We start from the raw sequence: 71056 nt of genomic DNA, 5'->3' as shown, positions 1-71056 counted from the left end.
CTGCTCGATTTTCAACCTTTTTTAACCGCGAGCCACAGTTTTTACAGCACGCAAACATTAAGTGGATTAAACAAGGAGAAATTGCCAGCCATTACCTCGATGCAGTGCATATTTAACTAAAAATGTCATTCAAACAAATTCAAGTAGACGGGCATCACACATCACGCTTCATTCAGACTTGTAAGGTTTAGTGGCAGTTGAGGTGGAGCTCGAAGCACACCCGTGATTTTCACAACGAGCTCGAGGACGACCTCGCATGCTCCTAGCTCAAAAACGAGAAGATTTCAAGTTTTAAGAAGGGTGAAGTGTAAACTGCACGTCATGATCATGAAATTGGTCATCTCAGTTGAAAACCTCACAATATGTGAAACAGTCCCTCAAGTATTTAGTTGGAATAAATGACGACGTGAGAAAGTGGCGACATGCGAAAGGACAAAAACTAAAATGGCGTCATGGAAATAAACGACGGATTTTTTTTAAAATCTGCCACCCAGCTTATGTGGTAGGCGTGAAGGTTGCAACCTGTCGATGGCGACATGGACTGAGAAATGTATACACAGGCGTGTAGTTTCCTGTCAAATTGTGTCGGCTTCAAGCTCCTTCCCGCACATGGGCCACTGGCGCTGCGGTCTTGGACGTTTTGATGGCTCCCTCTACAGCAAGTAACGCCCAGCCAGCCATCCAGTCATTTGACACCTCCACGATTTTCAATTTGCGATTCGCCAGGATCAAATTCAAATATGACCCTTTTTGTATTTCGCCATTTTGTCGTTCACCAATATGGCATAGAACTGTTTTGCTAGTTCGCTAATTTGCAGTTCGCCATTTAGCCGTTGTCAACTTGGCGAGTCGATTTTTTCAATGTCGCCATTTTGCAGTTCGTCATTAAGCTTGTCGCCATTTCGACACGTCGATTTTTTTCCAGTTCGCCCCTTTGCAGTTCTCCATTTAGACGTTTAGAATTTCCGCTGCATCGACGTTTTTACATGCCACCACTCCGCACTCACCATTCAACATTCGACAAAAAAACATTCGCCAAATGAGATGCCTGACTTTTTGTCCTAGAACCAACCCCAACAGTACGCATGAGGGGAGGCGGACCGGCCGCGCACGGTACGTAGGCCGCAGACGGCTGCGGCGGTGCGCCGCACGCCCAATCTTCGTGCGCTGCACATGATTTGTCGGTGCATGGGCCATGTCTTGTCCAGCAGATAACCACGCTTTTTTGAACTCCGATGAATGAACTATGCGCTTTTACATACTGATAACAAAAATATCAATATCACATAGGACCTTTTTCGTGCCTTGCAAAGGTTTATAATGTTTGTATTATTCATCGTACTCTGATCATTTTAACAGTGACATACAAATGCGCAGGACATTTTCCGATTGTTTCAAAACAAAGATTTGCCACCTTATCTTCTAAGCAAGAGAAGAAATTGCCACAGAAGGTAGCTCTGCAACCACGTCACTCGAAACTGCCGATGGTTTTACCTCCGAAACGGTGCAGCTGAGAGATTTAAGAGTGCCACCAGCGACTTCAGCGCTGATGATAATCCACGTGACTCGATTTAATCAAAATCTGAGGCATGAGGGTATAAAGGACGTGTCGATTTGTCGTGGAATGTGATTGATTAATGTACCTATGCTTTTTATTTTGTAAGTTAATTATATTCCAAGCACTAGCTACCTCCATGTGCATATTGCATGCACAAACATGACATACAAACATGGGGCTTTTATCACACGAGTCCAACGAAACGTCATACCACAGCTTTAATTTTTCTCCTATCGCGTTTAGTACAGCGACTCGTTCCGAAGCGCACCTCGACTTTGAGAAACAGACTACCACGTCGTCTATATGACGCACTGTTTCATGCTTAGATCAATACGCTTACTGGTACTAACTGCCTTCGCCGACCGCGGTGCTTTTCACAAACGTTCGTTTGTACTGGCATTCATACCAGTAGCGGTGATATTTAGGCCCGCAGGCCCTCAATGTTCGGATAAAAACGGCCCAAAAGTTAGCTCTAGTTCGTCACAATTCATGACGGCCTTAGGCAGATTCTGACGTCATCATGACGGCAGCAGTCGCGGCAACTGCAGTTGCCGCGACTGCTGCCGGACTAGGGCAACACTTTGGGGCTACCAAGAAATTAAGAAGTGAAGTGGTGTGACAATACATTGACAGCCTATTTTGAATTAGAAAATAACTAACATAAATTTCATCAATACATTTTGGTGCTGCCGCAGTGACACTATCCACTGCTACTATTAGCTGTAACTGGTCCGGAGGTTCCACCGGGATGGAATGCTTACTTTAAATGGCAAATTCGCAGTCTGTGAAGAACTGCAGTGTGCAAAGCTTTTATCAAATGCAATTAGAAGGTCTTTGATGTGTGATGAATATGTCGCAAACATTGAGAGGAAGATGGCTGAGACAATGCCGTTTCCCTGAACGCAGCCATACTAGTTCCCAGAGGTGTTGGGTGCGTAAAGTTCCTGACAAATTTACCTAGAGCGACATTTGCCTTATCGCATTATTGGCTCCGCTCGTGTCCTTTCCCTGTTTCGCGCTCGTGAGGCATATTTCGGTGTGGTAAATAGCTTCGAAAAGCTTTTTTCTGTGAATAACGGCTTGAGCTACTTCCGAGCTTCACCAAAGTACAGCTTTGCGATGCGATGGTGGTGCTGTCATTAGCATTGCTGAGAAAGCCGGGATAACAGAAGTGTCTGTATTGTCACTGACACCTTGTTCTATTCACTCAAATGGGTTATGATGCATGGTGCACATGTTGGTGCATTTACGAGGAGCATGACGCATATAGATATGACAGCACTGGTAGCGCTATTCCTCGTTTAGTAACCAGGAGAAGGAAGAGATATATGCATTGATATCTGGGCCGCATGTCTTTATCTAAACGAATATCAGAACTTAAATCAGACTTTGCTGCTGATCTCTCTATTCTCCAGGTTATTCTACGGGAAATAAGCCTAACAGTAATGCTTTATCTGTTTGAAAATGCTGGGAAGTCTGGTTTTGACAAGTTATATATCAGGTAAACGTAAATCGTTTTGAACAAGAAAAGTGAGATGAATTGCAATAAGAAATTGATGTCACCGTGTCATTTACCGCGCTATTTGGAACCAAGGACCTTTTTGATAATGTCGGAAGATCCTTTTGGGGTCAGGATCTGGAGTGTTTTCTCGGGATTCAGGCAAAGTTTGTTGAAATGTTTTACTGTGTTCAGCGTCCAAACCAAGAAGCGTCAAATTATTCAGACCCACGCCCAAATTCACCACAACAGCTCACACGGCGACCCTCAACCGAGAACTCAAATCAAAAATGGCATCCGGGGTTCTTTCCGTTGACCCACGCCCGGACCAGTGCACCCGTACCAGCAGTAAATTACTGTCGTCTGCGACTGAAAGCGACATCCTCGCTTTGTGTGCCTACCATTAGCCGCAGTGATTAAACGAGTTCTCCGCCGCACACAAGCTGACACTATCCTTTTTGCTGCCGCGAAGATAAATTTCGGCCAATACGGCGGCCCTTTTCTCGCGGTGAAACCCGCTGTACAAACGACCTGGCGGAACCGAGCGGGCCCCACGGGAAGTGCCGTTGGCAAGATTCGGCCTCGTTTGCGGGGAAGATAGGCCATTCGTGTTCCAGTCAGCGTGGCTGATGTCCGGGATCAAACTCGGGCACTCACTGCCGCGGGAGGATTCGTGGCTGGCTGCGAAGCACTGCCCCCAGCGGCGAGGCTTTCAGCAGGGCGACGGCCGGCCGGCGTTTGGGCAGACACTTGTAGTACGTGTTTGGGCACCTAACGTCTTAATGGCGTTTGCACCAATGATGCGAACTGTCGCTCCTAATGTTGCTAAGCCGATGCACGCCAGCCTCATATCGAGGCGAAAAGTGAATACATAAAACAATAAGAATGTTTACGAAATGCGTGTATGAAATGCATACGAAATGCGAAATAGTGCGGACGTTTTTTCAGCAGCACAAAATGTTGCGTGATTTAAGTCAGAAAGTCATCCAAAGGCAATGGACACAGCATCGTTCATTTCATTCGCGGTGTTCTTTAAATGATCATAACGAGGCAATAAGACATGAGGCTTTCATTAGCACAACCATGTGAAACACCCCAAATAGCTACCCTCAGAAAGATTGTGTAACGCTCGATAGTTTTGCAGCTGAAGCAACGGGCTCGTCTGGTCATGATATATGCTTGTTGACATTAATCTGGTGCCGTGCCTGCTGGGTATGACACTGCATTTATAAGTATTGTCGATACTGGTCGGCGTGACCCGTCACTCCCGTGTGCCCACGCTGCGCATACGCGGCCAGGCCCGCATCCAGGATTCTGTAAGGGAAGGGGGTCCAGCTCTTCGAAGGGTGCCACGGCTTAGGGTTTCATTCAAAGACTCTTTTACCCATTGCTATTGGCGCACTTCAGCTGATTATTCATTAGGTCTTCTGCGCTCGGTAGCCCGCCAGCCCTGCCGGTCAGCCAATCGGCAGGCCGACCACCTCACTTTGGAACGAGGTGAGGAGGATAATCATTTCTATTGTATTGTATATCATACCAACGACATTTAGAGAAAATTTAACTCCCATTTAGAGAAAATCGTAGCGATTCACGGCGACGACAAACCAAGACATGCAAACCACTCACAATTTGACATGTTTGATCCCATTTTACTCTGGAGATATTGGCCTAGGGTCGATATTTTTTCCCGGGCAGGAGCGGCTTTTTCAAATCGAATTTCTGGGTTATTAAGACGGGTTTAGAGGCAACCGGTATTACTGATCAAATCGTATGCGTTTGATTTAGGGAATACGTGAAAAAATGCAAAAAAGGTAGCATGCTCCCTCGAAAGAGAATGGTACATATTTGGAGACGCTAGAGCAAGCATCAGATATGATGAAAATAACTCACTTATGACTATTGTTACGTCTTAAAATGAAAAGAAAATTAGGCAACATAATTTCTGTGTTGAGTAAATACGCTCCTCAACACGTCATAGTTTGATTGGTTCGTCGTACCTTGATTGAGACATTGATTGAGACAGGCAACATTGATTGATAGTTGGCGGCTGTTTTGTCTGGAGATTGTGCGTCGAACGCCAGATATGAACGATATGACAGGTATATTTCTCCGGCCTCAAATCCCAAGTGACCAATGGAATGACGGGATGCCAATGGCGTTATTATGGCGCCATGGATGCCAGGGTGAATTTTAAAAAGTCGCACGAAGTGGTCTGAACATTGTTGCGGGAGTGTTACTCAGAAACCGGTGTTGATCGGGCGATAAGAATGTCAGCGCTGTGGACTACACCGAATGATCTTCAACATGGCTCTTTTAGCTTAAAATCCCATCTAAATATGAAAAAAATCCTTTTAAAGTGAGCATTCCACATTTAGACATGGTTTTGAGCATAGTAATCTCGAAGACCATTCGGTGCTGTTCACAATCGTGTTCGTAACACCTAAGCCCCTCTGGTTTCTGAGCTATACGTGCACAAAATAGGGGAGAGGTATAATGGAGAGAGAATTTCAAAGCAACCTTGGCACTCATAACATCATGATAAGATTATTCAAATCCTGCTATTCCATTAGCAATGCTGCGATCAAGGCCAATAAATATAAATGTCGAGGCGTTCATATCTGGCGCTCCTGAGCGCGATTTATACATATTGCGGCCGTCAGTTGGCTCGCAATCGATGTTGTGCAAGGTACGATGGCATTGTCAAACCATGATGCATAAAAAAGCATAGTTACGAAACGTAGAATTGTGCTGTCTAGAGCAGTCATTTCCACCTTGAAATACAGCAGTAGTTCTAAGTAAGCTTGTTTCATTATATCTCATGATTGCCTTGATATCTCCAAATGTGAAACATTTCCTTCAACGAGCGCAGGTAAATACAGACATGGACTATGCTTTGACCCAACTGGCAACTGGTAACAAGTGCTGAGCTGGTGTAGTCAAAGCGGTCAATCATTTGTCAGATCGGCACAACCCAATCGTCGTCATCTTTGTAGCGTTTTAGTGATTTGGAGGAACAAAAAATGATAGGAAAAACAAAACTGCATGTATTTTCAAACTGCATCTTTACGACTATATGTACCAATTCCAAACCAATTCGGCTTGGTTGACACGGCCAATACGCTGAGGTGATTACCCGGAATCGTGAAAGATTGTCTGTCACGGCGTTCTGCTTATACAACGTGGAAAATTATTGAGGATTTTCTGTGCCAAGAGAATGAGAGCCAATGAAGAAATTACATGGTACGGTTGAGTGAACAATCGTTGAGAATATCCATGACCCATGTGAGACAAACGGTGGGGATTATCCGAGCTTGATGCACGCATATGATAAATCCTACCAATGAATGTTCGGACGATGAATTATTGGTGAGGTAATGTTGGTCACTCTCAACCGAACGCGCCCTAGGATTAGCACGGGTGGGGGGGGGGGAGGATTTTGTATAACATCGGGATTTTGAACCACGACGGAGAATTACCAGTGTACAAGCGTACCTGACCGTGCTTTGATGTGTCTTTCTCTGGTGCATGAAGATGAGATGTCGAGGCATCTTGTTGGCTCAGAGCCAATCGTGATACGTCAACGGATGGATTCAATTTTTTCGGCAAAAACTCTTGGAAGCAGACAAACTGCTTTGAGGTGAATTCAAGAATCGAGATGCTTATCTGGAGTTCCATGTTGTAAAATCATGCGCATGTAAGATGACTCAAATGTACACTTGAGTAACAAGAACTTCTTTGTGAATTTACGCAGGCGAATGTAAGGCAACAACATCAGTGGATGTCTGATTCAGTTCAAAATATGTACATTGGCATATATATATATATATATGGTGGTGGGTATAGGTAATCGGTGGAAGCTGCAGACCCTAGAGGTACACGATATTTGTTATACAGTTTAAATTATGGGTCGGCGAACGTGAGAAGGCGTAACGATTGAAGGGATGCCTAACATAACCACGTGGTCACTTTTGCTTGTCTCTTAATGTGTAACGTTTTCATCTGGGAAATTTGTATGACGAATTTCACTTCCTCAGTCCCATTTCTTATCAGCCTGGTCAGAAACTGTATAATGATGGAAAGTTCAGCCGAATTTAATTGTTTTAATGTTGCAGTATTGAAAATGTGGCAGCAGCTGCATCTTAGGAATGACAAGGCACTACTAACTGATTATTTCGATGCCAATCGGGGATCGAGAAAGTTTCCAAGTTCTGCGGTCCGTGATCAATGTGATCGTTTACCATGCTGTTAACTTTCGGATGCATATCAGATCTTGATCGTGACCTTTGATGTTGAGATTGTTCTGTTGCGGATCACTTCGGCCGGCGGCCATTGGGAGGGCGCGACGACACCGCTGGGCGACGTCTGCGCCGGAAATTGCCGCCTTGAACCGCTCCACTGGAGTTGTGGTCGCGTTGTCAAAAAGTTTCGGATCAGAACCATGCGATGGAGACGAATGGCGCATCCGCTGCAGAGGCCAGGCCGGAGTGCTGCTTAAAAGATGCCGTGTCCCTGGTCGAACCCATTGTCTGGCCAGGGGTCTATGTCTACGTATGGGGATCTCCGCTGATAATTTTCGCTGGTCCAGTGCCGGCCGGAGGATCACTCATCTGCCCCTAGAGCACTTCACAGACTAAAGAAATCCCCAGATAGTGCATCAATCCGCGGGTTGGATTGAACCGAATCAGAAATTTCTACCAACACATGGATTACCACCGGACCGGATTTTCAACTTTTCCACCTTACACAGATTGAACGGAATGAAAATCAATAAGTCAAATCATCACCAGTCGTTTGGAAATTTATGAAGACTTCAATTCAGGAGGGAGCATTGAAATCTACAAAATGCATTACTTTCAATTCTAGACGCTGCACAAATAAGTTGCATGGAACATAACTCAGTCACATATTCTACGAACAATTTTTCTGATGAATCGATCGCATTGGCAACTTGATATAAACGAGTGACACTCAGAATTCGGCTGTGGAAAATAGCGGCTCCCACTCTTTCCATGGTAACTAAATTGTTTAATGACATAATACACTACCTTTTCACAACATAGCTACCATTCATCCTGATCTTGTCAGCAATCTCATTGAACTCCTGTAGGTGGTATTGCATTCCAGAGTTGAAACATAGGGTAGGAGTATGTTTTGTTAATAGAAAGCACACCAAAGAGTGTTCAAACACAAACTTCTGTCTGAAAAAAGTTAGAAAGGTTTGCTCCATGGCAGCATTATAAGTTCTGTTGACCTGGCCAGGCGGCCAACTTTATGAGTTAAACATCACTTTCAAATTAAGCATGCTGCTTCAACTGACCCAGCTCCAGGTGTCTGCCACGGCAGATTGTTGCATCATGACAATTATTTGTTTACCCACTCCTCTCCCTAATTGATGTACCCCAGAGAATGAGCATGCTGTCCTTTACAACCATGGACTAGAGCAAACTTTCTCACCAAAAACGAGTTAGATACTCTGTGCATCCAGTAAAAAACTTTGGCTTTAAGTAGATATTTATTGCTTTGTGTCCGTGCAATTTACTCTGACATGCTGGACGTCAACAATTGATCTACACAGCTGTGATTTTCTTGTAACGACTCAGGAGGTTCAACACACTTTCCATAGAGTCAGGAAAATGGCGTGGATGAACATACCACTCGTTCATTGATACTTCGAGTGGAGACCGTCCATTCATACCTCAAATGAAGATTTGGTAAAATTTGGAGTAGTTTGTGGATCAGCAAAGGCCATGACAAGCGACTGGCATGTATATGAGATGTTAACGCGCCAGCGGTCATTGCAGGTGTAGGATGATGGGCGACAAGTATGCAACGAACTCTTGCACCACGTTTTGTAAATATAGGGGGTTCTATATTTGTGTTTAAGGCACTCACGGCGCAGAAGAGACCTCACACACTTGGACTAAAACGCTGCGCCATCTCTAAAAACACTCATGGTTTCTCGATAAGCGCGTTGAAAACAGAACAAGGGGTACAGTGTTATGTACTGTTTTCAAAATACATGGACAAATTTAATTTTGACTGCGTTCATGAGACTTTATGTAGGTGTGCGATGCAAGATTACAAACAGAAATAGCTTCCGCGTTTTCCAGTATGAGCAAAAACGAGAAATTTGAAAGCGTGTGGCATTTTAGCGATGGGATTCGAAAATGACGCATCTGCTTCCGTCTCCCGGATGAAAACCCCTGTAACGCAGACAGAGGACGGCCATACACGTCAGTTGTATTGCTAACACAGCCCGTAATCTAGCGGAAAATAATGGTCGCAGTTAAGGTTGCTTCATTAGCTAGTGTGTGCGACAATGCGTGCAATACCGAAGTATAATATAGAAGGTAATGTGGTCGTTCTAACTATTAAGAAGGCGCACTGGATGGGGGTTGTCCTGCGCTTGTGAACTGCTGCCGCTAAAATTGTGTGGTGGCATGGGTGAACATGTTACACCTAACCTGGATTCCCAAAAATGTGAGGTAATGCGCTCACGCCGTTAGGTTATTGAAGCCAGAAGTGTTTTTGACCCCTGTGATGTGGCGGTAACTGTCAAAAGTTGCGCAAATAATTTTTTGTATGATGAGTGATATGATGAGCCTTGTTTGTTCCAGTCTTCATGCAAAATTGCACACCTGACAGACAACAAGCTGTGTTAAGTATGTTAGCGCCAACTGGCTTACAGGAACTTAGTGTACATTTTCTCCGATGGAAATAAACAATTTTCTTAAATTCAAAATATCCAGATGGGCCAATTTTGCTGATGAAATGCATTAATAACCCTTAATGTGGAAGCGGACTGCCACGAATTCATTTGATGATTCTTTCCTGTTGCGGCGGACCAGACCGGGCTGAATTATGAAAGCTGGGAAAAGGCGGATTGGCGGGCGGATTAAATCTGGACTAGCCGGGCTGGTCTGGACCGGGACTGAACATTCAATCTGTGAAGTGCGCTACCTATCCCCATTTCAAACTAAGTTGCACGTCGAGTATCGACTGTCACGTTTGAAAACAAGTGTCTCGTTGCGATTGGGCCCAGATAGGTTCCGGACTTTTGGTTTCTGCTTCCATTTAGGAGCAATGGCGCTTCAATGCCCACTGGTGCTTGTGCCACATGAGGCCGTGTTGTCCTGTATTCTGGTCCTCCAGGTGACTTCATTGTTGACTGTAGTTGATTCGGGTAGTGTACTGTTGCCGTGAGACACACCACAAAGCAGCAATATTGTACTTTGCTTGCCTTTTGATTACATGATGTTTGTTGCGACTAGATCGTGGGAACATAAAAAAGCGTAAATGCGTCTGATTGTCATCGGTCGCTGGCTTTTCCCCTAAAGCAGTGTGTGGATAACCAATGACCACGGACTTCACATCGCCGAGTTCAAGCGGTGGATAAGACTGACACTACGCTGAGCTGAAGCTTTCATGGCTTTCCTACTGCATAATCCACGTGCTGTTTTTACTCTCAGGTCCGGGTCGTTTGCTTGCGTGCCAAGTGCTTATCTTGTGACGGAAACCCACATGCCAGACAAACCATATACCTGTGAGCTGTCAAACAGCATTGCACTCAGGGTGTCCGCGATTTACACAGAAGTGACTGCTAAACGTGCCACTACCAACGCTTTCAGCACCATTCGGGACGTTTGAAACGAGGCGTAAACTTAATTGAGATTGTGGTTGGGCCGATTTAGATGGTAAGGTCATACGGCGCCCCACAATGGAGTGACTTCAGGAGAAATCGATGGTCATAATGGGTTCAGAATAGGTGCACAATATCACAGTTGTTCAGCTGGTTGAAGTTAGCGCAATATGGGATCTGGCACATACCACTGTTATAGTACTGATTAGTGCATACGAAGTGAAGAATCTTGCACTGGCAAGGCTTTAAAGGTGTTCTTAGTTCAGCAAGAGTTGTCATCCAGCTGACCCAGAATCCAGATGGGACACATAAAATAAAGTGACGGACGGGTTCAGCACCGATACTGGAGCGTGGCACGAGAACGTGGCCGACCGTTAGTGACGCATCACAATGATCACAGGAGCAGGCCGATCTTCTGCGCGTGGCAGGGGACCGTGCGTGGGGCCCGGACGGAAAGGACGGAGCTGTGCACTTACGGCATCAAATAATTTACATTCTGGCATCTTACGTAAAACCAGGAAGGCGCCCCAAGTTTCTGTTTTCTTTCACGACTTGACAGAAAACATGTGGGCCGCGCGTCTCATTTCCATACTGTTTCTCAGATCAACACAATTTGCATAGAGACACACTCCTTTGGACCACATATTACGACGCTGCTGGGTTCCATTCACACAGCGTGGATTGCAGCACGTGCCCCGTTCTCGGCTATCTTAAAGCACGCAGGAGAAACATAACTCGTGTGCAACTTTTAGGCCCATAAACATTGGCCAAAGATCTTTCCCTGCGCTGTTGGTCAGGCAACACAAAGATCTACTGATCTGCGGGAGCGCTTACACTGACGACCCTCTACAGAAAAGCACGTTTAAGGGAATTTATGCTCAGTGTTAACAGTTTATAAACTCCCAACTTCGACGCTTCCAGTATCCCCGAGCTTGTACCTCTTCGGTCTAACTCGAGATACACTTGGCATGCCTGTCATTATCTCCCGCGCGGATTGCGATGCTCATGAGATATGCGCCATCTTTGCGGCACGGAAACCGCTGAAGTATGGTAATCTCAAAGTAATTTTATGTTCCAGGGACATCGTTACTGCTACCAGGTCACCAGCCGGATAAATTGTCCAGATGTATTGCATTTCGTTTCCCGGCCTACGTTGGTCGAGCACCACGTAAGGGAGGGCCATTCAACAGCTTTTTACTCGTATAGACGGCGCCCTTTGGTGTCGCGGGCAGTGCCCGAAAGGTTTTCCAGCGCTCCTTCAAAAGGTGCCGCTCCTTCAAAAGGCGGCCCCCGCGACGACGGGCATTCACGGCAGCCGTCGCCATGATTGCGCGCCGAAGTGTGGCTTCTCAATCAAGCCTCGCAGCCAGCGTGCACGCGACGCCTCCGCGGGGCACCGCGGGGCCGCCAAACGCGTGTCATTGCCGAGGCAGAGTGCGACGTGGTCAGACAAGGGCCAGTCGAGTCGGATCCCGTCGTCGCCAGGCGGAGGCGGAGGGACATGCGTGCCCTCTGACCACAGCCGGCGCGCCGCCGCCGGCCGGCTGACCCGATTAGCCGCAGCGTCCGGCCGCCGCCGGTCGTCGTAACTCAGCTGGCGGCCGTAACTCAGAGGCCAGGCATTGACGGGGGCGTCGGCGGCTGGCCGTCGCAGCCACCAGCTGCTCGCGGCGCGCCGCACCCGCCCCGCGGCAGGCCGACAGCCGTGCGTCGCGGCTGTAACTGCCCTGCAACGGCCACAAGAACGCGTCCGTACGTGTGTGCGCGAGAACATCTTCATCTTAACATTTGAAAGGCAATGTCAAGTCCATCACTGCACTTCACGTTGAGAACGTTCTTTGTGTTTGCGATGAAAAGTTTTTTTTGGATTTGCTGTTGATTACATGGCATGACATGCTGATACAGCTTATTTGTCTTTAGTTTCCAAAACAGAAATAAAGGGTGTGACGTGAAGTTAAACAGTTTTTTGAAGGCTCGTCTGTACTCCATCATAATACGAGACGTCCGACTCAGAAGAATACAAAAACAACCCATCAGCTTCCAGATGGAAGTCGAGGCGCCCCTGGCGATGTTCGATGTTGGCTTATCACGCACCACCCCGGCGGGGCCCAGCTCCGTGGTTATGAGCCCGGCCGAGGCCAAGTCATTTACATGACATTAAAACCCGTCAGTAATGCAGCATTGGAATGGGGATGTTCGCTGTTTGTAGCATTGAACGGAAACTTGCATCGCCTCGCAGTAATATAACCAACATATTTGAATAGGCCTGACGACAAACGAGGGGTATCTGTATATCCCGGTGTTCGTGCATTTCTATTCATCACATCATATCATATTTTCTATTCAACCCATATTGGATCCTCTGTGACAACCCTAGTGTGCAATTTACATTTTTTTGTCATGCCAGCTCTGGGATATGCCATGACATTCTGCAAATGCTAGCAGATCTTTCATAGCACAATATTTGAACTGGGATCAGAAATGGACTGTAGCATCCCGCACCTTTTTAATGTTATAGGAACAAAAAACGGCACTTAGAACGAAAAAAGGCTGATGGGAGCGTAAACATGGGTACCTTATACGACTAGTTGCTGGGCATATGGCGGTCGGTGTCATCTCGATATAAGTCTGGGCACCTCAAACACAGTTTCCTCTCTTGCCATTCCTGAGGCAAGCTTGCTTCCATGATTGTAAGATTCCATATTTAAAAAGCTTATCCCTCGCTGTGATAGGCCGGGAAGTTGATGCGACCCACCTAAAAGTTTTCTGGGGATATCACTCCAACAAACTCTGCAATAGCGTCAAAATTATCGATAGACTATCGATGATGTATGGTGTGTGATTTTGACACAGAAAACATGTCTGCAGCGTTTCTGGTTTCTAAGAAGCGACTGTTTTTTGGAACACTACACGACAGTCTACGGCCGGCGCAGGCAGCAGGCGGCCCCTGACCAATCCGCCGATCGCGCAGCGGGCAAACACTGTTACGTTTATGGAACCCGACAGCATGAGTATACCCTCAAAGCACACAATACCACATCATGCGCTAGGAATTAAACAAGGAACGCGTCTGTGTAATTTTCATGCTGCTACGTGGCACAGTTTTGGTACATATGAGTATCTGAATCTGAAGTTTTTGACTTACAGGAAAAATTGTCCTTTGGCCCGATACAGTGAGGTAAATCATGGACCTAGAAGCATGAAAGATTCTAGGTCTTTCAATTAAAAAAGGTTCGATAGCTGATTGGTATTTTGAGCACATGAAAAGATCATGCCCCCACGCATGGTTATGCATTGGGATCCAAGCACGGTTTATTCCAGAACGGCTATCTCGGCATCCTTGCTAGTTCTGTCTCGAAATAAAGTACCGTTTCGGAGCCATGAGCATACACATAGTGGACGCCTGTGCCATTGGTCCCTGGAAAATCGATAGACATGCCCAACTTCTCTAGGTGGCGTATGCAGCCATTTACGCTGATCGACATACCTGATTCTAAGATGACAAGTACGGAACAACAGTAAGACCGGAGAGCAGAAGAGAGACGGACAGTGTAGAACAGGATGGACAGAGGGGGGTGAGAGGCTGGTTTTCGTCAGCTCCGCGGCGTTCGCCCCCGGCCCCACACGATGGCCACCGCCAAATCTCGCCAGACATCCGCCATTGCCCGCCGCTCCGGCCCGCCGGCCCGCCGCTGGCGCGTGCTTCCGCCGCCGTTGTGCTCGGCGGGAGCAGGAATTGGCCGGGTCAGGCCCCTTTGCCTATCATTGGCCGCTTACTGCCATACCATTTGTAACGCCAGAAGATGTGACGTCACCAGCGGGGCCACAGTGACGTCACAGCACCAGAAAGCTGGGTGGGATGACGGCAGATAAATTGGAGATGGGAGTAGGGAGGGGAGGGCCCGGGCAGGCTAGTCAGCTCCGCCTGTTCGCCCTTTCTTGTGTAGCACCGTTGTTGCGGTAGCGAGAGCCGCGGTCGTCTTGCTTCCTGAGCATGCTTCCTCTTAATGGCGCTGGATCGCGGCAGTGTTCGTGTTACGACAGCGTCTTTGTTGGAGCAGTGCGCTTGTACATTTGCGAGCAGGGAGTGGTTTGAGTGGTGTGACGTTGTTTCCAGACCTGCTTGAATGGGAGTATACCGTTGCAGCCTCCAACAGCTAGCTGGAAGGATGCAGGTGACCTGTAAGCATGTATCCACTGACGTGGGAGTGACTCCCAACACGTGTACCGGAGTGTCTGCCCACGCAAGTTTAGCAGTTGTACCTATGAGGGGTTATTTACATGCATAACGTTCTTGAAAGCTTCTGATGATCTTTATGTTCAAAATACAGTGCGCCAATAGCCTAAGAAGCAATGCTCGCATAGACAGCTAAAAGAAGGACCATTCGCCTAAGTGCTCTTTTATCCGACACTGAAAGTGCATGCGCAGAACGTATTTCCTAAATTGGTCAGCCTTGGTTAGCAAAAATGTTTTGAGGCATCGGGGGGAGATCAGTTCGGCCCCCGAAGTTTTTCATGGAACAATTTCCGAACAGCGGGGCGTAGTCGCGCCGAGCGTTGCATAGCTGTAGACGATGGAGTGGTGAATCTTTTGGTATAATAGTCAGATCTAGCTTGTGCGGCCGCTGCCCCACGGCAGGTCCAAGACAAGCCGTGGCTGTCAGCGAAGGCGATTTTAGGGTATCATCCAGCCTAATGCGACAATAGGGTGTGGCACAGAAGCCAGTTTCTCTGACCTCTGAGGCATTTTGTTTTGACAATAAACCAATTCGGTTTGGAATTACATAAACGAAACATTTTTTGAGAGCTTGCCGTACGCGATTGCTGCTGCTGTTCATTTTGAATATATTATTAACAGGGACCGCAAAAGACATCAGTCTTGGACTTTTTAAAGGCCACTGCATGTCGCTGAGCGTAAATGGCCCAGGGCCGCTTTTTGTTTCTAAGAAAACACCGCTTAGAGTCATTATTGGCGTTTATCCAATTGCAAAAATCAACATACCTTGCAAAATGTTGGTCATTTTGACCATTTTGAGGTAAAAGAGGTCATTGACCATGTTAAGAAGGATCTGTTGCATGTTGTGCACGAGCGTTGCCCGCTCGACAGTGTATAATTGAAGAAGGAAATAAAGCAGTCTTGGAGAGATGAAGTAAACAATTCGCCGTGTTTTAATAGTAAGAACAGTTGAATTATTTTAGAACATGACGAACTCATTTATTAAGCCCTTAAGTTAATTATAACGTGAAACACAACGCGAGGACATATTACAACAGCAGACCTTAACTAAACACCAGTCATGTTTTGCTTTAAACAGATATCTATGTTCATGGCGGTTATAGTAAGGACTTCGGGGCACTTTGGACACAGGTCTAGAGTTAACCTTACTATACCCGAGGGTCATCAGCTAGGAACTCCAAATTTCGACACAAATGCCTTGATACACAGGCAAAATCCCTCTGTCACTTAGGTGTCTGTAGATTTATTCATTGTTTAGATATTGGGGGTAAAATTGACCCCATTCGAGCGCCTGGTATTGACCCAGCCACCCGGACGCAAGCTAAAGAAAGTGTCCCACCTTTGAGCATGTTTCAAAAAGACACTATTAAAAACCTCAGAACCAGTCATATCTAATGATAACACTTAACATGGTGCCACCGCAACAGCATCGAAGTATAGCAAGGTTTTACATTTTGATTATTTTCGAGTTCAAATCAAGCCGTCAGCGCTCGATGATGGCACTACGCCTCTTTCCTGCAGCCGCAGCCACTGTCGCCATGTCAACCGCCGGCACGATGCAAAGGGGGCTTGCTCCAGTTGCGACTGCTTCTCAAGGAGCTCCATTTACATTCGACGTTTTCGTTGCTGTGCGGCTCACACTTTACCTTAAGCGCACAATGTTTACTCGTTTTTAATTTGTGTTATTCACGTCCGCCCCACCCGCACTTTGGAAAAGCGCGACGAGCGCAAGAGGAGCGACAACAGCACGAATTCGGCATATGACATCCATACTCTTCTGGATAGCGACGATGGGAGTGGAGTGCGCCACATTTGTATGGGGTTTTGAACTGGAATAGCCATCTTGAAGATCATTCGATGCTGTTCACAGGCATGTCATTCTTAAGACTTAAACCCCTTAAGCTTCTTCTGAGCTACACGCCCATGAGGATCTGCAGACGTCTTCGGCGAGACTATTTCAATGTCACCCAGGCATTTATGACGTCATAATAACGTGATTTAAATCCTGTCATTCCACTGGGCATGTGGCAATCATGACCAAGAGACGTATGATTGTCGAGTCGTTCATACCTGGCATTCGTGAGCATGATTTTTAGATCTCACGGTCTTCAATTAGTTCTCAGTCAATATTGTGCAAAGCACGATGATGAAATCAAGCACTGTCGTATTGAGGAGCGTATTCAGTGGACAAATAAATGGCATTGTATAGAGCAGCCTTTTCTACTTAAACGACGCTATTAGTTATAACTTAGCTTAATTCATCATATTGATGTATACTTAAATATCTTGAAATGTGTAGCACTCTCTTTCACCCCACGTTGGTCGCCAATTACCCGACGGATCCTGTGCACTCCTGGCCCATTTCCTTGGGCGACAAACTCCCGCTTCCGTGTCTGGACGGCACCCATCTCAGTTCATGCTTTCATCGCAACGCAACCCGACGGGGTGTCTGTTTGCTGGCAGGAGCTGTTGACGATGCTCGATGAGACCGTGGCCGGGGGGGGGGGAGGGGGGGGGGGGGCTTCGTTGGAAAACCCGAGACTCATGAGGGAATCCTGGGAACCAAGCGACAACATCCGTGCCATGCCCCGCGGCCGTCACAAACCGCCAGAAACTAAACTGCGTGCCGATGTTTGTAGGTGTTATAGGCAGCAGCCGTCTCTCTCTTCGACGCATCCATCAGATGAACCCATCTGCTGAACGCTAAATAAGCTGTCGATTGCCCTGATCACAATCGGGAAACCGGCGCACGCCTGAAAATCTGCGACAGTTTTATGAAGCCGTTCTACATGCGCCACGTGATGGCATCACCGCACGCGGCTGTAACAAGTTTGCGAAATATCAGGCACGAGTGTGATCCAGACTTAGATGTACCAAAGATGCCATCCACCGAGCGGTGGGACACTGGCTCGGCGAGGTGCTGGAGCGCCAACAGTATCAGACCCCGATGCTTTGGGTTGCTTGTAATGTGGAGCCAGGTACGACTGCAGGGCTTGCAGCTACCGCGCAGTGCCATCTTTCGGTGATCTTGCAGCGCCATCTAAACAAGCGCCATCCACATGAGCGCCATCTACATAGAAAGCCACATAATGCACAGTTTGTTGCCTCAAGCGTTGTCCGCATCTTGCATATCTCGCATGCTTCCGTGGTACCTTTTGAAAGCATTATTTTATTTCAAGCGTTCATGCTGCACTTGGGGGTACGCGAACCCAACACCAACCACAAAAGCTGCGCCACGAAACCAGGCTATCATTAAGGTGTGTCGCCATTGTGTTGTGTCACATGGCCATTCCACATTGTGTGTTGCTGTATGGCCTTAATACGTTCAAGGTAAACACAAAAATGGCCATACATTCCTTCGCATCCGGAGAACGTCAGCACGAGTCGCCGCATTAATGGACAAGTCTGTATTCAACCAGCGCAACGCGTTAAATGAAGATTCGAACTCGAACCGCAATCTGTGTTACATAATTCAGTGATTTGGGCAGTACCGCTAGTTGTGGCGGAGACGATGCTGGCAATCCTCGCTTCACACCATAACCAATAAAAGTGCCGTAACACATAATGCAAATGAAGGTAAATTATAACTAAAATCACGTAAAATAACGGACACAAGTGCAACAACACGATGGGGGCAAAACACGCGCATATACAATACATAGTTTAGTTCACGCGCATAAATTAACATTTCGATGATGTGAAGTGCAAGTGAGATCGCTCGTCCGCTACAGTGACACCGCTGATATGGTCAGTCCAACAACGCCTCAGATTGTCATAAAAATAATTCTGGCGTAATCAAACAATGAAATCTTGAGAATATTCACTAAGTGGAGACATTTTTGTGCTTTAGAGCATCCTATTCCACTTAAAAAACATCAATACTTACAACTGAGCGTTTCCTATCACATTTAACGTCTGCCTGAATGTTGTCAAGAGGGAAACAGTCTCTTCAAGCAAGCATATCACTGAAGAACTCATGAATACCAAGCAAGACCTCCAAAGCTGGGCCTAATTCCGTTGGGGAGTTAGGTGGATCATTCGTAGAAACTCGCTACAAGCCGCGCCGTAATGCTATTGTTAAAGGAAAGCGCACACAAGCTCATACACAAATCGCACTATCGAATCAATATGCGATGAATGAAATGAAAGAGAGACCGTGTGAATGTTGTTACCTCGCTCACCTTGCAATACAACCTGCAGTTACTGGTGTACCAATGCGCAATAATTGTTCAAGTAAAAATGGGTCTTAATGGTAGCGTTTAGGTGGTTCATTTAGGCCTGAACAACATGACATTTATGGCAGAGGCTCTTACGTATGGTGTGTTTTAGCCTTTCTGCGATTTTCATTATTTTCAACGCACAATTTTCACTCATACTTTTTCGTGTACTATTCATACCTCCAATATCTGTATAAAAGTGGTTTTGGCCTTGTACACCACACCACCGATGAGGTGGCATGATTCGTGTCACGTTTGTAAGGCGTCATGCTTAGCTGGACTACCTTGAAAGTCTTCACAAAATAGTATCCACGAAATAGTCTGTACAAGCTAGAGGACGTCAAACTCACAACGTTTAATTCCTAGACCCATGTCTCAGAATGTTTGCTGCTCTTCAGTTTCAGCTGAACCTTCCCTTTTTGGGAGGCAGAGTGGAAAAACTCAGGATAGAAGTAGGCATTGTACACTGATAACCAATCAACATAATTTTCGGTGCTATTAGCCATATTCACCGTTAAGACATTAAAGGATATGATGCCAACAAGACATAAAAGGTACAAAACAAACCATTTTATTTCTAAACTGTTCACATGCATCAATGGTTTGTATTGACAAATACAACAGCCGTAAGCTGTGATTGTTTACATTGTTACATGACTGTTACACAGCTGTAATTGTTACAACAACCGTAAGCTGTGATTGTTTGAGAAGATGTTTTGACGTCAGCTGCAGGTGTCGTTCTCCCACAAATATTACGCAACCTTTTGGGAAAACAAGCCATCACTTGTCGGAAAGAGCCACCTTAATATCCCCCATATGTCCACAATACATGACAGGCAATAAATGATAGTTTAAGTGCATACAAGAAAAGCAATTACAATTATCCACACAAAGTACAAAGCAAAGATGACGCGGGAAAAATGTAACGTTGGCTCTTATCGCCTGAACCCCGCTCGCTGAACAGTGCGGAGCTAGTCTGCTGCCTTTCTTCCGATGGCAAGCTTTTCCTAGCGGTCCAGTCCCAGCGGGAAAACTTACGACGGGCGAAATCTGTTCGTACTCTAGGTAACTGCAGCTGGTCGTCTGTAGCACGTATGCGGCGGACGGACACGCCCGAGCGCCGGAGCAGGCGCTCGCGCAAGAGTTCAAACGAGCAGGGATCAGTGATGAGATGCCGCATGGTGATGATATCACGATCGGTGAGTAGTTCCTCGAATTTGGACCACCCTAGCTACCGTAGCGATGGAGTCACATGGTCGCGCCGGTTAAGGCCAGTCACAATACGGATGCCAAAGTTGATCATCTCCTAAACGTGCTGTCCGCTCTGACGTGGAATTTCACAGCACGATTATGGACTAACGAAGGTGGGGAGAGACGAGAGCTTTTACCAGCAGACGCCTGCTACACATCGGTAGCTTGTGACAGATTCTGGCCGGTCGCACCAGGACACAAGAGCATCGCTCTGTGGGATGTGTGCTCAGCGCCCGGACGGAGGCCCCCGCCAGGGGACACATCGGCACACCTATGGCGGACGCGCATAGCCTGCACCGAAGCAGCGGGGGTCTGCAGAATGCAGGATTAAACGAGAGAGATGATGAGTGGGTGAGTCTTCGAACACGAACTGCGTCTTGTGATACATAATGCAGGTCTTTGGGCGGTTCTACTAGCTATGACGGACATGAGGCTGGGAATCGAATGCCTTAACCGATAATGCAGTTGCACGTAGAACATGCCGTCACGGACGTATATGCAAGAACACCACAAAATGGCCAAAACACGCAAACATAATGATATTCAACTTAGTTCACCCGCTTAGTTACCCTCGCCCCGATGCCCGCTTTTCATAACCCGGACTGAAGGGGGAGGAGTCAACGCGACCCCTCCCCTGACATTTCCAAACGAATGATGATAGAGCTTTGCGAAAAACATCGATGGATTTGGTTCAACGACATGTTGCGATTGGTACCAGTGTGTATGTTGTGTTGCTAGGTTAATAACCGGCCCCATTATGGCAGGTCAAAAGTCAACTTTTCTTCTTAATATCGCTCTTGTCCAGCTCTACAGCATCTTACATATAAGGCCATGCCTCGTTGCGACACAAAACCAAGGAGACGTTTTCCTTATTCAATTCTGAGTACCATGGTGTACATTTTCATGCGTTTTGAGCGCACGTTTATTATCAATGACTCCGTTAAAGGAAGTCCTTTGGGTCATATTTCAAAAACATGCTCTGGTGACACCTCAGGACCACTTACGTTTAATGATAGTGCTGGGTAATGCCACTGCAGCACCATCAAGATATGAAAGGAGAAATATTATAATTGTTTTTTGTCTAAATAGCGTTTTCAGCTCTTTGCAACAACACTTAAGTTCTTCAACAGTTCTCGCCACTGCCGTCTTCATGACGACTGCAGAGTTTTCTGAGGACCGTTGTCAGCTGTTATGGGTCAGAGATGCAGCTTTTGAGCTGTTTCAACCCGCACATTGCGGGCCTGAGGGCTTAAAAGTGGCACCGCTACTGGTGTGAATAAGGTCAGTGCGAATTAATGATTGTGATTGGCACAGCGGGCGGTAAAGATCGGTTACCGAGCAGCGCGTTGGTTGAAGTTTGAACAAGTGCCTGACTGTAGATCATGCGATGCTCCCATTCCCAAAGCCAAAGTGCGCCTCGAAAAGAGCCCCTGTGGTTAACGTCATATGAGATAAATCAAAGTCACAGATAACGTTTCATTGAATTCGCTAGATAATACGTTAATGTTCGCATACGTCTCTGTCTAAACAGCGCTCATCAGGCTTTCGTAGCATTTATCACAAACCTCTTGACAAATCGGTGTATTGCAAACATTACAGAGTCCACACCTTGGAAACAGCAAGGCGAATAGAGTGTATCACTTTCATAGTGGTGAGTGGGGAGTCCAATGAGTTCTCTCTCTCAGGAGCAGCTACCTCAATTCGAAATGCGAGGATATTCAGAAGGATTTCGGGAAACCCTGGTATCATTAATCATATGGTACGCTTTTGGTCATATAATGAGTGAAAAGTACAAGAAAGGTGGCGTATTCCATTTTATGTAATGATGCCGGTACGCCGTGTGCGTTCGGCAGCATCGTTGGTTACCGCCCGCCGCCCGCACCAACCGCATATCGCTGTGCGGTGGTTCTCAAAAACCGATCCTGCTCCGAAACCAGAGGATGTAGGTGCGTGTTTTTGGTGTCAAAACGTGCAATGCGTCTGTCATAGCCCACTGAAAATTTTGGCGCGATTGCGCGATATGCTGGACAGGTACTCTTAAAAAATAATCCTGAGGATCGCATCGATCCCCCTATCAGGACGAGAACTAACAAGCACTTCTTGGTGAGCTGAAGTTAACAAGCCAGCCGCCTTCGTTCATTACTGTTGGAATGCCGACGGGAAGTCTGTCAGCGACTCTGAAGTTATTAACAGTAGCTTGAAATGTGGGGCATTTCCTTTAAAGTTGTTGAACTTGTGCAACCGGATTTATTGGTGAACCAAGTTTGCCATGGGTTTTCACTCCGCCGAGCTCCTGCTGTAAAAATTTTGCCGCAGAAGATAGTCATCAGACTCGGCCAAAAGCACGCGGATTCTTGCGGGCCGGATGTGGCGGCTTGGCGTATTCAAAAGCTAAGTATCGAGCCCCGGGCTCCTCCAAATGTATAAGACGTGACGCTCCTGCCAGCGTGAAAAATATCCCCCTTCCATCCCCTTGCTCGCTTTATCCTGCACCCTCGTGACGCCACGCTTGTCCGGAAAGGCTGCATGCGCTAGCCATGAATGGACCGAAGTGCCCCTACCCCCGGCCGAACACCGAGCACACACCCCGCAGATGGGGTCCGAGTGTGGGTCAAGCATCGGCGGATAGCTCTTCAGGTGTATGTAGTCTTGCTCCACAGTTATCCATACTCCTTCATTCCATAGCCCGATGGATGGTCATGACCGGCCAAAAAAGACTTGAATCCGAATAACCAACCAACCAAAACCGACGTGCATCCTCAGACCCACGAACCGCCGGCACCGTGCGTCACACCCACGAACCGCCGGCGCCGCGCCTCCCCAGACCCACGAACCGCCGGCGCCGCGCCTCCTCAGACCCATGAACCGCCGGCGCCGCGCCTCCTCAGACCCACGAACCGCCGGCGCCGCGCCTCCTCAGACCCATGAACCACCGGCGCCGCGCCTCCTCAGACCCACGAACCGCCGGCGCCGCGCGCCTCTGTGCCTCGTGACGAACCGCTCATCTGGCTCTACCGGTGGCGCGCCGGACATGCCCCGGGGCACCGCTGCGCTCGCCGAGCGCCCAAGGTCAGCTGGGGCGCCGCACCGGCCGGCAGTCAGCGGCCAACTGCGGCGTGCGGGTGGGGAGCGCTGGTCGTCGTGGTTGCTGTGGCGGAAGATGCTGTCAATGCGGGTAGTTTGCCTGTGGGGTAAGTTGTGGAAGCCCGTGGAGAGCCTGGAGTGCATGGGTACTCCCCAGCTCACGTGGTAAGCGATTGAGGATTGCGGGTTTTCCAAACGCAGGATTTCTGTACGAGGGGCGAAATTTCGCCTTATGAGTTGGGGGAGGGGCTGAGCAATGAAAGATAACTCAACCCCATTGGCGCTGTCCAAGAGGTCTGGGAGACGCGCTGCCTTGATTGGGAAGCGGGAGATCCTTCCCTCTCGTCAAGGGCGGAAAAGAGAGCTTCATTTGATCGGCAACGCAAAAAATACGATCAGTTCGGAATTGGGGTGGTGCTAACGGCGCGGTAAGAAGGACGGGTATTAAATCCTCGCCGCCGCTCCGCACCACCTCACTCCATAGGCACCTAATGGCTTGTACCTGCTTACTGACGTGCCGATGTAAAAACTGCGGCATGCACGCCGACGTGAGCGGAATGTAAACGAACGATGTGAGTACGTGCCGTGCAAGGAACTTCGTGCGTCCTGCGGGGAGGTGAGATGTTTTTCACTGGCGAGATTGTGTTGTGTCTCCGTTGCGACATCTTGAATGCGCATCTTTAGAGGTATTGTTTGAAAGGGATGAAAGTAGAATCGGATGAAGTCGAATAACAAATGGTCAAAAGGGACACCTATTGAGAAGGATAAAGGTAGAATCAGAACGACTAAGGACAAAAAGATGTCCTGTCCAGTTCTGTTAATTCGTCCCGTCCCTTAAATACTGCGTGTTATTTAGCAGACGCTGGGTTAGAATTTCTAGGTTAAAAATCGGTATATGGAGGCTTTAATACGCGCCTGGGTGGGCTGGTTAAATGTCAGACGTTCTGTTGGGTGGGTCAATTTTACCCCATTGAGATCTAGAAAAAATGAGAGAGCTAGAGACACCAAATTTACAGAGTGGATTTCGCGGTATGTGAACTCAGTGATGCCAAAATTTGATGTTCTTAGGTCATGACCTGGTCAAATGAGGCCAAATTTCAGATTGGTGCTCAAAGTGCAGCCAGGCCTCCTTATACAATCGCATCTAACTTAGTTACCTTTTCTTGAGCAAAAGACCATTGGCGTTTATTTCAAGTCAGTCACCTCGCTTGACGCTGAGAGGGCCATAGTTAACGAAAACCTATAAGTGCTTTTTCTATTTGAATAAGCGTCAAGGATTACGTTACACGGTATGTTCCTAAGAATAAGGTGTTGACTTGGCTTAAGTAAGGTCAGTGTCCCACTCTGACCTTTCAGAAGTCAAAGGAAGTCTACAAAAACTCTAAATGAGCTTTAGAAGCTAACCCTTAAAGCGAAATCTACAGTAAAAAAGCAGATTGGTCTTGACATCGGTGTGACATTTATGACTGACCCAAGTTCAATGAACTTTGTCGGAACCTTGAGACACGCTCGGATGGGGGGTCAATTTGACCCACCCTAAGATTTTTCCAGGATGACTTGCGAACGCCGCGGCGTAGCCGCGCTACATTTTGCAGAGTTTTAGACGATTGAATAACGGATAATTTCCGTTCAAAAATTTGGATGTAACGTGCGAGGCCACTGACTTTCAGCAGGTCAAAGTCAGGCAGTAGGTTCAACGAAGTTAATTTCTAGGGGATCATTCAATCTGATGCAACAACCGAGTGTTGACGAAGCTAGGAGAAGCGGACCAAGGTCAAAGCCTGCCTGTTTTCTTACTCTACAGCTTGCTGTGTGGGGTAAATTCTAGTGCTCATTTCAAATTTATTGATAACAGAAACCGCGTTATGCAACTTTCATGGCCTTTTTTCAAGCCCAGAGTAGGTGATTGACGTAAACTGGTCCAGGTGAAGATTTTGCTTTTAGGAACATATTGCTTAGCGTAATATTTGTCGCTTATTCAATGCAGAACTCCTTGCAGTTTTGTATGATTTTGGCCACCATGACCTTTGAAAGGTCAGACCTGGTCACTGTTTTTAAATAAGCATGTCACCTTTTGCTTAAAACTGGTATCTAAGTTCCGGGGGCACTGTGGAGACCAACCTGGAGCTTAACCTTGCTTGACCTTATTTGAACCGAATGTCATGACTCAGAAACCTCAAACCTAGAACTAAGTGAGTTCACGTACACAGTTCCGTGAAATTGGTGTCTATAGCTCTTCTAGTTTCTGAGATCTCAGAGGGTCAAATTGAACCCCCACCCGCCTGAAGGGTATCCAACCGGCCACTTAGGCGCGTTAACTTAAATTGGCTTATTGCTTACGAACTATCTCAGCCGGACAGCAGAACAGCTGAGGCAAGTTCAGGTGTTGCGCATCCTGGACCGCCAGATGGCTCACCTTGAGCACCTTTTGTCGTCACGATTTGATGAATGGTGAATTGCTGATGTCACAGCTGTTGCTGATCATGTTTTTGCTTTCCATTTGGAATTCGTATACCACCAGTCACGATTCTGCGGCAAAAACGATTACCACTTTTGGGTGGGTTAGGTATTATCTGGGACATTATGTACTTTTGAAGGCTATCACATATTGCAGTCACGCGTTCTTCCACCCCGTATGATGTGTGAAAAACCGGAATAGTTGCGGACTGGCCTCAAATATGAAGAAGCTGGCGTTAGAGACACAGGTATCTGCGGGATACTACCCGGACCAAATGAACTGGAGGATGATAGTTTAGGTACCTAGAAGACCAACAGTTAGAGAGAATTGTTCATAACTTCTTTGGTCCAATATCGGCGTTTTGGTATTGTTCGTGTACCGAATTAAATACCCGAGAAATATTATTGTTTTAATTCATATATTCATATAATCCTTCATTTGTTATAATCAATGCATCGATGCAATCGTTGATTGTAATTGTTTAGCTTTGATATAATCGTTATATTGGATACAATCGCTTTGATGTAATCAGTGTAATCGTTATGGGGTATAACAATGTCTTTTACTCAGTATCTCCACCCAGGTTTCTTGAGAGCCTTTAACTTCGCATAATAACTCAAAAACTCAGAACTTAGTGTATCCCATAATGCCGGAAAGCCAGGTGCGAGGCCTTTTTCTTATATCAGGTATTAATTTTTCGCCCACATGCACTAAGGCGATGAAAGCATTGTGGGCTCGATCAGCGTGGAGGTGGTTCCTGGTCTCCGAAAGGGGGGGGGGGGGGGGTAAGTGCTGAAAAAACTCACGTCCCTAGCTCCAGCTGCGGGAAGTACTGACAGCTGTCATTTTTGAAGCATACATTCTGTCGCATGGCGCGAATGTTGTGTAGAAGTGTTGTCAACGGGTTATGTCACTTACAATCAATTTTGTAGAAGAACTAATAATGAGCTTAGATTGCTTCAGCATAAATTGTGTCGTGTAGCACTCATGCCGCCTAAACATGCTGGCTGTAAAAGTAATGCTCTTAAGTATAGGCTATACATTTTTTTTTTTTGCTGTAAACGTAGTGAAAGGTACAACTTTTTGAGCAAGACATTTGGCCGTGTAGCACTGATGTGAATGCTGTTGACTGAAAAGTAATATCACGTATACCTGTAGAACGTCTGAGCTACTATTGCTGCAATGACGGTTATGAGTGTTTGCGTATTTTTTCTCGTGCAGCACATATGTTACGCATCTGTATTAGTAGTAGAAATCATGTCGCGTGCACGTAAAGGCTGCGTAAGTTTATCAGGACAGTTGAGTACAATTAAAGTATACATTATGCTGTGCAGCGCTGATGTGTTTAAGTCTACAGTGCAAGGAATGCGGTGTGTAAGTCAAGTATACATTTTGCTGGCAGAACTGGTGTCGTGTATAAGTCTTTGCGATGAAAGTGATGTGTGTAATCACTGCTCAAGGTTTTTGCATTAGAACTGACGACGGGCATAAGCTTTCAAGTACCGGTTTGTTGCGTAGTGCTTATTTTGTGTATAAGAATATACATAGTATATAGGCAGTTGTATATAAGTTTATAAGTATTTAAGTTATATGTCCATAAGTATGTGCATCAGTATATAGGCAGTTGAAGTAAAATTGCAGCAGTCTTGCCGGGGGAGTTTCTGCTTCAGTGTTAGTGTCATGCAACCAGCATGGGGGAGGGGCGGGGGCACCTCGACATTGGGGTGACTATGGCACCGCAGACATGCCATGGTCCACCATGCGGAACAGCCGCCGAGAAACGTGGGAAAAGCGCTGAGCAACCGAAGCTGCGAGTGCGCGCTCTTGTGTTTTCAAAGGCAAGAGCTTGCTGTGGAGCATCTTGGTGTACTGCTTTCGGTTTACTGTTTCCACAGTGACGTAAGAACCCTATCTCGAACGTTTAGCGGCTGATGATATTTTGTGCGTTGACACGCTTCATCAAAACGCATGTTCCTTCGTTCCACGATGTCGCGCCTTTGTGAGGTTGAGGCACTCTTCTCATGCCCCCCCCCCCCCCCCTCCTCCCACGGTGCGACCGCCCATGCCGCGTGACACAACTTGAAAATTCGACTAAGAAGGCCCAAAATTTCATGGATGGCGTAGCACAACATAGTTTTTCTCTGTTTAGTTTTGCGTGTTCGTCTTAAATTCTTAGCTATCGACATGTATTCATACATGGATGCATGGAAATTAGCTCATAAGAGGGGAAGGGGGGTGTTACCTCGGTGGCTACTACGTGAATATGCTCCTAGTCCTAGCTCCTCGTCAGCCCCTGGGGTACGACCGTGTGGGCATCGGCAAGCTACGTTTGCCTGAGGTGTGCGTGCCCCAATGTCTTCGATGGTCTACATCCTGTCATAAGGCAGGATGTAGATCCTGATCTAGATCTTGAGCAATCTCAAACATGCACTCGCATTTTTCGGTGGCGGAACCAGGGGAACCAAAGAGCGCTGGATAAACCAGCGATGAGGTGTCACAGCGAGTATAGAGACGTGGACTCTTTCATGAGTCTGTTGTGCATGCAATTGGCTTCCATATCTTGGCAACTTTCATTAATGTGTCACTAGGTGTCATGCACCGGAGATATATGGTTGTAATGATAGTTTAGTGATAGCGATGTGTAGTAATGTAATGCTATATAATACTGTGCGAAATGGCAATAATATGTGAAATAATAGTAATTTGTAAAATGGTAGTTACGTGTGAGATCTCAGTCATTCCCAGAAGATCGCGCCCGACATCTGCACGGCGTCCGGGTGGGGATGGAAAGACTTACCTGCATTAGGCATTAGGCTTACTACGTCCGCCTGATGCCTCACATTGAGAGGCGCCTGAACCCGCTGTCCTGATGGGAGGGCTGTCATGGTGAGTTGGTCGGCTGTGTCGCCAGGCGCGCTGGGACTGGCGGCCGCCCTGGACCCCAACCAGCACCCAGACCTCGCTGAGAGGCCCACCTGCAGCGGGCAAAACATCGTGCAGCCCAAGACCCGCGTCACCACCACCGAAAGGTCAGTGGCTCTCCTGAAAGGTCAATGTCAACGGCCGATAGCGTTGCGGCTACTGAGGGGCACTCAATCCGGGCTGCAGGCCGTATTGAAGGGCTGGAGAATGGAGAGCGTTGGTGACGGCTGGTTGTTGTGAGCGGTTTGAAACCCTCAATAGCGTCCGGCTTGCACGGCAGTGACGGACTGGCAGCAGGCACCCGTGCACGAATGTGCGCCATTGCCATGCTGTTGAGTCAAGGTCGACAGCATGTCGCAGTACTGGCCAGCGCTGGCCGACGGATTACGGCTTTAGGACGTGTCACCTGCTGGGATAGCCTGCGCCCGCGTACGTGGCTCCTGTTTTGTCTCAAGAAGGTGTCCGATCGCTAGCGCACGAAGCCCAGTTATACACGTACAGAACTGTGACGCAACAACGACACGTACTTCAGACGCCTTTGTACTTTCTTCACGAATGTGGAAGTCGAAAAGTGTTCTGTGCAGACGTGAACAGAAGTGCAGCTGCTACCCAGGAGAACTATAATTGGATCTAGCCTTGGTGCGAGGCGTGCATTTGTCTTGATCATTGTTGATGTAAATCCAGGATTACAGCTAGAACCGGTGGTGGATTTTCAAAGTCAGTGGGTTATGCTGCGCACGGCACTGGAACTCATCCCAGGAAATTGTGTCCACTCATGCCAGGTCTCCCTCCACCTGGAAATGTTCACTTAACGAGCATTTCTGCCGATCCAGACAGTTGTTGACATTCTGGACGTCTAACTGATCGTGGCGATGGGGACACATGTCAACCGACCTCCGCTAATCCGTCATTCAGCACACGTGCATCTCGATGAGCCGTCTGAAGCATTGGCCAGCCCCGACATGTTCGCCGGCGTCAGCGCACCACCTCAACCCAAGTCCCGTCCGAACACAGCACTCCCCGGAGCGGGCGTCTGTTCAGCGGTCAAATCGTGCAGCCCTTTACGACCCAGCGTGTGCCGAGCGCGCGCACGCCGGCCCCCTGGCCGCCGGCCAGTGCGTGACAGCTGTGGGCGCATCCGCAGGCTGCGCGACCTGCGTCAGCTGATGGCGACGCCGGTCGACGACCTGTACAAGCCCATTGACGCCTACATCGTGCCCATGGATGACGAACACCAGGTATGTGGCGGCGGCGCTCATGAGGGGGCGCGGTCCGACCGGTTCTCCGCGAGGCTTCGAAAGCCTAGGCCGGATCAGTTCACTTCCCTGAAGTGCAAAGTTTTGTTGGCAGATTCGGACTTTCTTCCGAGGGTTGGGGTGGATACTTCGTGGCCCCACCATGAACCCGTATGGCTGTCACGGCGCTCCACACCTTCCTGGACGCATTATTTGGCGTGGCTTTCAGCTTTTCGCTCACATCAACCGCGGCGCGGCCGTTTCTCCGCCTGCATACCTGCATCCGTTTACCAACCTGTATAGCAGATTAGCCTAGCTGAGGGCTGACATTTGTTCAAAAATATTCTTGCGCGCTGGCGCACGGCCTGGCGGCTTGGCCGGTCTGTGGGGCCGGGCATGTTACAAGGACAACGCCGTGCCGGTAGTTGATGCGGAACTCGTTCCCAGAATCTCGCAGCAGAGGAAAGGCCAACTGCAGGATGGGGTCGTCCAAAACAGGCTCCCTCGAGCCTGGATACGAGCTGACGCCGTGCGCAACCGGCTTGCTCGGTGCCGAAAGGCCGCACGTCGATTCGATAAGTTCAAGGCGGTCCCGGCATGTCCTTTCTCCGAGTTCGGTGACGACATCTCGACGTATGTACAGTCTCCGTGTCCATGGATCGAGTGGCCGCTGGGATCTCGGGAATTCCGGCGCCTCCGAGTGGCTGCCGGTTACGGGTCCGATCAAATCAGAGCCGAACCAGCTGCCCGCCGGCTCCGAGCGCCCACGCTAGCTCCGTAAAGTTTGCAAGAGAGCAGAAAACAACACTCGATGAGTGTTTTTCTATCCCACCTCATAAGAAAGCTGTTGATCACATCTGACCTAGGGAGTGCTCACGTGGTTCCGGCCAACCGGGCTGTTGGAGGGAAACAGCAAAAACATCGAGTATTCAACGGCCCGGATGCCCGGAGGCATAGATTGTTTGCCAGAATGCGTCAGCCCAGCTACGTACCTCGAAAAGAACAGACACACGATGCAGCAACTAGAGCTGCACCATAGGCTGGGCGAACCCCGCGGCCGGCCGACACCGCCGAGCCTAAAGGCTGGCCTGCCGACCCGACCTAGCGGAGCGCTGGACTACCGGCCGGGCTGGGCTACACTATCGGGCTGGTCTGGACCGGTGGCGCCGCCGAGACCGCGTCTCCTGGACTACCAGTGCCTCTCGAATCTCCACACCAGCTGTCGTCACAACACCGTGCCGTCACTACAACGTCCACCTTCTATTCCCACGCAAGCGCGGTGCGGACATAGCGTCGACCCCTCTCGTCAGCGGCTGCTTTTTGCAGGCTCCGGCAGCCCAGGGGTGGGCGTCGGAGGCGCCGGCGGTCCTCAGAGGACGCTGTGTCGGGTCGACAGTTCAGGGTCCGGGCTCGGCGGCGCTGGCTGGCCGGCGCGTGCGCCCGGCATTGGCTGCAGCTCCACTTGCTGCGCCGCGTGCCTTTCCTCATCAGATACGCTGCCGGCCAGACGCTGGTCAGATACGCAGCCGGCTAGACGCTGGCCAGATACGCAGCTGACGAGACGCTGGTCAGATACGCAGCTAACGAGACGCTGGCCAGATACGCAGCTGACCAGACGCTGGCGCGACCACGGCATCTTTTTGGCCTCGGGTTTTGGCCTTGTGTGGCCGTAATGATGTCTTTTCATGGGAACTGCTACTTGACATTCGCAATGGAATGCTCAGGACCTTTGCAGGACGACTAGAACGATTAGGACGAACCTGGCCGATTTCCAGGCAAAAAATACGTGGTACGCTTACGCTACCTGGACGCTTACGCTACGCTACCTAATACGCTACCTGGACCCGTCCGATATACCTCGCTTTTGGTGTGGTCGCCGTGAAACGTTGCCAAAATGATACGGGGGTGAGACTCTTTCTGGTTGCTGGTGTCCAGGCACATTCACGCAGTTCGCGAATATCTATATACGAAATGCATATGTATAATATAATATATAATATACATAATATCAATATCTATTTACGAAAATTTATGGCATGCGGACTGAGTTCCATCCGCGTCACTTGCACGGGTATTTGCCCGGCATTGGCGTATAAGCTGCATGTGACATGGGGTGTATTAGAGCGGTCGCACACACACTAAAATCCCCTGTTATGTCGGACTAGTTAAGCAGTTGAAACAGCTGGACATATCTGACTTCTATGGTCACCAAATGCGCTGCATGCATTTCTCCTTACCGACATGCACGGCAGGACAGCCAAAGCATAGCCAAACGAACGCATTCAAAGTGGTGTGCTCTAAGTGGCACGTACGACGATTCATCTCCCCTTTACATCACCGTTAGCAGTGCCACCGCAGCGTTACGACTCGGGTGGCAGACCGCCACTACTCTGCTCCGAGGGTAGCGCCGCCATTGTTCTCAACACCACTGAATGAAGTGCTCCTTGTCCTCGGCGTCCTCCCGGCACCATGGCCCAACCTGGCGCGAATGATGCCCGCGCACGTTCGTGATTAGTGCAGCGAGCAGGTTAGGCGTCTGGTGTCTTAAAACAGAAAGCGTCCTTCGCATCTCGGTCAAGTGCGAGCTCCATCTGTAACGACCGATTCAGCACGCAACAGTGCCATCTGTGACGTCATTAAATGCGAAGTAGCACTCCTCGAAATGGGATCTGTAATGACATTATTGGAGAAGCGGAGAAATTCGTCAGCATCTGGATCAAGGCTTTCATTTCACAACATTCGAACATTTCAGACTATATCACCTCATTTTCACAGGACTTTCACGACTTGTGCAGAGTTGCAAACTGCAGACCGCGCGTTTTGCAGCTGGGGAATGCGCGTTTGACGATTATTTTCAGAAAAGTCTCAACTAGGTGGGATTGATTTTGGCGACACGCATCGTGCAAGTTCGTTGGTCTGATGCAGAGGACGGCATCTTTACAGGGTGGGATAGAGGGGGGAGGGGAGGCGTATCTGGCTATGGTGAGGATCTGTGGAACTGCATGTGCCTTTGTCTCGCGCTCATACATAGTTAAACGGATCTCTGGCCGTGTTTGGGTGACGACCATGCAAAGTCAGTGTTGCCATGCCTGGGACCGGTTTGCCCGTTGAGTGAAGATGGTGCTTGTTATTTATGACTCCAGCCCCGTCTTGTGCAGCTCGACTGAGTCAGCGGCAGAAACCCCTGTTGCATGCTAGTGGTTGGCTTCTGGCTATGTGAGCTCCTGGAATTCTGATGAGTGTGCTGTCCGGGTTAATGGTAGTGTTCCGCATTTGTATGGTGGGGGGGGGGGGGGGGGGGGGTTGAACTGAAATAGCCATCTTGAGGATCATTCGGTGCAGGGTACAGTCCTGTCCTTAAGGTCTAAATCCTCTAGCTTCTAAGCTACACAACCGCGAAGATGTGCGGACTATTTCGTACGGATTATTTCAATGTCATACAGGCACCCATGACGCCACTGTAGCGTCAGTCAAATTTGCCATTCCATTGTCCATGCAGCGACCAGGGCCAATACAAATGTAATTGTCGAGTCGTTTATATCTGGAGAACGTGAGCTCGACTTTCATGTATACTCAGTCAGTCGACTCTCAATCAATATTTTGCAAAGAACGGGGACGTAGTCAAGCAATGACGTATTGAGGAGCATATTTACTAAACGGAGAAAGTGTGCTGGCTAGAGCAGCGTTTTCCGCTTAATTAAGGTCTATCAGTAGTCATAAGTCAGCTTTTTCATCACTTTAAATGCTTGCTTCGATATTTTCACATCTGGAGTTTCCGTTAAAGAGAATGCTCCACATTGGACGACAGTGAGGTAAGCATGCAATGGTGGAGTAAGCTCACTTGTAACTATTGGTACGCTTCTAAGGGAATGTTCCACATTTGAAGATATGCACATGACATCAGACATGATGAAGAAGGCTCATTGTAATTATCGGTGTTCCTTTAAGTAGAAAGGATGACTGTAGATAACACAACTTCTATGTTTAGTAAAGAGGCTCTTCAATGCGTCATTGTTTGATTTCGTCATCGTGTTTTGCACAAAATTTATTGAGAACCGATTGATGGCCGTTATATCTTGAAATCGGGCTCACGAATGCAATATTAGAACGACTCGACCATGTTATGAAAGACTCGACCATATTTTTATCGGCCTTGATCAGTGCATGCATATGGAATGCCGATTTGAATGACGCCAGTATGACGTCATGAATGCCAGGGGTGACTTTGAAATACTCTTCCAGAAATACTCTCCCACTTTTCACGGGCCTTTAGGCCAGAAACTTGAGAGGTTTAGGGTTTTAAGAACGACAGGGCTGTGAACTTCACTAAAAGCTCTTCAAGATGACTATTCCAGTTCAAAACCCCATGCAAATATAGAATACTCCTTTTAAGTGCAAAAGACTGCTGTAAGCAACAGGTTTTCACAAAGTAAATATGTTCCTCAATGCGTCACCGTGCGTTCATGGAACGTTTTTATGAGATGAAAGTCTCCACCAGGCTGGCTATACCAGAATTGCTACTGCAGCGGACGAGTTGACTCACTTGTAGTACTTAAAATCACCGATAGGTGGCTTGTGAGCTGATCGTGTGAAATGAACCGAATATCGTTGTGCTTGTTCTTTGGCCTTTTCTCGTGGTGTTTGTATGCATTTTTTCCATGGTTTGGGATTTTATGTGCACTTGCATCCTCAGTTACGACGTTATTCTTGAATTATTCAATTCCAGCCTTATTTCCGTCAGAACTAGTGGTACTGCCTAAATTGCTGTATGAAGCGTCACAAAACGTGGTTCGTGTTCGAAACTTGAGTTTTTGCACGTTAAGCTGATTGGAAATCATTCTTGCTGACGAACTCCAGACATGAATAAATCAGTGATCATGCGTTTCTCGACACTGACCACAGTATGGCCATTGAGGGGGCGGAATTCGTGTTAAGCTGCTATGATGGAATGCAGGTTTGGATAACTTCAGTTGAGGCGACATGAAAAATGTTGTACAATTTCGCGTGCTCAGAAAAAAGCTCAGAAACAAAATAATTAGTCTTAAAAAGGACGTAACTGTAGACTGCAGGGATTGAGTTTGAAGCTAGGCGTATCAATGTCCAACCCCATTTCAGCGTGGAATAGCCCTCTTGACTTACCACTAAGGCACAAAGTAGGACTGCGTTGGTCGTGATAGATTGCGTCAGCTTTTGATGAGGTCTTCCCTCCGCCCAAAATATGGCCACCAATGAAACCTTTTTCTGACTGCTTCTGATGACTTCACATAACCACCGTTAGGGGTACAGATGGCACGTAGAGTCGCATTCTTATCTATGGGAGACTTTTTAAACGGTATATGAAAGTGATGGTGCGTTTTTCCCTGAAATGGAGAGCGGTCTGATGCATTTGTTTCAGTTGCAAGTGGGGCGCTACTAGAGCTGCGCCACTGCTCATGAAATCCGCTATCTTGGTATATGGTGGGTTTGGAGGGGGTGGGCGGGACAGTTTTCAAATGTTGTGGAAGGAAGCTAGAACATAAAGGGCGTGTCCCTCCTTAAGGACATATTTCCAAAACATGCTCTAGTGAGACCTCAGAACCAGTTACACCTAATAATAGCACTGGGTAGTGCTGGCGTAGCACCGTCATGACAGAGTAAGGGTATGAATTTTACAGATTTTTTAGTCCGAAGCCACTGTCAACGCGTTGTGACAGCACTACACTTCTTCCCTGCAGTCGCCACCGCCGTCGCCATGATAGCCACCGCGCGCACGTCTATTGGTGCGAATAAGATGACGTTTGTGATTGGCCCAGCGGGCAAGAGCCTGTTACTGGGAAGTTGATTGGTGAAAGTTTGAGCCAGTGTGTCACATGGGTCATATGATATTCCCATTCCCAAAGCCAAAATGCGCCTCAAAAAGAGCCTGAGTGGCAAACGTCGTTGGGGACGACACGAAGCCATGGTATAACGTTTCCTTGAATTTGTGGGATAATAGCCTCATGTTCGCATATCTTTTTGTATAAACAGAGTGTTTTAAGCCATCCTATCATTTGATGCACAAGCTTTTTGACACCTTAGTGTGTTGTAAACATCACCCCAACGCAAATGAAATGTATTTCTTCCACAATGGTGAACATGGAATCCAATGAGATTTTTCCGGCAGGGTCGGCTTCTTCAAATCGAATCTCAAATCTGAGGAATTCCGATGATTTGGAGAAAACTGGTAATGCAAACGAGTGTGGGATACTTCCTTTAATCAAGTTTATTATGCAACACTACACACATCATACATATTACACTCGTTCATAATACATACTACACACAACTGTTCTGGCGGTACGTGGTGTTAAAACGATAGCCAAATTAAACAAGATTTTTGTAAAAAATTCATTTGTACACGTTAGTTAGTATCGATGACCTGTCTAACGTATTGCAACTTGGAAATGGGTGGTATTGTGTCGGCCGATTCTGTAGTAAGTACATAATCACGATCAGAGTGCGTGGTGTCATCACCGCGTATTTTGGAATGCGCTCTCGTAGGGATGGAGCCGTTTCCAAAAGCTGCTCCTTTTTTAATCTACTAGTGTCGGGAACTCATCCAGTTTTTTTAGCGAAACAGATTTTTCATCATTTCTTTCACGTTTGCCTAGAGTGACGGTGACCCGGTACCACATACAGGCCCCCCCCCCCCACCCCGGGAGAGTCCACGCGTAACGTGGTGCTTAACTCGGGCTGTGACCTGGGGCTCCTACGGCCTGGGCACCTGGCCCAGCTGTAGAGGAATGGGGCCGGATGTAATGTTGTCGCCTGCCGAGCGGCTCCGGTTAGTGCCCGGATGCCAGACGTCCTCCGTCCTCAGCAGCGCCGGTCAGGGCCCGGGTGCCAGACATCCTCGGTCCTCAGCAGTGCCGGTCTGAGCCCGAGTGCCAGACATCCTCCGCCCTCAGCAGCGCCGATCAGGACTGGGGTGTAAGACATCCTCCGTCTCCAGCAGTGCCGGTCGGGGCCCGGCTGCCAGACGTTCTCCGTTCTCGCTTGTTTTGCCACCTCGCCGACGCGGTTACACTCGATGTCCGGACGAGTGAGCGGGGGGCAGCCAATGCCAGCTGTGGCCATGCGATGTGTCAATATGCGGTCGGTCTTAACGGTGCTTACAAAGAAGTTGAACATCTCTTCTGCAATGAGTGAAGAGGGATATTTCGCACGTCACTGTTTTATCGTCAAACACGGGTCTTTTTGAAACTCACTGCAAGCCGATTTTGAGCGTGGCGCACGCCGGGCATAAATTATTGGTGATGCGTAGCAGGGTCCGTTACCGCCAGTTCGACCAGACGAGGTTTCAAGTCACTGCGCACGTGGAGCAGCACACACGGCAGCTGTTGGACTGAATGTTTCGCCCTTGCCTAGCGTGGGTACAGCACAGGACCCAGCAAGAACAGGAACCAGCAAAAGTGGGCACAGGACCACATCCGAACACAGCCCCACCTCTCCCGGAGCAAACTACTGGCTGCAACAAGCAGTTCGCCACGTCAGCGCACATTTCTACTTGCAGCAAGCATGGTATCTCTTTAGCCGGCAGAACATCGAATCCAGAGAGCATAGCGCCACCTCTGAGCATAGGGCCATCTGCAGCGAGAACAGTACCAGCAATAGCGAGCACAGCACCGGTTTCAGCGGACGCAGCTCAGCCTGTCTCCGTTGGAAGAACCATGCGTGGCCTGTACTCCCCTGTCCACCATCTCCTGACCCTCCCCTGCGCTCCGCCCGCGGTCGGGGTCCGCCATCTCCTGACACGCCCCTCCCCTCCGCCCACAATGGAATTCCACCATCTCCTGACCCGCCCCTCCACTCCGCCCGTAGCGGAGGTCCACCATTTCCTGATCCGCCCCTCCACTCCGCCCGCAGCGGAAGTCCACGATCTCCTGACCCGCCCCTCCACTCCGCCCGCAGCGGAAGTCCACCATTTCCTGACCCGCCCCTCCACTCCGCCCGCAGCGGAAGTCCACCATCTCCTGACCCGCCCCTCCACTGCGTCCACAGTAGAATTCCACCATTTCGTGACCCGCCCCTCCCCTCCGCCTGCAGTGGGAGTCCACCATCTCGTGACCCGCCCCTCCCCTCCGCCTGCAGTGGGAGTCCACCATCTCGTGACCCGCCCCTCCCCTCCGCCCGCAGACGGAGTACATCGCGCCGCAGGACCAGCTCGTGAAGTTCATCAGCGGCTTCAGCGGATCGGCTGCCACCGCTGTCATCACCGCCGAGAGGGCCGCCCTCTGGACGGACGGGCGCTACTTCCTGCAGGCCGAGGACCAGCTCGACTGCAACTGGTTTCTCATGAAGGAGGACGCGGGGGTCAGCAGTTGGCGGCGGCGGCGGCCAGCGCGAGCTAATTTCGGCTCTGCACTTTTAACTGTAGTGAAGGGGTAGCTCGAAAATGACTCGGAGTTCTTGCGTAGCATGATAGCGACGTAGTATTTGGGTGGCATTGTTTATGCGTAATGATACATCACATTTACGCCATTTTGAGTAGCAGACGACGCGTTTTGTAGTTTGTAGTAGTTACTGCACTTAGTTGGTTGCGTTGCATCGCGCATATTTCGTGTATTGTGCTGCTTGCAGTAGTTGTTGCATTGTGTGTAGTAGTTATTGCAGGGGACAGCATTTATTGTAATGGTCATGCGAAAGTTAATTATATCACGTGTTTTGTGCTCCCAAAAACTCAGGGCATTCTCCTCTTGGTTCTAACTTGCCTGTCAAACACGCGGGACTCTGCGTAATATTCCCGCCGAAGTCAAAAACAACGGTCGCACAATTTCAAAATCATTTTCACGCTAATGCATGACAGACGTTGTTTAGTCTACGCATGGTATGCACGTGCTCAGCATGCCGGCTTTGGCGCCGGTAACTGCAAAGCCCGTGAGCGTGCCGTGCCGTGCCGTGCCGTGCCGTGCCGTGCCGTGCCGTGCCGTGCCGTGCCGTGCCGTGCCGTGCCGTGCCGTGTCGTGTCGTGTCGTGTCGTGTCCTGTCGTGAAGTGACGTTCCATGTTCGGCAGGCGCCGGAGCTGTCTGCGTGCTGTGCCGTGCCGTGGCGTGACGTTCCAGGCTCGGCAGCATGTCTGCGTGCCGTGCCGTGCCGTGCCGTGCCGTGCCGTGCCGTGCCGTGCCGTGTCATGCCGTGTCGTGCCGTGCCGTGCCGTGACGTTCCATGCTCGGCAGGCGCCGGAGATGTCTGCGTGGCTGGCCGCCCAGCTGGGCGCCGGTGGCCGGGTCGGCTCTGACCCCCACAGGATGTCAGCCCGCACGTGGCTTAACCTCAAGGAGCAGCTGAGTGGTACGCGCGCTCCCTCCCGCCGGCCGCCCTACGCTGTCGTGGTGGGCATTGCGGACGCTCTTGTTTCTGGGGAAGTGCATTGGTTGATTGGTGGTTTGGTTGCCAGTTGTTCGTAGGCTTGTTTTCGGTAGTTATAAACATTCATTCTATTGAGATTTCTTTCTTTTCTTTTGGGGGGGGGGGGGGGGTGGACGAAAAGCGGATGAGATACACGCGCCGATGACGTGTGAATTGATTACTTTATGTTCAGAGACTTGGCCCCAACTTTCCGCCACAAACGGAGTCCCAAATTGGTCCCACATTCCGACAAGTGCAAGTCAGGCAAGCTGTGTAGAGCGTTTGCCGCTGCCGCGGCGCTGTTGGCCGTCCCTGTGGGCCACTGTACGAGCCTTCGGGCATTCGTTCGGTGCTGTCGTGTCCTCAGCTGATTCCGTGGAGCTGGTCAGCGTGGACGTCAACCTGATCGCGAACCTGTGGAAGAAGGGGCGGCCGGAGCCGCGCAACGAGCCTTTGACTGTGCACCCGCTGTCGTACGCCGGTCAGTGGCATCCCGAGCTCCGCGCGCCGCGCGCCGCGCAACAGCCCAGCTATGTAGCTGTTATCTCCTGTGCTTGTTAACGTCTGGGTAATCACCCCAGCAACCGTGCTTCCATCGCGTTCCGTTGTATGCCATCCCGTCTCTATTTGACCGGTCTCCTCAGCGGGCAACACCCTCCGCGTCCACTACATCGGTTTTTTTTGGGGGGGGATGTCGCAACAAGGCCCAGGGGCTGGGGTCCCCGAACGTTGGCCGGCGCGTCTTATGTGAAACTCCCCTCGTACGGTCTTCGCGTGGCAGCCTGGGACCGGCATCGGCTGCGCCCCTGGCGCGAGGCACGCGCCGCCGACAGCCAGCAGCCGCGCTGCCTCACAGCGTCGCCGACCTTAGGTCACCCTCGTCGGCAGGCGTGTCCTGGCAGGACAAGGTGGCCCAGGTGCGAGCGGCGCTGAAGGCGGCCTCCAGTCGCACGAAGAAGGTGGAGGCGCTGCTGGTGGCGCAGCTGGACGAGATCGCCTGGCTGCTCAACGTGCGCGGCGACGACATGCCGCACACGCCAGGTCATGCCCTGAGGCGGACGTCTGTGACCTGAAGCAGACCATGTCACCGAATGTGTAATGTGAAAGCATTCTGCTGCCATGCCAATGCTGTCATGTTTATTTCCACCAGCACCATCGTTTTTCCACCATGTGGCATGGCTTGCGCGTTTTCAGATAGGTTCAATAACCCCACACAAAATCCTGCCTCACGTCAACTCGCACGCTGTCCTGCCTGCCTAACTTCGTCGCGGCGGTGCGACCCTCCATTCTTCCACGTGCGCCGGCATCGCTTGCGATCTTTCGTCTGTGCAGGCGCGTTGCAGCACGCACGTCACCAATTCCCAGTGTGGACGTCACGTGCTGGCCCTAATCCCGGCCCGGCCTGGGTCATTACAGAGTTTAAGGGCTACGCGGTGGTGGACATGGACAGCGTGCACCTGTTCGTCGACGACAGTAAACTGACATCTGAGGTGCGAGCCCACCTGCGGACCGACGACTGCACCGAGTCCGGCGACTGTGTCATGTAAGATCCGTCACTGCTGGGAGGGGGAGGGGGAGAGGTGCGAGCCCACCTGCGGACCGACGACTGCACCGAGTCTGGCGACTGTGTCATGTAAGATCCGTCACTGCTGGGAGGGGGAGGGGGAGAGGTGCGAGCCCACCTACGGACCGACCACTGCACCGAGTCTGGCGACTGTGTCATGTAAGATCCGTCATTGCTGGGAGGGGGAGGGGGAGAGGTGCGAGCCCACCTGCGGACCGACGACTGCACCGAGTCTGGCGACTGTGTCATGTAAGACCCGTCACTGCTGGGAGGGGGAGGGGGAGAGGTGCGATCCCACCTGCGGACCGACGACTGCACCGAGTCTGGCGACTGTGTCATGTAAGACCCGTCACTGCTGGGAGAGGAGGGGGAGTGGGGGGGGGGGAGGTGCGAGTCCACCTGTGAACTGACGACTGCACCGAGCCTGGCAACTGTGTCATGTAAGACCCGTCACCACGAGGGAGAGAGGTGTGAGCCCACCTGCGGACCGACGACTGCACCGAGCCCGGCGACTGTGTCATGTGAGACGCGTCACCAGGAGTGTGTGTGTGGGGGGGGGGGGGGGGGAGAGAAAGGTGCGAAGTCACCTGCGGACCGACGACTGCACCGAGCCCGGCGACTGTGTCATGTAGGACACGTCACCAGGGGGGGGGGGAGGGTGGTGACCGCACCATGCATGGCATGCATGGCGAATGTTTACTGATCATGAGGAAGTGGGAAGGGGGGTCCTGTGCCTGGCGAGTGCTGATGCGGAGCCTGACCGCTGACACGGCCTTATATGCCTGTTGACGTCCCCCGACGGCGTGACCGAGCAAACCGCCCACCAGTCGCCGACTAAGGGTTGCGACCTGGTCCGGTCAGCCGCGCTTGACTTCTGTGTGGGGACCCCAGGCTCAGGTTCGCAAGGCGCCATGACCCCGGAGCGCTAATATGGCCGTCACGGACTATGGAACTGCACAATTCTGTGCACCACAACGCGCTTCACGTACTTTTTGAAGAATAAATGTATCCTTTTTCGCGCGTTGACCAATAACCGTCATGGGCGCTGCCGTTGACGGATTCTGACGGACGTTAACGTCAGGAACAGCGCGACGGAGGCCGAGCACGGGGCTCGCGGCGGGAGGGAGGGGCAACATCCCCGAGCGTGAGGATTGTCATGCAAAAGTGACGTGTGCATTGGTGTGCTGTACGTTGGAAATCGCCTTTGATCGTACGTCGCGCCCTGAGTAGAGCTTTCCCAGGGTCCTGTCCAGAGAGATTCGCTCGGGTTCTGCCGGAATGATGTGAGACACGCGAGCGTTGCTGACTCCCCGCTGTCGGTTGTCGGCCTGGCGCCACTGTGAACGGCGAGAGCGCGCAAAGTCTCAGATGGTCGCTCTAGAGGATACAACGTCTTCGATGCTGTCAGAGGGCCTCCGGGCGCCGAATTTGGTGTAAGAACTGATCGGCGCGCGTAGCACACACAGATTAATAGCAAAGGCAAATGCTTGGCAAAAACGCTTTGCATCCACCAGAAGCATTTTCAACAAAAGCGAAATTATTCGCCTTCTCTCACGACCCGTCAGGATTCGCCCTTACGAGGAGGTCTCCAGCTTCGTGGCAGAGACGGCCCGGGTCAAGTGGACCGGCCTCGTGTGGGTACCCTCCCGCTGGAGCTACGCGGGGGGAGCCAGCTACGCCCTCTACAAGCAGGTCAGTCGCTCGAGAGCGCATCTCCCAATGACTTAAGAAACGTATGGTTGCCTTTTGTCCTGCCGCATGTTATATTGTCATAACTTAGCTGATTCTGGCGCATAAATAACGCCAGGTAGAAATACCCTCCACTCTGGGCATGGTGATGGTGTTTCGACAGCGTCAGGGATCTTAATTTAATCAGCCAGAAACAATGTCTGGGTGGGACTGTGATCGCCCCGCGTTTCAACAGTGTCATGGATCTTCATATAATCAGCCAAAACAGATCTCTAAGGGGGCCTGGGGTCGTCTCGTGATGAACGTTGTCAACGGGCGCGTTTTTGCCAAACCGGCGCGCGGCGCTGGTGTTCGCCCCAAATGTCCGGGGCGCAGCGCGAAGCACCGCTGGGCCGAATCCCGCCGTAAGCCGCCGCCCTTCGCGTTCTCGGCAGGTGCCGGACGCGCAGATTCTCTTCAAGCCGTCGCCTATCATCCGCATGAAGGCGATGAAGAACCCCGTGGAGGTGGCCTCCATGAAGCAGGCCCACCTGCGCGACAGCACTGCTCTCTGCGACTTCCTCGCCATGCTGGAGCAGTCGGTGAGATGGTGTCTGCCGGGGGAAAATGTCATACGTATATATAACGGCAGCAGGTCGCACGTGATGATTTGGGAACCCCACGACGTTGCAGCAGGCCGAATTGTGCCTCCCACAGCAGTGACCGCGTGGGCTTTCCTGAACCACACCCATCTTCGGCAAACCCGCCGCTGGTCGTGTTGTGCGGCCCTGCTTCTGACCCTGCACCCTCGGACCGCGCCAGGTGGGCCAGGGCAAGGCGTGGACGGAGCTGTCGGTGGCGAGCAAGCTGATCGAGTACCGGCAGCAGCAGGACTTGTTCCGTGGGACCAGCTTCACATCGATCGTCGGCTTCGGGCCCAATGGGGCCATCATTCATTACAAGGCTTCCCCCGAGACGGACACCACAGTGGACTCGTCTGACGTTCTGTTGCTCGATTCCGGGGGTATGTCTGGCGTTCTGTAGCGTGCCGAGTGTGGTCCCCAAATGTGTTGACTTTCTCCATTCGCGCCGTAGCATCGAATGCTGTGTTGGGCGGGTGACTGCGTAAGCGGTGCCCGCGTGAGGCTGCATTTCGGTTTCGCCCAGTTTTCAGTGCAATGTGATATCGTATACTGCTGTATTTACCTGGTGCGTGATTCGTAGCATGTGATATATAGTTTATGCTATGTTAACACAAGAATGCTTTAATAGATCCTGGGAGATTTCATTCTTGAAGACCAGGTGTTTACTGTCTGGCGAGCCTGCAGTTAAAACAGCGGTAAAATGTATCTTTCAACGAGTAGACCGACGTCGGTTGGGTTCTGTATCCATCCGCAATACGCGCATAATTCGAAGAGCCTGGTTTGATTCCCGCCGCGGGTGTGCCCCAATGGTTCCGACGTGGAGAACCAATCCACAGTAACAGCGCCGTAGCCACCGCCTGGAGTCGAACAGGCTGGCAGTACTCGGACCGGCCACAGGGTGCTCTGGGCGTGCCTCAGTCGGCGGCGCCGTGTCGCGTGTCCGCAGGTCAGTACCCGGACGGCACCACAGATGTGACCCGCACCATGCACTACGGCCAACCCACCGACTTCCAGCGCGAGGCCTACACCCGCGTCCTGATGGGGGTCATTGACCTCGGCCGGGTGGTGTTCAAGAAGGGCGCCACCGACAGCCGGGTGAGAGGTCACGGGGTCACCGCCGCGTCGCGCCAGAGCTCTTCTGCTGCGTTAGGCACGCCAGCTGAACTACTGACCACGTGACCAGCCCCGAGCACCTTGATTTTCGCTATATTCAAACATTTTGCCTGGCGTTGGCCGCCTGCTACATGATGTTTATGTTTGGAAAAGCTCACGTTCTAGACGTTTGAAGTTTTTCCCCACTAACGATTCAACAATTTTTATGCTACCTTTTCCGTCCCTTACATATTTTGTTCGGTTCGTCAGTTTGTATGTCGTAATATTTTTGAAATATATAACGTCATGTTGATCATCGGGGCTGCCCCGCCTGGCGTCTGCCGAAACGTGTTTTGACTTTGAACAGCCACTTTGAAACGATGATGTCCTTTGTATATTTCGTTTTGTGCAACGTTTTAAGTGTTGTGATCGTTGATTCTTCGTTAAATCAACTACCTCCAAATATCTCCAGCTGGATATTTTGGCTCGCCGCCATTTGTATGATGTGGGCCTGGACTACCAGCATGGCACCGGCCACGGCATTGGAATCTTCCTGCAGGTGCATGAAGGTAAGGCATGGCTGCATGCGACAGATAACACACACATGTATTGCGATGGTCTGTTTTCGCATGGACGGATCCTGGGGGGGGGGAGGCACGGGGCCATTCCCCCCCCAAAAAAACCTCTGAGAGCATGTTTTGCCCCCCCCCCCCAAGCATTCCCAGAACTTCACAAAAGTTCCCTCTACTTGCCGTCTGTTTTAACTTTAACTGTTTTAACTGTTTTGTTTTAACTTCTGTTTAAGATTCAAGAGCATTTCGGTGTTTTTCGGTTTTGAATGTTGTCCCTACTAGGTACTCGCGGGAGGCGCCATGCACTGGACCTCGGATCCCACATCAGCCAGCTGGCGACGAACGGTTGCCCCCTCCCCCCCCCAAAAAAAAAACAACCCCACGCTAGATCCGCCCTTGTGTTTTCGGGTGCAAGTGGCACGTTACATGCAATACCTTGCACACTGCTCAGTGTGTCGCGGTGTTAGATAAGACATCAATACTGACCATGCGTTAAAACAAATTACGTTAGCCATTTGTTTGTTCGGCATGATCAAACAGAGCCGCAGTGTCGTGACGTGTGTGGTTGCTGTTTTTCCAGGTTGGCTGATGTATGTAAATGATTAGGCTGCAGAAAATATATTGATCAATGCTGTTGCTCTCTTCTTTGTGACAGCGTCTACTCAGCTGAGGATATATCAGAAAGAGGAGCACATCATGGAGGAAGGAATGTTCTTCTCAAATGGTGGGTGTTTTACCTTGGGCCGCGTTCTAAACCCTCCTCACCGTGCAGGCCCATGTTGTTTAACTAAACTTAGCCTTCGTTCACATTGCCGCGATGCACTTTTGTTTCAGTATTGGCAATGCTATGAAGGGCAACCATGCTCACCGCCCCTAGGTTTCAATAAATCGTGGTCAGATGTAAGGGTGCTGCCGGAAGCCAAGGTCGCTCTTGTTGTCTCCCGCTGGAGAGGGTGTGTGCCTGGATGATGTGCGAGGCTAAAACCGTGCTGCCAGTCGTGGACATACGTGGCTACCAAGGTCTTTAGCATTACCATACCACGGGAGAGGGCTCTCAGTCGGAATCGTCCCGAGTCGAGCTAGGACTGCCGCGATCTGAGAGCGGTGCGCTGGCCACCGGGTCTGAGCGGTGCGCTGGCCACCGGATCTGAGAGCGGTACGCTGACCACCGGATCTGAGAGCGATGCGCTGACCACCGGATCTGAGAGCGCTGCACTGTCTACCGGATCTCAGCGGTGCGCTGGCCATCGGATCTGAGAGCGGTGCGCTGATCATCGGATCTGAGAGCGGTGCGCTGACCATCGGATCTGAGAGCGGTGTGCTGACCACCGGATCTGAGCGGTGCGCTGGCCACCGGATCTGAGAGCGGTACGCTGACCACCGGATCTGAGGGCGGTGTGCTGACCACCGGATCTGAGGGCGGTGCGCTGACCACCGGATCCGAGGGCGGTGCGCTGACCACCGGATCTGAGAGCGATGCGCTGACCATCGGATCTGAGGGCGGTGCGCTGACCACCGGATCTGAGAGCGGTGCGCTGGCCATCGGATCTGAGGGCGGTGCGCTGACCACCGGGTCGCCGGGCCGCAGAGCCGGGCTATTACGAGGCGGGCCAGTTCGGCGTCCGGCTGGAGACCATCATGTTCGTGAAGTTCGCCGAGGGACTGGCGCACAACTTCTCCGGCCCGTACTTGGCCTTCGAGCCGGTCACCCTCGTGCCGTTCGAGCGCAAGCTCATCAAGGAGGAGCTGCTCAACGAGAAACAGGTGCGGTGATATCAGGAGAAGAGACGGGCGGGCGCTCGGCAAATACCAGATTTTTTGCTGGGAACGATCCAGGTGTGGGACACACATCGGTCTCGGAGGCGGGGGAGGGCGGGGGGGGGGGGGGGGGGAGGGGGGCGGGGAAGGCCTGCACTGGTCTGCATGAGCGTGGTTTTCTTGTGTTTGATCGTGATAGCTGACGAGATTTCCTCGGTGGTGTCACATTCCAAGTGTGGTGAGGTTCAAGAAGCTTAGCGCTGTATCAGCGAACATCCGGCTTTTGCACGTTTTTTGATCTCACCGCTCAACGAGTCCAAGAACTGTCCCAATTTCAGCACTGGTAAGTGTGAGCTACAACCTGCACATCAAGGTACCAATGCATTAAACGCATTAAAGTTATTATTACGCAAGTTATTGGCCTGCACCTTAACCCAAGTCTCCTTGCGTTTGGCGTATTGCCTACGCCGAAACCTGCCTGAGGAAAGCATTCGTCTGCATTTTATCGTCTCTTGCTAACGAGCACTGTGTTGGAAGGATGCTATGTTTTGCATGTGTGTGCCGCGTTGTCTGGGTCAGCGCTCGGCCCGCACGCGACCTTGCTTTTCATCGCCGGCAGCTGGACTGGCTGAACGCCTACCACCAGCGCGTCAGGGATGAGGTCGGGGAGATGCTGCGCAAGCAGAAGCGCGCTGCCGGCTACAAGTGGCTGATGGACAAGACGGAGCCGATCCGACGACCCCAGGTCAAGGTCAGTGGAATGGGCGGCGACGCGCTGGTGGGCAGAAGTGTTGACGGTGGATGGAGCGGTCGTGGATGGACGTTTCAGACATTGGCGCTTGCTGGGCAAGTCAGATGGCTAGTCGGCGCAATTCAGTGCAGCACTCGTGACTAAAGGCCATTGGCGGTCGTAATGTAACAGTGCGGGCAAAAGCATGCGGTAAATGGGGCGCGTCGTAGCGATAATGTTACACGCTGTACATGTCACGTGATAAGCGTGAGCCAGAATAGGTCACAGTGGTGTAGACTGTGTTCATTAGTGGTGATATTTACTACTACTGTGGCGTTGACCTTCAATTGCAATAACGCCTCTGCCCGTACATTAGCGTTAGCTGTTATTTCGAGTCCGTACAGTGTTATTTGTGAAACACTGGCGCTTTTAGGCATGTTTGCAGACTAGCTTATTCGTAAGAAGTTTGTTCTTTACAGCAGTTTCTGTGTCGGTAATGCATAGGGATGTGCGCGTGCACGAATGTCGACTCAGTTCAGACTTATCGCTTGCTTCGAATCATTTGACTCGTAACTCAGCTTTTGAATGAAAGATTCGATTCAAATGTGACCCATATATATATATATATATATATATATATATATATATATATATATATATATATATATATAGGCACAAGTAGTGGAGTAGAAAGATGGTAATTTGAACCTACGAAATGCAGTGCAACAAACAATACCACTCCTGTGACCTGTCACAAACCGGCCCTCTTAAGCCTCAGCCACAAAGCTAGCATATTCTACCTGGCACTTACGACCCAGACCCATCAGTTATATAGCATGCAAGGTGGACTATACTGTACTAAACCTGACAGTTGGCAGTCTGCACCTGCCAAGTGCATTCACATGCAGGTAATCGGATTTCCACCAGCCAGTACTAGCCACGCTGTGGACGATGGAATGTCAACAATGCAACATCAGATTGCAGGTCTTGCAACGGCGATGAAATAGTATAAGTTACCAACATAATATAGCGTTACCTGCCTACCTGAACTCAATAACTAATATAAATGACCATTCAATTTTCACAAACAACCTCAGCAGAGCTCCATTTCACTCGACCCGCGTCTTCCAGTCAGCAAGGAAATGAGCATTGAACTCAGCTCTGAACAACTGAACTAGAGACAGGCTAACTTAGGCGCTGACTGTGGTTTCCATCAGGATACCTTAGTCACCACGTCAGGTCACTCTGTGATGGGCTAGGAGTCGAGACAGGTTTCCGCGCCATACGGAGATTAGTGTTGTGCGCCACTTCATCCACACCCCAGGAGTGCTTAATTTAGGGGCCAAACGTTCACAAGTCTCGTCTTGCATGGACATAGTTTTTAATAATATCCCTGCGAGGCCATGTGCGACATACAATACGCATATCAGGTGTTCCTATTTATTTCATATAGCCTAAGCAAAAGGATTGTTACGGCAGTTCAGGCAGTAGTAAATGAGGTGTAAGGCATGGATTAGTTTGCTGTTGTGACAATTCACCAGGTAAAATTTGACCACCTCTTTGATTTTATTGGAGACCGCCTATCTTTCACTGCTTTAAGGGCAGGATATAGGAGTGCAGAATGGTTGTACCATATGATATCCTCTGGTTCCTGGTTGAGATTTCGCAAACTTAAGTTCAGGATCAATTATACGTTGCTTGCTGCTTAGAACTTACGACAGCAAACTGTGTATTGGATCTGCAAAAAGCGTTATCACTAGTGCTACATGCAGCTTTTGAACACTGAAATGGTTTGTTAAGTTGTATGGGGTGTGCTGTGTTTCCTCATGTTACCATTTTCATTTGGGCCATATGACTCACTGACAGCATTGTAAGTAATGATCGACTTATGATTCAGCTCATGAAATTTACGAAGAATGTGTTTCAGCTCATGACGCAATGCAGCATTTTTCCTACTGCGCCGATTCAGCTCAAGACTCACCCCCAAAAGTCATGAGTCGATTCATGACTCAGCTTGAGTCGAAGACAAGTCTGGTCACGCCCTTGGCTCCACTCTTTCGCACGACCCCCCCCCCCCCCCTCCCCTTCAAGCCAATCCCCGTTCCAAATGGTCACGCGTTATATGCATTATGCGTTATCCCGGGTCACATGCGATTACATTTGGTGGTAATGCATGCGTCTTGGTGCCTTTTGGTGTTGGGGGCAAACGGTATCACCACCAAATTTGGGTTGGTGCCGTTTGCCCCCATGGCTGGTCGCCGGTCGGCTGTGTCTGTCCTGTGTGACGACGGGTGTGACTAGCATGCGTTGCCAGTGCTGGGCAGGTATCGCCGAGCGCGCGTCCCATGTCGGGGCCGTGCCACAGTGTCCCGTGTCGGGGCCGTGCCACAGTGTCCCGTGTCGGGGCTGTGTCACGGTGTCTCGTGTCGTGGCCATGTCATAGTGTGCTGTGTCGGGGCCGTGTTACAGTGTGCTGTATCGGGGCCGCGTCAGTGTGCCGTGTCGGGGCGAAGTCGTAGTGTGCTGTGTCGTCGCCGCGTCACAGTGTGCTGTGTCGGGGCCGTGTCCCAGCATGCCGTGTCGGGGCCATGTCATAGTGTGCTGCGTCGGGGCCGTGTCACAGTGTGCTGTGTCAGGGCCGTGTCACAGCGTGCCATGTGCCGTTCCGCAGGACTGTCCGACGCTGGGTGCGGCCGGGCGCGGCCTGGGCGACGCGTCGACCGCCGCCGCCCTTCTGCTTGCCACGGCTGCCGCCACCGTCGTCTGGAGACTGGCCTGAGGGCAGCCCTCGCGGCGCTGCTGGGGCGTACCGGCGCACAGGCACGGTGGCACAGCTCACGGACATACAGATGTGCCACCACCCCGCTGGCACAGCAGCGGAACGCGCCGGCACGGCACACCAACAGCGCAGCGCACCGGCATGCCGTCACAGCGGCACAGCACAGTGTGCCGGCACAGCAGCGCCGCATATCGTCGTACCACAACAGCAGCACAGCTGCTGGAATACGGTGGCGGTATGCCGACGTAGAGGACAGAAGCGTGCCCATGCAAGAGTGCAATGCCCAGTGCACAACGTGCAGCTTTGTACACCACTCCAGTACGCATAAACACGACATCTACCCACGTAACAGGACGCAGTGACTCCCCAGTTTTGTGCTGGCATGCCGTCCGGATATGACGTCATATCACGCCATCCGCCACGCAATCTTGCAAGCGCGCCTCGCCAACGTGCCGGTTCGCTCCGCCAACGTGCGAGCACGGAGAGCGTGGCGAGCCTGCCGGGCAGCTCTGGAGTTCGGAACGTTCAGAACGTTCATCGTACATTGATGCAGGAGAAGTGGGGCGTGCGCTATTTTCGTCGCGGTTTCGTTAGAAAAGTATTGTATGTGCATAGTCTGTCTGGGCTGGTATGTGCGTTTTTGTGGGAATCTAACTGCATCTTCAATAGGATATTCAGTAACGTTGGGTTGAAGCGCGTTATATATTGTTCAATGGCATTTTACCTGGTTGAGATCGTCAAAACTTATTTGCCATTCGGCAGGCATCCATCGAAACGTTAAATGCGCCAGTAGCATGTAACAAATGTGGGCAAATAAATGCAATACCTTTATGTTGCTACGCCTTGGAATCCGTGATGCGATGGCTATAGAAATAGACCGGCTGATGATGACGGACGTGCAACGCATCGCAAGCTGCGCTGTGGGACTTGTCAAACCGTGCCTGGCGGTGAGCTGCGCCGATTTGCGCCCTGTGCCGCGCGGAGGTGCCTTCACTCTTAAAACGGTTGGGTCTGCTCAAAAAATCGTGGATCCATGCGAAAAAGTTGATGAGATCGTTCCATCTGCCAGTCATTTGTCCTTTTGGTCCCACCTCGCTTGCAAAGTTGGGCTCGGGGTTTAACATGGCGACCTGTTCGCCTCACGCCGGCGCTGTTCTTGTTGCTAGCCCTTTGCTCTTTGCGTTGCGGCGCGCCTGCATTGCTTGAAGGGTGGAGATCACATGCCAAGTGGGGAGTTAGTACCTCTATGGCGTGCTGACGAGAGCGAGGTGTTTAGTCTGGTTGCGGGATGTAAATTTACGAGTGATTTGTTTCAACTATTTATTTCCGAATATTGTAGATTTTTGAAGAATTGCGTACATCATATTTACTCAGGGGAGCTAGCGCTGAGCAGAACAAATACAAATTCACAGACGCGGTGAGCTTCGCGGGATATGAAACCAAGAAAGCCATTATCGGAAGTCAGTCAGGGAATCACCAGCAACCTTTCTTCACACCACTTTTGTCCAAGTATTGGTACGAGTGTTCAATTCGCCGGTAAGCCATTAGATGAACAAAGCCCAATGAAATTCGAGAGGAAGCCGAGCTAAAGCCAAGAGGAAGTCAAATGAAATGGCGCGTGCTTCCACTTCGCCAGAATGAGTAAACGGCACTCGGGACCCAGCCTGGAAAATTGATGGGGAAACGTAACACTCACACAGTGTTACGAGCGTTGTGGCTCTCATGTGGTTAGTATGTGCCGCACTGAAGACGAACGTGACCTTTGCTGCGCATGGCCGTTATACTAAAGGAGGTGTTATAAAGCCGTGAAGTGAAGTGTCATTGGAGTTCGGGAGATTACTGACCCGCCCTTCGACCGCTGCCCCTCCCTCACATCGAAACCAAAACTTTGCTGACGAGCTCCTACGGGAAGAGCAAACGATTGGCAAAAACAACGCAGAAACTAGTAAGACGCCATGTGCAGCACTGTATGAACGAGGGGACGAAAGGTGCGAGTTTGATAATGTATGTACAGTAGATGATGACAAAGCGGAATTAGATAGCGCTGCGTACCGCTGGAAACCTATGCAGGATTGTCAAATCAATGAATACATAGGGATGCACACTATTCTAATGCGTACGACACGTGCGGAAGTTTGCGAAAGAGATTCATGCGCTTTTTGTTAAGAAGATGGCTGGCAAGTTATTTGATAATAGACGTGGACAGTTTTTCATCTGGGTCAGAGAAGATCGCCGCATTTTGAATGGTTGCGCCCACTGTGATTTTGGCCGAGCATGAGCGCAGGTTTTGTGGCGGTTGTTGGCCACAGTAAACTGGGCTTTATGCGTTGCAGTTCTTGAGCTTGAGGTTGTGTGTGTGTGCAATCCTTTTCTGTAAAGCAATGTCTCGGCTGGGAGCGACTTCAGGCTTATATCGATATAACAAGAATTGAGAACGGCTCGGCTTCCTGGTCCGTACAGCATAGGGATTACCCATCGACCAATTCGGGCGCGACTGGAAATCGGCACGTTTTCTGCACGTTCTCATTTGACGTCCCAGCTGTTGTGATTGTCGAAATCTGGCACTACTAAGTCTTTAAAACCGCCACAAAGCGGAGGAACCCATCGTCTGTGCAGTATTGCACGTGGTTCACTGCACGCTCTGACCCACGTATTTGCCAGCGTCGCTGCTCGTCATCTCGTCGTTGGGGAGATGGTGCTCTCGCATCGCTCCCCTGACGGCGCTTTGAGCTCGGGGCTCTGCTCCTCCCGCGTTGTCGCCTTTTATAAATTTTTAACTTCCGTGTGGGTCGAATGCGGGTGGAAATTCGGCGATACCATGATGATGCAAAAAGTCGTCCGCAGACATGGAGCGTGTACGTCAATAGCTCTTTAGTTCCAGAGTATAACTTGTAATGCGCTGCGGCTCTGGCCGCTGAAAACTGCGCGGCGCTCTGATCAATCGCGGCAAGGAGCTTCCCGAAACGTGACTGGCTGAGCCAAGCCGGTCTCGGACCGATCAGCACCGGGTGGCACGCCATGCGCCGTCCATAAGAGGTCCGCAAATCCCCACTGTGACGAGTGCTAGCCAGCTGGTCGATCGCGCGGCTCCTCCCGCTGGCGGGAGCGTGGCCACCGACGTGATCCACCGCCCCATACTGACCACTTCTTATTGCGTAGCGCTGCGATGCGATGTGAGGTGGAACGGAGCGGATCGGAACGGAACAGAACGGAACGGAACGGATCGGGACGGAACGGAAAGGATCGGAACAGAACAGAATAGAACAGAACGGAACGGAACGGAACGGAACAGATCAGAACGAAACGGAACGGGACAGAACGAAACGGAACGGAACGGAACGAAACGGAACGGAACAGAACGAAACGGAACGGAACAGAACGAAACGGAACGGAACAGAACGAAACGGAACAGAACGAAACGGAACGGAACGGAACGGAACGGAACGGAACGGAACGAAACGAAACGAAACGAAACGGACCGGAACAGAGCGAAACGGAACGGAACAGAGCGAAACGGAACGGAACAGAACGAAACGGAACAGGGATAAGGCAACTAAAATCACGTGCACTGTAACATAGCAACGCTCCGGCGCCGAGCCTTATCTAGTCAAGATAGCAAACAATGGCGGGTGGTAGTGAAAATGGCCGCTGAACGGCAACGGATGCACTCGTCCGGCGCATGCATCTGTTTGGACCGAGACAGCTACGGGTCACCGGTGTGTCGAACTGAGATCGCCGAGCTAGGCCCATGAGTGGGTTGGCACGTGGGGATTCCGGTGTCATCTAGAGTGAAGCGGTCTCGACGCGGCGTGAGGCGTTCGCGCGCGCTTTCAACCCTATGATTTCAGCCCGGTATTGCCCGCTTATTTAAGTTGAGCTGTAGACCGGTTGCGTTCTTGGCGTTGCAAGGTAGGACTGTGGCAGAACAACCATTCAAGCAGGTATCGTGCCGTGCGCAGTGCCGACGGCTTTACGCTGCATCTGTAAGTAACTCATCACAATACGTCACTGTCGTCCAGCGGCTGGAGTCCCGTGGACACTGGGCCTTCAGAGTCAGCCATCGATACTCACCCGAGTGCGGTCAAAGTGCAGGCCAGCCAGCAGCTGTGTGCGCTATGCTCCTTTCGCACGCCCGGCTGTGCGGACGTCCAAACTTGGTGCATTGGCCGTTGTTAGCCACGTGTGCATAGCCAGATATCCTATCTGTCCCCCACTTGCAATGCGGTGACGCCATTCGCCAGTGATTCAAGAGTAGCTTGCTCGTATTCTTTTGTATTCACTTAAGATGCAGCATCGCAATGTTCACGAATGCAAGAGAGTTGGGTGTTTTATTTATGCGACACAATCGCCCTTTTGGTGCATTGTGGCACGGATTTGAAGAAAAAAAATTGGCTACTGATAAGGTTCGTTCAGACTGAAAACTTTGCTCCAGACGCATCGCCCTTAAAATTGGTCCAATGAATCCCGATAATTAATGCGCTCAACTCGACCCACATGGATTCGAAACAAAATACGTGACCCGAAGATCGAGTTACTAAACGAAAGGACCACTTTAACTCCCACTTTTCCGTCCTTTGGTTGCCGAAAAAATTTACATAGGTGCCTACGGTGTACAATTAACCGTCATCAATATCTGTGCTACCGCAGATACAACCCCAGACGTAGATAACGCCTGAAATCCCCAAACATCTGCCACGACCACGGCATACACCACAACTACCAGCGGGACACACCGCTCATCCTTTGACGACCACAGCTGTCTGATTAGGTGGAGATAGCTGTACTGCGCAGTGACTGCATCCAGCGTGTCGTGCTCGACCGGCCTGTTTGGCCTCGATGTACCGGGGAAGCCACGTTGTTTCCCTGCGCTACGGTGAGGGAGACCTCGCCAGTTCAGCTCGGACGCAGGCAGATGCTATCCAAGACTGCCGGTCACTCTAGGTGATACCAAGCTCGCCGCCTGGCCCCCAGCGACCAGTTTTGTTGATCCTAGTGGGGCGGGCCATGTTCGGTCGGAGAACTCATTTTGTTCTGTTTAACTGTTTTTTCTGCGTTTTTAACTTATTTAGCACGATTCGCAACCACGCCTGAGGGTGTCTAAACACCACCTAACCCCCCATTTTTTAAAAAAGTATCTTGTTGAAACGCTGTCGAATCCGTCACATGCTGCGATCAAAACGATTCTTGACGACCCATTTCTGCATTTGGGAAAAACAAGGATTGAAAATTCATCGTCGCCCGGGTTATGTAATGAGCATCTTTACGAAGCCCCAACTACTGATCGCTGCTTGCACCCACATACACGGTCAATGGCACTCCTATGGGGGCCAAACACGTACCGTCCGGCGGATGCCCCCCCCCCCCCCTCCCCCCCCGTCGGCCACGTGTCGCATCACAACCAATCATCGCCACTGCACTGGCCGCGTCAGAGGCCGCTTGAACCGCGTGTTCGGCTCGGGAATCGGTCACACCGCTCAGGACTCCGCATCTGGGCACAATTTGCACGACAAACAGAAGCTGGCCGGAACAGGAGCATACAGACCACGCAAACAGTGTACATAAGTCAGTAAAAAGTGATAAAATGGGCAGGTAGGCGTACAAAAAATCTCCCTGATTCATTTATGGATCAGGTGGTGGTCGCCTCTGGCACATTGCGGTGGCATCGAAGGACCCACTGAAGAGTAAGACTGTTGCTCAGGTCAGGGGTGTTCTACAACTAATCACGAGGAAGTTTTAAAAACTTAACCCCACCTTGTTGCTGACTGGCGTCAGAGCTGAACGTAGCTATTGAGATCCAAGAATTGTGATAATCACGGTATTTACCCGCACCAACCTACCTACCTTCGCCCGGGCAAGCTGCACGACCAATTTTGAGCGTCACCGCACACCTCGAATCAGCCGTTGCGGCATCGTTTTCATTCGCACCCTCCGCGGCGCGTGCAACTATCGGAATGGTGACTAGAAACGTCGTGGCGCTACTCACCTTCAACAAAGCACATTAATGCATTAGCAATTACATCACAAAACATGCATCAGGTTCAAAAAGGCCGGGCGATAAGACCCGCACACATAATCATTTGCATGCTAACATCTATCACCACTCAGGTTTCACGCCCTGCTCCCCTCCCCTCAGGAAGCAGGGAAGCATTGAGACTTAACCAAACGCCCACTGAGTTTTCACACTCCGCCCTACCCGTAAATCTTACCTCCTTGTATCTAAAGCGGCCATTTTTCCTGCATAGTACGACTCACCGGGTCCCGACCCGTCCCATTTCCGCGAGGAACCTATTCCGAGCCGCCCACTGAGCACTACAACGCGCATGCAGGACGCAGCCAATATATAAACATGCATTGGACGACAGACCATCCATTAGATCAGAACGAATTGTTTGGACAGGCGGCGCCTCTGCTGCGTGCATTTTGAAAACCGTGATATTGATCATATGGATATACGAGTTTTACACCGACAGTTCTACAATGACCTATCAATTTGAGCGCATGCACTCACAATCATAATCATAGCCAACTCTGCACCTTACCCGCCTACATCCCTCGCACCGCTTCTGCCACTCGGCCTTGGAGTCACGCGCTCTCGACGTCACGTTTTGGGCACGTGATGCAGGGTGTTACGCTTGCTATATAGTTTTAGTGCTTATCCTGTTTTTAACTTACGTGATCAGGACAAAATCCAGAACCGCTTTCAAAACAACTATTTGGTGTAATAAAGTGACAGGAATGTCTTTTTCATGTCCAGTTTGTTCAGGAATCGAGGGCTGAGTAAAGCAGCTTAGTGTTCGTGCGCCTCCGCCATCTTGTCACATGACCTGAGTGTTTGGTCCCGTGACCACGAATCATCTGTTCCGGATGAGTTTGCGGTAGGTGTGATCGTGGTTGGTGCTGCCCTGCGCTGGCTGTAATCTTAAATTGCAATTAATGACGGGAGAGATAGTCAGATGAGCTACAAGGACTTGTGGTAAACAGGATGCATTTATGTAAGTTCCCTACCTTGCGTTCGTGCAGTGCTGTTGTGTACCGTTCCGTTTTTACACTATTCTCGTTAAGATAGGGCGGTCATTATGTGTTATTCTTTCAACATAGACTGGTAATTAGTTGTCTACCCGCCCATCTATCCCATACTTACCACTGTCTTGGGAGCATCATGTGTAGCGGGCAGAGTAAGAGCTTGTTAGGGCTTGCAAGATTGTTTGTAAAAAAACACCCATTAGGTAAACTTCTCCACCAATAAGTGAAAAGGGTACTAGTTAAAAATCATGTGAACTGCTCTCAAGATTTTACAGGCAAGCTTGTACCCCCATAACAAATTATGATTGAATGTTTGAACCATGGTGTGACATGGTGTTGCATACAGCATGGAATAGGTTCTCCATTCAGTAGCCAAGAAACTTTCAGAGTAGGATGTAGGTACCCAAAATGCCTGGGAAGTTACATGTACCACATGTATTGCCATGCCTCAAAGCTGACCTGCTTTTTAGTGCATTTTTCCATGAATGGTGGGGGCTATTTCACATTGTTTTCCACCCATCCATCCACTGTTTTTTGTAAAGCTGAGGCAGATCATGCTATGACTGAAACATCCTCAGGCACATGCACATCATGTGTATCTTCTCAAGTTAACAATGCTTGGACTGTGTTTGGGCTTGATACCTAGATAGGAAGTTATTGAGGTTTGCAGAACATATTTGTATTTGCTTTATGAACCCTGTTATGCAAAATGTTGATTTAAAATGTGTGGCATCAAACCAGCCATTCAAAAAATGTTGGCCATGAATGAGTTGTGATATGGTTCTGAATGCTCTGTGGTGTGAAGTCCTATTTTTGGAATGGGTTCTCTGATTAGTAGCCTCATGATGTTTTTCAGATTTTAGATCTGCCCGGAATGAATGAAGGTGTTGATGTCAAGGAGGTCATACCACAAAATTTGGCCATCGTTCAATACGGGTAGGTGGACATTCTTGACATTATTTGGCACTGTGATTGGTATTGAAGCAGAGGTTATGTTCTGATTTTAAATCTGCAATAAGTAGCATACTCATTAAAATATGTACCATGCGGTAGTCCAGATATCAGGGGGTGGCACAGCATCACCAATCATCAACAACAGCCTGTCTCCCTTTGTGCCGACAATGCCCTATCCAACAGGGATAAGGAGGACAACAATGGCCGTGATCCAGACAGTCCCATGCAGCTGCAGTACTTCAAGGCTGGAGGGGCACCTCCAGGTCAGTGGTTCTTGCATGGGTGCACCAGGGTAGGTTGGTTTGAGTCATGATGCTGGATACTCCTGCTTCAAATTCATATTTTTGTCATCATTAGTTATGTACTTGTGCACTCTGCTTGCTCCCTTGGTTTGCCTGGGCATAGCTCATCCAAGTAGGAAGTGTTAGGTGCTACAAGCCCTAATGTTCTGTTCAAGGGGATTTGTACATACAGTCCAGATGTTTTTGAATGTGTGATTTCTGATAGGTGAGCTTATTGTTATCAGTGCTTGTTATGTGAAACCTGAGTTCATGCTGTAAGATCTGATATTCCAGGCAAAATTGGAATTTGCTACTATGAGTAGTGTGGCGCACCCTACCATCTGACTTTTTCTGACTTTGCCGCCATCACTTGTTTTGGGCCATCTCAGTCAGGAACAATCAGTGGGCACATGTGGTGGCTCAAGCCCTCTTGACCCCCATCACAGCTGGACTGTGAGTGGGGTGGGCGCTCAAGCTGATTTAGCTGCTAGGACGGACAAAGCTGGCATTTTATCAGACATCAAATCACTTGGCCAGTGTGTCATTGTGCCATGAGACCCTTCCCACGTCCACGCGTCCCACCTCGGAGAGGTGCGGCACGTTCGCCCTGACGACGGCACCCCCGCAGCAGGCATGACGTACCGCGTGGTGCACATCAACACGACGTCGGGCGGCAGCGGCGAGGTGGTGCAGCAGGGCCTGGCGACGGGCGGCGGCGGCGGCACCACGCTGCTCACGGCGGCGGCCGGCGCCGGCGAGGTGGCCGACGGACAGATGGCCTACATTCCCTCCGGCTCGGCCGGCGACGGCCTGGCTGCGCTCAGCAGCACCGGCGCAGGTCAGCGGCGGGTCCTGTGCAGGTCCAGGGTAGGGGGTCCGGTGGAGGTCAGGAGAGTGTCTGGCGCAGGTCGGTGGCGGGCCCCGTGCAGGGGTCCGGTGGATGTCACGAGGGGATCTGGCGCCGCTCAGCGGTGGATCCCGTGCGTGCTGGGGGGGGGGGAGGGGTCCGGTGGGTGTCACGAGGGGATCTGGCGCCGCTCAGCGGTGGATCCCGTGCAGGGGTTTGGTGGATGTCATGAGGGGATCTGGCGCAGGTCAGCGGTGGATCCCGTGCAGGGTTGGTGGATGTCATGAGGGGATCTGGCGCAGGTCAGCGGTGGATCCCGTGCGGGCTGGGGGGGAGGGGCCCGGTGGGTGTCACGAGGGGATTTGGTGCGGCTCAGCGGTGGATCCTGCGCAGGCTGGGGGGCCCGGTGGATGTCATGAGGGGATCTGGCGCAGGTCAGCGGTGGATCCCGTGCAGGGGTTTGGTGGATGTCATGAGGGGATCTGGCGCAGGTCAGCGGTGGATCCCGTGCGGGTTGGGGTCCGGTGGAGGTCAGGAGGGGATGTGGCGGTGGTCAGTGGCGGTTGTAGCCGCGTGGTATGGCCTGGGGGGGGGGGGGATAGCAGTGCGTGGTGGCGCCACTACCATCATTTTCCCCATTGGATTTGGTGACGGGGCTCACCGCACGCGAACGCGGCTTAAAGCAGCCGCACGCCGAGTTTCCCGTTATCAGTAGGGCATCGCAGATTCCGCACAGCAGCATGGTTGCGGTCTGGTCGGCGCTGCAGTGCGCCGCGGTTTCGGTCTGGTCGGCGCTGCAGTGCGCCGCGGTTTCGGTCTGGTCGGCGCTGCAGTGCGCCGCGGCACGCCGCCTGGGCCGCCTCTTCCGCTGGATGCGGTTGCGGCGCTCGGCGATGGGGAGGGAGGGGGGGGGGGGGGGGGAGGGGAGACGCCGTTGGTGACTGCTGGCGCCGTCTGGGCGACGGATGGGAAAGCGTGACTTCTGGTTTGCGCTTCTGTCAAACCGTCTGGAGACACTTCCATTTAAACCGGTTTTCTGATGCGAAGATTTTAGTTCGTTAGCGTCGATTCGGCCATGTAAGTGCTTTTCGCAGCCGGCAATTATTGTTCTACCAACGGCGCTGCTGTGACGGTGCGATAGCCGCGATTGGATTGCGTGCATACGTGTGACTACTTTCCAAGCTGTGTTAAGGTTTTCTTCCCGTAACACCTCACTCCCCCCCCCCCCATCCCTCCCCCCGTCGCTAAATCAAGAGAGCCAGCTGGGTGACGATAGCGCCAGTGCTCCTGGTGACCGGCCCGCTGGGCAAGGCCGCAGTGTGCATTCCTGCAGCTGAACTTCGCTCGGCTGTTCCCGCGTTGTTGCCTCGTGGCCGAGCGGACCTGGGAGTGGGCGGCGGCCGAGAGGGCCTCACGGCTCAGTCATTATCCGGACGGTGTCCCGATCGACGTTCGACGACCGACGATGCCTCGACTGTAACACCAGGGACGGGTGCGACGCGAGACTGCTGGCCGGCGGTGCCGCGGCAGTCGGCCTGGCGCTGTGTGTGGTGTCATCGGCTCCGGCGGCACCCTGCGCCTGCGTGGCTGGCGCCGCCCGCTGCTCTGCCGCTGCCGGCCGGCTGTGACGCTGTCTGCACGACGGCTGCGGTCCTGATGTCACCAGTGACACCCGCCCCTGCCCGCGCTGTGCGTGTGTGTCACGCCGCCAGGCCGGCCCCTGCCCTCACACATCCGCCGTTCAGTCGCACAGCGGCCGCCGAGCGTCCGGCGCCACCTCGGCGTTCGTCTCACCGGCCGTTCGGCGCGCCCGTTGCAGGCGGCTTCTATGTGATAAGCGGGCCGCAGGACGTGGGCCTGGGAGGCGGACCGGCTCGCGGGCCCGGCCGCTGCGAGGTGCACAGGGACGACCGGCGGCGCGCCACGCACAACGAGGTGGAGCGGCGGCGGCGCGACAAGATCAACAGCTGGATCACGAAGCTGGGCAAGCTGCTGCCCGAGACCGGGGACCCCGGCAAGCAGAACCAGGTGTGCGGGGTGAGGTTGCAGATCTTCGGCGGCCGGGCCAGCGGGGTGTCGGGTCATGGCCTGGTCGAACAGACGGGCGAGCCAGGGGAGGTCAGAGATCACGCGGTGACCCGCGGGAGGTCGCGGGCTGTATAGATGGAAATTTGCGGGAGGGATCAGGTCGCACTGATCGGCGACCTGTTGGACGTCACGGAGAGCATAACGGGAGACCTCGGGGGGGGGGGGGGGTCACTGGTCACAGTGTTGTAATTTGATCAGCAGTCGCTCAGCTGTAGGACCTGGGGTAGGTTAAGGAGCACAAGGACGGGTGACCCAGTGAGATCACTGATCACGAAGGCGGGAACCAGAGAAGGAAGTAGTCACACAGATGGAGCCCACCCGGTCAGGCCGGCGTCAGACAGTTAGGAAGGGCCTAATAGATGAACGAGGCATGCTCGCTGTGGACTTTTATTTCGGCATAAATTCTCATGTTTGTTGGGGGTGTTTTAAGATAAACTTATTCCCGTTTGTTTTAATGCGTGCCTTTGGGCGGGATGCTCGTATTTTGCTGTGCACGTGAACGAGGGGCGTGCATACTACTTGTGCAAGTGAGACATAACTCCCCCGAAACAATTGGGCGCTGCATGACCTACAGCGGTCGATGCGCCCTAAAACCCCAAATCGCCATCATCATCCACCGAAACAATGCTTTTCGGAATGCCCGCGTGTCGCATGTCCGCTGAAAAATAACGTGTGGGACGCATGAGACCGAACTTGAGCACTTGGTCACCGCTCGCCGCCAGTCGGGCCACGGTGGGCACGTCGAGGTGCCTGGCCGATGCTGCGGCGTCGGATGTTTAGCTGGGGTGCTACGGCCGGTCATTGTTTGTGCAGCCGTGGGCTTAAGGAATGGCAAGTGTATACTTCGCACGTCGTCGAATGCTTACGTGACCTCAGTGCGGGTGCTCCGAGCTTGGTGTATTTCGCTGGGTGACGCTCGCGGTTTGGGTGTCAAAAGCGCTCCCCTCCGACGCACCGTCAGGTGGTTAGCGTTGTTCTCCAGTTATGAGCTGGAGCTTCGATTGTCTGAGTGTCTGGAGTGTCTGGAGCGTCTGAGACCGTCCGCCTGACGCGCACTCTCCGGTTCCAGAGCAAAGGCGCCGTGTTGTCGCAGGCGTGCGACTACGTGCAGGACACGCGCGGCATGCAGCAGAAGTACATGGAGCTGGTGCGCGACAACGAGAAGCTGCTGGAGGACATCAAGATGCTCAAGCAGAGTAACGAGGCGCTGGTGACGGCCAACCAGCTGCTCAAGGCGCACCTCAAGAGTCAGGGCGCCGTCATACTGGAGACGGACCACCAGCCGGGCGGCGGCCACTGACGGCCGGCCGACCGGCGCGTCTGCTGTCGGCCGCGCCGGGCGGAGTCGGCGCCCGAGGCGGCCACGCCGCCACCGCCCGCCGCCGCCCGCCGCCGCGGCGAGGCCTCGGGTGGCTGGTGACGCGCCGTACGGGTCTGGGGACCGACAGCGCTCGGACCGAGCGGCCACTGGCTGTGGTCCGGCGACCGGGGTCGCCGCTGGTGGTGACCGCTGTGACGGCGGCCGGCGATCGGTGCCGCCATGCATTACGAATGGACTGTGCTTATACAAGGGTGCGATACAATTCATTTAGTTCATCCATATTGGCCGAGCGGTAGTGACTAGCGATTCTCAAGTGTAACTTGAGGATGGAGTGTGCGTGTGCCTGTGGCATGCTAACGCAATACACGAACCTTCGAATTGCGGAGTGTTGCACGACGTGAGCACAGACATCGTACGCGTTGGCTGTCGGCCCACCGCGGCGCCGTAGCTGGCCAGTCGGTGGGTCACGTGATCTGGATCGATGCCAGGGGCTGGCGGGGCGGGGTGGTGAGAGCCAGCGGTGGTGACCCAGTGTTTACGCTGCCACTGGTGGCGACCGCGGTGCCACCGGGGCTTGAGCCGGTTTAAACCGGTTCGATCTCTGCGCGTCCACCCGCGGCCTCCGGTGGACGGCCAAGGCCGCCCATCGCCGCGTCCAGTACCGTGGCCTGTTCTGTCCCGCGCGGCTCGCGACGCCTCGGACGCCCGTCAGTCGCAGCGCGTGCGAGGCGGCGGCCGCGTGACCCGAGTGACCCGCGCTGGGCGCGATGTTCGCGGCCGCGAGAACCGCAGCGGTGCGTGGGCTGACCCGGCCGCGCCGGCAGCTGCAGCTGGTCCGGCGGCGGCAGCTGCAGACGGCGCCGGCCGCCCAACTGGCGGACCCGCCGACGCTGGACTTCCACGACCCCAAGCAGGTGTTCGATAGCAAGTCGATGCCGGAGCTGGTGCGCGCCCTGGCCGTGCTCAAGCTCTGCTCGCTGGACTGGTTCGTCGACAACTCACTGGCGGTACGTGGCGAGTGGTTTGGCGCGCGTGACCGCCTGAGGCGAAAACTTCTGGCGTGCATACAGGCACGTGCGGAGCCACGTAGATCACGTGCTCTCGTGTGACCTGAGCGTCTTAATGACTCCAGAAATCTAACGCGATGAATGATGCATTACCATGTTCGGATGCACAAGAGCTGCCTTGTCTATGGCGTATGCCTTTATAAGAAGCGGTTCACTCCAATATTGGTCACATTGCAATTGCACTGGTTGCGCTGCAAAAGAGCAGGCTTCAGCTGCTTATGGACAGTGGCCTAGCCCGGATTTAACCCAGGAGGCAGTCAAACCGGAATTCAGGGCCCTTTTAGCCAAGGGGCTCCTTATTCGTCGCTATAGGGGTTCTGTTTCTTTCATTCGGAGGATGTTTTTAGGCTCAACGTCCCATTATGATTGTCTCCTAATTTTAATGACTTGAGAACCACCTCGGGCGGTTCAACCTGCAAAAAGAAGCGGGGCCTCCGGACTTCAGAGATCCCGCCACCCCACCTCTAGGGGGGCATAGCCCCAAAAGCTCCCCTTGGCTGCCCACTGCATACGGATGTCCTGAAAATGAATGCCCAACTTCAGACGGAAGAAGACAACTAGACAAAGTGGCTTGCACCGTGTTGACGCATTCTTTCGCATGCATACAGCCTTCAGATGAAAGAGCGAAGACAGTCAAAGACAGGCTGACGGAAGACGCCACCCACGTTAGCACGTGAGAGCTCCTACGTGCTTGCGGTGCGCAGATTATACCCCTCCTCGCTTCCATGCGCCTCGGCCGGCAGCCCAGCCCGTCCCTGTCTGTATCAGCCATGCGCCTGTCGGTATTCCTTACGCCACGGTCAGGTTGTATCCTTGCCTGGTGGGAGTGGTGCGTTGAGTGCTGTTTTTACCGGTCGTGCTGGCGGTTAGTGCTAATTTCAGTCCAGCTCGACTGACCCGCAACGTTTGTCCTGCGCTGGTGTGTGCGGCGAGTTCGCATGTTGGCGCATTCCTGAAGCAGGAGCGTAAACCTGCTGTCCAAAGGTAAAACCCTTATGTTCATTTCTGGTCATTTTGCGTTTTTGTATGTCATCTGACTCGTCTGCTCATGCTGAATTCGGGTATTTTAACCAATAGTTGAAATTTTCACAAACTTTTAGCTAAAAGGAAGGCTAAAAGTTTGTGAAACCCTCAACTGATGGTTTAAATAACCGCATTCGGCGTGAATAGACGAATCAAACACTAAAACACGCAAAATGGCCAGAAATCAACATATGGGATTCTACCTTTACACGGCAGAAATACTCATACAGGCTCAACTGCACATGGATTGAAAACGCAGCGCCCCGACCAGGGGATGCGTTCTGGGTTTGATGCGGAGATTCAGGACCATGGGCATGGGCTCGATCTTCCCAGAGTCGGCAGGCGATCGTCTCGGTCCAAGGACAACATCGATTTGGTCAAGATCTCTGCGGCGGTTTACCACAAGACTCATGTCGTCGACGTGCTCAGGAGCTTCGAATGTCGAAGATGACAGATCAGAGCATTTTGAAGGGAGACCTCAGCCCCTCTGCATACAACCCACGCATTCAGAATGCCCCGGACGGGAATGTCAGGGTGGTAAAGACCAAAATGTGTGACTGACTCGACAATAAGAACAGCGAAGAGTGAACAAATCAACCACGCCTGCTTTCTCAGCGCTCACCCAGCGAATCAGGCTTTCAAGAGAAAACTGAAGGGATTGCAAGACCTGAACGCAGTTGCGTAGGTGGCTAAACAACCATCACCAAGAAAAGCTGCCAACGTCCACTGAAAATTTGTCAACAGACAAAACATTTCCAACAACAAAAATTTTCAAGACGTACCAGCAACACCGGAGCGCATGCCAAGGGAAAATGATAGCCGTGTTTTCTCTGTGTCTGGTCTGGATCTCCCAGTTGATATCCTTCGTCTGGTCTCGTTTTCGTTAAGTATAGTGACGACCGTATAAACCTCTAATGTTTTATGATGGCAGCGAGGAGTCTTACGGCCGTCGGTCATGAATGCCAGCTGTTTGGTGGGACTTTGGAAATGCATCTTTACTTTTAAATCACACTGTCAAAGTGAAGTTACTAAGACCTAGCGCTTATTTAGTCTATTTGCCAGATGTAATCGCCGTCAAGAAAAGTTAATCTTAAATTAACCGCAGGTACTCAAAATGTCGTTAAAAGGAATGGCAGTCCGTGTGCCCACTAGATCACTGACATATCCACCCTTCAGACCGCGTTGTCCATCGTGCCTCCGACCGCATGTGATCTGAGCGTCCGTGCCGTCACCCCTGGCCACCAGCGCGCCTGGCAGCAGGGCTGCGGCGTGGGCGGCCCGCTCTTACCGGCCCCGCCTGCCGGCCCAGATCCTGCGGCGGAGCGAGCGCCTGCTGGGGGAGCGACTTCTTCACAGGCTGATCAGCCCGCTCTACAGCCAATTCGTGCCCGGCACCAACGAGCGTGACCTGGCTGACGTGGCCGCCCAGCTGCGACGGTCCGGCGTGCGGCTCGTGTTCGCCCACATGCTCGAGGACGACATCGGCGAGGGCCAGACGCTGTGAGTGGCGGCGCTCCGTGACAGAGTCATCTCGCGGTGTAGCTTGGTACTGATGGTTGTAGCCGCTCCGCTTCGTGGCGCTGGTACGTACTCGTGTCGTTGGGGCTTCACGACGCACTCAGCTGCTGAGGCTGTACTCAACACGCGCGCATTGTCCATGTTTGGTGACCGAGCAAGTACAGCTTCCGTGCTGATCGGCTGGTGTGAAGCTTATCATTCCCCGTTGTCTTTTAACTATGGCTGAATGAAGTGGGCAGCCATCTAATGGAATACGCGGCACACGGCAGCACGAACAAAGTAATGTGGCCGTTGTGTCGGGTGGGAGGGGGGGGGGGGGAATTCTGAGGCTTTCACCGACAATTCCTGTGCTGGATTGAGGTGAGAATGGCACTAGGCCTTCCATTGACCCTTTGAATCCCGAAACCCATAAGTCATTAGCATTCAGGCGTTGCATGGGGTTGATAAGAGGAAAACTGCCCACGCCCCCATCCTATCAAGTGGGACACCCTGATTTTACTGCAGATCAGAGCGATTTCTCACGTGTGGTGCAGGCTGTCCATTTACCGCGCAGTGCATGTAGGGGACGGACCGACGAATGACATGGAATGGGGAACAAGTGAGACCTTCCTCCTCAAGCTGTGCCAGACGTTACGCTGGTGTCGCTCGCTCAGCGCCGCCCGCCTGCTGCCGTGGTACTCTTCAGTGGCAATGCTCGCCACGCCAGCCAGCCGATCAAGGAGCTGAAACACGCGTTCAGGCGAGCATCCTTCGAGTATTATTTTTCATATTATTGTCAATGTAACAAGTGTGGGGAAAATACCTAGGATTTGATATCATCCCAGCTTACACGGGTGTCGATTTGTATTATTTTGTGAGGTCCCCCCCCCCACCAATGCTGTTTTGGGCCCCCACCATATTTTTGGGTGGCATATTACCCAAAAAAAATGTAGGAAAGGATCGGCCATTAACCAAAGACCATTTCTTTGATCCTTACTCGTAGTGGCATTGTCATGGAGTAAGCAGGTGGGAAACTTGAAGCCGCAACCTCAACGTGATGTCCTCAATCGAGGATCAGCTTTAGAAATTGGTGTGAACCATTTGTAGTTTGGCTTTTTGTCCATCAAATGTAAGCCCAGGCGCTTTTTTGCTGTAACTAAGCATGATATTGACGCCACTTATTGACTGTTGTAAGATCTCGTAAGACAAAAACATTGGGTTGCATTTCTACTTTGATGTTGGCGCAGCGTCCATACTTCAGATTATGGGTCCAGTTCAGTTACAAGGCGAGAAACTGTACAGGAAACGACATTCTGCCTAGAAAGATTTTTGAACAGCCTCCGTGCTGAACACACCCTTTTGATAGCACTTTAACCTACCATCCCATTTTTGCATTATGCCTTCAACAGATCCAGTTAATATCAATCTCTTATCCAAATAGCATGAAAGGCCTTAACGGTGTCATGCGGCTACAAGACTATCGGCCGCTCTAGCTGACGTACACCACTGTTACAGCAAATTCATCCTCACTGTCGTGTTTGCAGCGCATTTCTAGGCTTCTGTTTCAAGCAGTTTGCTTTTAGCTTCATCCCACGCAGATATTGATCATTGTGAGTTGTTCATGATGAGTTATTGAACACAACTGAGTATTTTTGAGCATTGTTGATAAAGATTATGTTGTTATCATTGTTAATACCATGACAAAGTTGAACAACGAAATGTGGCACATCGCCAAATTCAGACTGACATTTTCACGTACTGCTCCGATCCACGCAAAACCGTAACATAACACGCGCTTGCGTGGGGTTCAGAGGTTGTACCAGAAGGTTGTTCTAGAATTATTTCCAAAGCACGCAGTAAAGCCGCGCCAAATTTTGGCGTGCCTATAGGTAATTAAATAGCAGATTTTTGTCTTCCCCTAGCAACGGCTACTTCCAGTTCTTTTCCTTCGTGCGTCCGCTTGTTTTGTATGTGCCCGCTCACTGATTCTTCTGCTGGACATAGTCTATCTTTTGTCTCTCCACAGTAATGGTACCCGTTGAATTTTCCAAACCACGGCAATATTGGCTATTGTGAGCCGGTCATGCTCAGTTTGGTAGCCCGCGCACTCGATGCCGCATTGTTATCGTGGGCCGCGCTGGAGCGTTCTCGAGACAGCCCGTTCGAGTGCAAATGTCGCCTGGCAACACCACTCGGCGTATTATATAAGCTGACGCGCACTGCGCATGAGCAGACGAGGTCCGTGCCACGACAGGGCCGGGTTTCGTACTCGTTTGTTACAACACGAGCGAGCCTGGCTATTGTTGTGGCCTAAATACAAGTGACCCTTCTCTCTGTTGGATGGATTGTAAGAAGAAGAACGTGGAACCTAACGTGAAGCGTTACATCCTCCCCCTAATCGCAGAGACACTGCCATAGGACCTTAAACACAGCATCGGCTAAGCGATCCGCTGCCCCATGAGCACCTTCGTTAAGGTTTCCAATGACTTAATATGTGATGAGCTGAGGTGCAGCTGGCTCCAAACTTGTGGCTGTCTCCCAGTGGTTTGGATTTCGATTCCTGAATGGACAGAAACCTTCTTAAATGCGGTAAAATTGATTTCCCTGAACGTAGTGTAGTGAGTAGCAGTGAGCCCGGTCACTGTGAGCCGGTCACTGTAGTGAGCCCGGTCACTGATAAGTCGATGTAAATATTAAATCCCATGAATTTGTGTATGAATATATAGTCGCGTTCTGACGAAAGATAGGAAACCGGATTTGTCTGAATACAAATGTCTTCCTTTGACTTCCAAAAAACTGCAGATTCTCAGCTCAAATTCTGACACACGCATGATACCTTCCATGCGCAATAGCTTGAAGACTTTATGTGCCCCGTCTGAAACGGCAATGCGAATACATTGTCAATGGTCTGTAGGAAACCCATCATCAAGGTGTCATTGCCTAATCTAGATCCTGGACCCGTAGTAACGTCATTGATTCGAAAGAAAGCCGCTGTAGTATAAAGTCGCATCTTGGAATGAAATCAGAGTAGACGAAAATTATGCGTTGCCTATCGTTTGCGGTCCACGAAGCAACTTGTCACGCATTGTTAGCCTGCGTCGGAATCGATCCCACCAGAGTCAATTCGAGTCGGAATAGATTCTGCGGACTCCGAATCGATCTGACCCGTCACTTATTTCTCCAACATTCATGGATGGCACGGCGTAATGGCTGACGACCTCTTAGCGACCCTGCGTCCACACGTGGCGACACATGTTGTCAGTTCGCTTCAAAATGTCTTAACCCGCTACATACCCGATTGTTGCTGGCAGTGACAGGCGTGACCGACTTTCAACGTTAGAGGCGCTTTCGAGTATTTACAATGACCTGCGGTCTGCCTTACGCCCAAACCTGACCAAGTTCCCAAGTTCTGCACTTGCCTGCCTCCAACTAACCCCTTGGGCTGGCACAATTACCACCGCGTTTGAAAGCCACATCGACTCCGCGCGTCTCCAAGCCAGCATACCTACCACGCTCCCTCCATGCCAGGCTGGTCATCAACCCCTCGCTCCGATCTGAACCCCGTGCTATCACGGCGTCTGGCGGCACTACCGGCGGCGCTCCACAGCACCGGCCCCGGTCCTGCGGCGGGCCGCGGCCGCCCCCGTCCCGGAAGCGGTCCGCTGACCCCTGTCGGGGCGCCCGCCCGACAAACGGGACGGACGGCAATCCGTTCATCTCCGGTCCGGGTCGTGACCCGTCCGCCGGGGGAATGGGTGTTTTACCCGGCGGTGTATCCAGGTCGCGTTATGCGCGGTCTTCGGGACGTGTTTGCGTGGCGCACGGGCCAGGGGAGGGTCGGGAGGACCCCTGGAGCGCGCCAGTCAGCAGTCGCCGCTGACGGGGTGAGAGCCGGCTGGGACCGCTGGAGCACTGCGTGTGGCTGCTATGACCGCCGTGAGCTTTGCGCTGTCATTCATTCATCCATTCATTCATTCGTCCGTACATTGATTCATTTTCATTTTTGGAGGTTCACCGGTATGGGAATGGAGAATGTTAGAAAAGCTGACGTAACAAAGCGGTCAAAAGAACCAGGATCTTCCAATAAACAACTAGCAGACGAAGACCCTTTTAACAGACGTTGGTGTGAAGACGCAGCCAAATGGGAGGGGGGAGGGGGCAAAGGGACCGTACCTCTTGAGTAGTTGGGGCTGCATGTCCCTCCAGGCACTCGAAGAGTGCCCAAATTGATAACTGATGGATTCCATCTCGAAGACACGAGATTGAATAATATTGTAACACCTCTACGAGGTTTTCTCGGGCAACTGGAGTTCATGGTCCGGCAAATGTTTACTTGTCCCTGTGAAAAAGGGGCCAAACAAGATGAAGAAAGCAAATCTGCGTGCGACGTAGGGATGTCAAGCCCCCCCCCCCCCCCGGCTTTAGGGCATCTCCAAATATGTCCCCTTCACGAAATCCTGCTAACATTCCTGGTTGGACACACCAGGCTGAGAATGCTGATAGTGTGTGTCCTTTTTCATGGTGTGCCAGGTGCATGAACAGATACGCGTCGTTACTCCTGTTCGTTGACAGCCCCTGTAGGTAGCGCTCCTTGCGGAAACTGATGGGACGGGAGCGCACTGCGCCCGTGTCATGCATCTGTGACAACTGGTGAGTGACAACCGAGAACTGACAACTGACAA

At 51.3% G+C, this 71056-nt stretch overlaps 3 protein-coding genes across 8 annotated transcripts in view; all 3 read left to right on the top strand.

The window, feature by feature from the left end:
- The first annotated feature begins 23507 nt into the window (after positions 1-23507).
- On the top strand, positions 23508-51151 carry LOC119107826 (xaa-Pro aminopeptidase 1). Its single transcript, XM_037231388.1, has 17 exons — positions 23508-23591; positions 28854-28971; positions 30009-30102; positions 38254-38430; positions 39295-39409; positions 39834-39947; positions 40355-40507; positions 40883-41009; positions 42596-42722; positions 43154-43300; positions 43521-43722; positions 44289-44437; positions 44907-45003; positions 45662-45730; positions 46595-46770; positions 47384-47515; positions 50166-51151. The coding sequence occupies exons 1-17, from the start codon at positions 23561-23563 to the stop codon at positions 50271-50273; spliced, it is 2136 nt and encodes a 711-aa protein (XP_037087283.1). The 5' UTR covers positions 23508-23560; the 3' UTR covers positions 50274-51151.
- Positions 51152-57030: 5879 nt separating this feature from the next.
- Positions 57031-63166, top strand: LOC119106869 (upstream stimulatory factor 2). Of its 6 annotated transcripts, none has more exons than XM_037230213.1 (6): positions 57031-57148; positions 58153-58232; positions 58434-58513; positions 59160-59369; positions 61198-61415; positions 62536-63166. In XM_037230213.1, exons 2-6 carry the CDS (start codon positions 58171-58173, stop codon positions 62764-62766), a joined length of 801 nt encoding a protein of 266 aa, XP_037086108.1. In that variant the 5' UTR covers positions 57031-57148; positions 58153-58170; the 3' UTR covers positions 62767-63166. The 6 variants fall into 6 exon arrangements, with proteins under 6 accessions (XP_037086108.1, XP_037086115.1, XP_037086125.1 ...); XM_037230220.1 differs by lacking the exon at positions 57031-57148 and adding an exon at positions 57156-57265 and having other exon boundaries at positions 59163-59369; XM_037230230.1 differs by lacking the exon at positions 57031-57148 and adding an exon at positions 57156-57265 and having other exon boundaries at positions 61198-61406.
- Positions 63167-63461: 295 nt separating this feature from the next.
- Positions 63462-71056, top strand: part of LOC119101007 (proline dehydrogenase 1, mitochondrial-like) — a 7812-nt gene continuing 217 nt past the window's right edge. The window contains exons 1-2 of the mRNA XM_037224249.1: positions 63462-63794; positions 66187-66377. Of these exons, the coding sequence (XP_037080144.1) occupies positions 63555-63794; positions 66187-66377 (431 nt within the window). The 5' untranslated portion in view covers positions 63462-63554. The remainder of the gene's footprint in view (positions 63795-66186; positions 66378-71056) is intronic.

The sequence above is a fragment of the Pollicipes pollicipes genome, unplaced genomic scaffold (genome assembly GCF_011947565.3).
Source record: "Pollicipes pollicipes isolate AB1234 unplaced genomic scaffold, Ppol_2.1 Scaffold_2555;HRSCAF=2994_pilon_pilon_pilon, whole genome shotgun sequence".
NCBI classification, from domain to species: domain Eukaryota; kingdom Metazoa; phylum Arthropoda; class Thecostraca; order Pollicipedomorpha; family Pollicipedidae; genus Pollicipes; species Pollicipes pollicipes.
This window is presented reverse-complemented; position numbering and strand designations above follow the sequence as displayed.

Coding starts and splice junctions, on each gene's coding strand:
- LOC119106869 (XM_037230213.1), top strand. CDS start 58,171: ATGAATGAAGGTGTTGATGTCAAGGAGGTCATACCACAAAATTTGGCC. Junction 58,233..58,433: donor TTGGCCATCGTTCAATACGG/GTAGGTGGACAT, acceptor CCTATCCAACAG/GGATAAGGAGGACAACAATG. Junction 58,514..59,159: donor GGCTGGAGGGGCACCTCCAG/GTCAGTGGTTCT, acceptor GCACCCCCGCAG/CAGGCATGACGTACCGCGTG.
- LOC119107826 (XM_037231388.1), top strand. CDS start 23,561: ATGCTGTCAATGCGGGTAGTTTGCCTGTGGG. Junction 23,592..28,853: donor GCGGGTAGTTTGCCTGTGGG/GTAAGTTGTGGA, acceptor CTGTGTCGCCAG/GCGCGCTGGGACTGGCGGCC. Junction 42,723..43,153: donor GCTACGCCCTCTACAAGCAG/GTCAGTCGCTCG, acceptor CGTTCTCGGCAG/GTGCCGGACGCGCAGATTCT.